General features: G+C 37.7%; 1 protein-coding gene and 1 long non-coding RNA gene across 4 annotated transcripts; both read left to right on the forward strand.

Annotated features, from left to right (window-relative positions):
* The first annotated feature begins 34,121 nt into the window (after positions 1 to 34,121).
* On the forward strand, positions 34,122 to 47,418 carry LOC145058049 ((-)-beta-pinene synthase, chloroplastic-like). Of its 3 annotated transcripts, none has more exons than XM_079005970.1 (8): positions 34,122 to 34,335; positions 44,695 to 44,915; positions 45,024 to 45,306; positions 45,413 to 45,797; positions 46,022 to 46,234; positions 46,322 to 46,460; positions 46,590 to 46,832; positions 46,978 to 47,418. In XM_079005970.1, exons 2-8 carry the CDS (start codon positions 44,697 to 44,699, stop codon positions 47,278 to 47,280), a joined length of 1,785 nt encoding a protein of 594 aa, XP_078862096.1. In that variant the 5' UTR covers positions 34,122 to 34,335; positions 44,695 to 44,696; the 3' UTR covers positions 47,281 to 47,418. The 3 variants fall into 3 exon arrangements, with proteins under 3 accessions (XP_078862096.1, XP_078862094.1, XP_078862095.1); XM_079005968.1 differs by having other exon boundaries at positions 34,123 to 34,335; positions 46,584 to 46,832; XM_079005969.1 differs by lacking the exon at positions 34,122 to 34,335 and adding an exon at positions 36,259 to 36,795 and having other exon boundaries at positions 46,584 to 46,832.
* Positions 47,419 to 55,690: 8,272 nt separating this feature from the next.
* On the forward strand, positions 55,691 to 57,955 carry LOC145059222 (uncharacterized). The gene is made up of 3 exons (XR_013686712.1): positions 55,691 to 55,962; positions 57,011 to 57,079; positions 57,423 to 57,955. It is a non-coding gene; the product is annotated as an uncharacterized LOC145059222 (long non-coding RNA).
* The last annotated feature ends 14,134 nt before the right edge of the window (positions 57,956 to 72,089 follow it).

A 72,089-nucleotide genomic window follows, 5' to 3' on the forward strand; every position in this document is an offset into this window, starting at 1 on the left:
TTGATATATAAGATTCTCTTGTCAAGAACATTCCTTGACAAACAAATATTCAAGAGTTAGCATGGATTCTTATCAAGAATAACAATTCACATAATTGGTCTTAGTTGTTCTTTGTTTTATCCATAACATCACAACTACCAATTTGAATGTTTTATAAACCTACTTAAGATATGTCACTCAAGTCATAATCTTGGAGAATAAATCTAAGACTCAATTTTGGAACGAAGTATTACTCACCTTAATTTATTTAACCATTTCAACAATTGTTGATTCCTCTTCTTAGTCATGCAAATGCACTAAGGTGTCCTTAGAGGATCAATTGTGATATGGCTTTCATAATCATTAAGATGATCATAAAACATGATAGTAAAGTACTCTCCATTCTGCTATACACTGGAACTTTTTCAATGATTCAGAATTATGCATAATCTTGTAAGCATAACCATATTTACTAAACTTTAGTAAATCATGACGAATAGTCTTATCGTTCTTTGTGGTGGACCTAACCAGTCCACAACAATGTGTACTGGATCCTCTAGTCCTTCACTTGACTCACATATACATGTGAACAAGGAATTAGTCTTAATTTCCCAAAGATGAAAGTTCTCATTCATCATACAATACAAGTTGCATGATTCCAAGTTTCTGTCCAATTGAAACTTGGTGATGAGAATCTTTCCTTATTTGGTAAATTTAGACACTAATGAAATAATCAAATCCATTTGCTAAAAGTAGAAACATACAAACATCAATTTTCACAAATGCCATTGCAAAGAATAATAAGATAAAGTCAAAATTTTCTTTATTTATAATAAAAATGTGGAAAAACTTGTCCTTACAATGCAATTACAAATGAGAACTATGTTACTGCATATTCCTAAGCAATCTATCATAACTCCTAAGCAGCAGCTCAAAAATCTGATCAACGAACCATGCGATCAAAATCCATCTCTTCGCGATCAGATTCAACTTACTCTTCCTTTAAGCTTGCTTTCTTTTCTTTGATCCTACAAACATCAAAATGTAATTACATTACATCATGTATTAAGAATCTCCAAATAGGAACTTAATAGAGTTAGATGGTGGACTTACCTGAAGCAGAATCATACACTCTGACTTTACAGTCCTTATGATTCTTTAGGTAGATATGGCAGCTTCGCAACCAATGCCCCTTCTCTTGGCAGTAGAAGCAAACATACTCTTTCAGAATGGCACACGGGACAATATTAGACTCAGCCTTTCTCTTTACCATTTGATCTAATGGTTTGACCATGGTTGATCCCTTTCCATTAGGAAGAGAAGACTTTTCTGGACTTCTAATGTTTCCATTGTTAATGTCCATGGAAGTTTGGGAAGTGGATATTCCGATCAAATTTTATTTACCAGTGCGCCAAATCATTTCTAATTCAGCAGCAATTAGCAAATAGGTAAGATCGATAAGAGACATGTCGCGGTCTGTCATATAGTAATCTTTAATGAACTCAGTATATGACTTAGGAAGTGATTGAAGAACCATGTCAATAGCCAACTTCCTTGACACAACAACTCCTAACATTTCCAGCCTGTCAATGTTGAATTCATCTCCAAGACATGTGCACACACAGACCTTCCATCTTCATGTTTGCTTGCCAACAGGGCTTGAGTGACCTTGAGCTTTTCAAGTCAAAGAACATGTGAGTCAACAAGAATAATTGGAGGAGGTGGAGGAAGTGAAGTATGATTTCGGGGAACATCATGTAACATCCCAAGTTCAGGAGTACAAGTTCAGGTTCAAAGTGTATATAAGGACGGTCAACTCGGCGATTCCATGGGTAGACTTGGCGAGTTGAGTCGTGATTCTGGTCGCATGTTAAGTGGCCAACTCGGCAAGTCGGCAGCTGGACTCGGCGAGTTGGTGCTGAAGAGAGAAAAACCCTAATCTTCGGGGTTGCGCCCTATTTAAAGGACTTAGTGTCTTCCCCTCAGCCTCTTTAGCCCCATTCAAGGTCCAGAAACCCTAAAATCGTGAGAGACTCCATTGTTGAGAGGAATGAAGCTTGGAAGAAGAAATTGGTGAAGGGAAGTTGGAGGAACTTGAGGATAGCATCAAGAGAGCTTGTGGATCTGAAGTCTACATTAGCTTAGACTCATCTCTAAGGTAAGAGGACCTTACCTTAAGCTATTTCTTTGTTATTTACGCTGGATTAGTGTCTAAGTCCATAACTATTTTGGTATGTACTTGACCCGATGGTGCATGGTCCTTTTGGGTTACCTTCACCAAAGCAACTTGATAGGATGAATTATGGAGAGAGAGGATTAATTATGATTTATTAATATATTATGAGAATAATATATTAAAGGAAAAATCATATTGTTTAATTAATATTAGTCAAGAATTAATTGATAATTAATTTTGTGGCTAAAAGAGATTAATTAAACTTAAGGGACTGGAACTGTAATTATAAGATAATTGCATTTGGCCTATGGATCACCTTGGAATAATAGGTTGGACGAATTCTATGGGGAAACCCATTAGAAATCGTCCAAGGGATACTCTAAAAAGGGTCCATGGACTGCTTAGGGCTTAAGTAGTCAGTTTAGGGTTTCCTAGTTGAAAACCCTAATAGCCTACATGTATATATAGTACCCTTAAGCCCAAAAACGTGGTGAAGGTTTTCCTTAGGGTTTCCACACGTTTTGGGCAGCCTCCTCTCTCCTTATTCTTCATCCTCTTGCTCTTGGTGTTTGTGAGCCATTAGAGGAGTGACAATTGTGACTCTAAGCTTTCTAAAGTCATTACAAGGAGGATTTGAGATTGTTATTCCTACATAACAATCAAGGTAAGATCTAAACCCCATTCTTATGTTAATATGATTAATTGTATGTAGAACTATGGTTTAAAGTCTTGGATGAATTACATGTACAATAAAGAAACCTAGATCCAAGCATTAGGGTTTGCATGAGCACATAGGATGTTCTTATGGCTAAAACCAATCAGTGGTATCAGAGCCTTGATTGGTTTCTATTGTATTGATGCCTAGTACATTCATTCTTGTTGTAAAATCGAGTTTTTGGCCACCTGCCTGACAAACTCGTCGAGTTCCAATGTGGACTCGTCGAGTAGGGTGAACTCGGCGAGTCCATAAGGGGACTCGACGACTTTAGCTGTCAGACAGGCGGATTTTTGGGATTTTTACCTATTTTGACTTAGGATAATTTCCATAATTGTTTAAAATTAATAAAATATGAATTTTATTGATTCCTTATGATTATCTTTGTCAAAAAAAAGATTTTGGTCATCTAATTAGATAATTGCTACCTTATTTGATAAATGTTAAATTATTTGAATTATTTGATCATTATCTTGCAAGAATTTGAACTAGGTCTAATTAGATAACCACCAATTAATTGTTAATTGCCTTATTTGAATTATGTGATCTAGAATATTCTTGACAAAGTTTGGAAAAGTTTCAAATTAATCCCTTTAGGTTTTATAGTTTAAATTTGAACTTAAAAGTTTTGTTTTTTGAAATTTAAATAAGTTAAACCCTAATGTTTTGAAATGTTTCAAAACTTGCCCTCAAGTTTTGGAATTTAAAAGTTGATTAAAAGTTTAATTTAGAAATGTTAAATTCTAAAACCCTAGTATTGTTTTGAAAAGTTCAAATCACACCCTTATGGTTTTATTAATTAATTAAAGTGTACAATTAAAAGAGATCTAATAAATCCATAAAGTTTTGGTTTACAATTTAATTTAATTAAAAGTATAATTATTAAATTTGACCACCTAGTATTTTAAAAGTGTAAAATACACCATATACTATATATAACATTAAAAATCTAATATTATATATATGAGTAAAAGTCAGTCTTACCGTTAGTAGGCCTTATTCACGAAGCTGGTCTATAATGGGTGTTTAAAGAAAATTGCCTATAAAATGACGATTGAATGAGTATCCACTCTTACCCACCGCACTCTTGACTAGTGGAGGGTCGTTAGCCGAACGGGTAGGATAGGACAGAAACCTTCCATTATAAGTACAATGAAGTACAAAATTAACTAAATGCTTTTACAAATTTCCCAATCTTAGTTACTTTAGGCAAGAGTGAATTGATGCAATTCCATGAAATTACACTTTGTGCCCTTGCGAAGATGTTAGTGGAGCGTGTATGATTAATCGGCATATTAAATGGTTCTAACCAAAGGTAGCAAAGGGTGACTCAATGTTTTTCATAGTTCGGTGGAGTGTGTGTGGTTAACCGGCACATCGAATAGGTGACTATAACATGTGGGGGCACCATGTAAGTTTGCATGGTTATTCACACCCTGTTTTGTGATCCTCGGCATCCCAGTCACAAATCGAGGGGCATATAGAGATTTAAACATGCCATTAAAAAGTTCAATGAATCTCAAAGGATCTAGGAATTTTCAATAGATTTAAAACTTAAATTTCTTTTTCGTTTTTCATGGTGGAAATTGGTAAATCGTCATTTACCTACCTTCAAATATTCTGCAACTAGATTACGGCATCCCTCTTCTAGGTTGTAGAGTATTGTGTTGGATCCTAGCCTCGATGTTTCATTTGGGTGTCACATCGAGGATTCTAATCAACTTAACTTGAATTTTTTCTCCCGTTTTGTAGATGTCAAAGTACGACAACTATGGTCTTCCCAAATCCCGTGGAACAAGCTTTCCACATGAAGATGATATTCCATGATTCGATCGAGGAACAAGAGATCATGCTTCACTTCCTCCACCTCCTCCAATTATTCTCCCTAACCCACAAGTTCGAAGGCTTGAAAAGTTCAAGCTCACTCAAGCCTTTTTGGCAAGTAAACATGAAGAAGGAAAGTCAGTGTGTGCACACATCCTAGAGATGAAGTCACACATTGATAGGTTAAGAATGTTGGGATCCGTTGTCTGTGAGGAGCTGGATGTTGACTGGCTTCTTCAGTCGCTTCCTAACTCATATAGTGAGTTCGTAAGAGAGTACTATATGATGAACCATGACGTAACCCTTATAGGTCTCACCTACATGCTTATTGCTGCTGAATCAGCAATGGTTTGGCGCACTGAAAAAGCAAAGTTGATTGGTGAATCTGCCTTCCAGACCTCTATGGATATAGGCAATGGCAACGAAAGGCATGTCATGATCAAAAAGTTTGATCATAAGAGAAAGGAAAAGTCTGAAGTAGTTCCATGTGCTGTTCCAAAAGAGTCAATTTGCTTTTATTGCCAAGAGAAGGGGCATTGGAGACGAAGCTGCCCTATTTATCTAAGAGATCTAAGAGATGGGAGAGTCAAAATGTATGGCTCTACTTTAGGTAAAATCCATTAACCAACTTTTTTAAGTTCCTATTCTAGATTCTTAATACATGATGTGATAAGATTACAATTGATGTTTTGTAGAATCGAAGAATAGAAAGGAAGCTTAAGGGAAGAAGTGAGCTAAATCTAATCGTGAAGAAATGGATTTCGATCGCATTGCTTAAAGATTAAAATTTTGAGCTACTACTTGGAGTTAGAATAGATTGCTAAGAAATATGTATTAACATAGTTTTCAATTGAATTGCATTGTAAGGACAAATTTTTCCGCAATAAAATAAATTTTGATTTTATATTATTTATTTATCCTTGCAATGGCATGTATGAAAAATTGATGTTTGAATGTTTCTATTATTAGAAATAATGGATTTGATTCTTAATTATGTTAATTGTGGATATGTCGAGAATTTACCAAATAGGGAGAGTTTCTCATCGCCCAAGTTTCAAGTGGATAGAAACTTAGAATCATGCAACTTGGTTGCATGATGAATGAGAAATTTCATATTTGGAAATTAGACTAATTCGTTGACAAAATGTCAAGTGAAGGACTAGGAGATCGAGTACACAAAGTTGTGTGTTGATCAAGTCCACCACAAGAGTGACAAAGATATTCGTCATGATTTACTAAAGGTTTAGTAAATATGATTATACTTATAAGATTAAGTGTAATTCTGAGTTGATTAAAAGAGTTTTAAATCAATAGCAGAACGGATAAGAAGAGTCAAGTAGGCAGAAAGATAAAAGTTTCTCTATTCTAAGAAGAAGGGAGAGTACCTTTTATTATGTTTTATGATAGGTCTTAATGATTAAGAACCATATCTCAATTGATCCACTAAGTGAGTCTTAGTACAATTGTATGTCTGAGAAGAGGAATCAAGAATTGAAGAAATGGTTAAATCAAGAAGTCAATCATACTTCGTTCCAAAACAAGTCTTAGAGCTAAGATTGTGACATTGAGTGACAAGTCTTAAGAAGGTTTATAACATTCGTCAAATGTAGAATTTAGAAAAAGTTTTTCTTATTCTTGCACATTTGGAATTGGTAAGTTGTGATGTCTTGGATAAGACAAAGACCAACTAGGACCAATTTTGTGAAGTGTTTTGTCTTGATAAAAGCTACACTAACTCTTGAATATTTGTTTGTCGAGAAATGTTTATTGACAAGAGAATCTTATATGTCAAGGAGTAAGTGGGAGTCTTAATGGTCTAGAAAAGTTCAAGAACTAATCAAGAATAAACCTTATCGATCATCACTAGCACACGACTTGAGGTTCACAACCTATCGTGTTGACACTATCTTGTTTTCGTACCATTCCAATTGAGTTAATTATGCATGTGAGTTCTATGAGTTCTCGTTTGAACGCATAAAAGGCAAGCACCTTGATCAATGAAAAGTACATTGATAGGAAGGGATGAGCTGCTTAACTACTTGGAAGACATGGTGGGCACTCGTGTTACCATAAGGCAAGAAATCAAGATTGAGAAAGTTCGGTCCATATGAGTTTGGATTTGTCGCAAACTTTGGTTTTTACAAATTCACATGGATAGGAACACATACACCATTAAAATCTAAGTGTCATAAGATTACCTCCTTCATGAAAATGGCTGTGAGGAAATGCTTTCACTAAGAGAGATTTTAAAAAGATAATGATAGTGAAATTGTATTCTCGAATTCGATTATGGTTACGGTATCCCTTTCCATGATTCAAATTGTGAGATTTGGCAATTAGTCTGAATTGTTTAGACACACATATGAGCTATCTAAGGCAAAAGTGTATAAGTTTAAGAAGCTTTGATAAAGGGTTATCAAAGAAATAGGTATTAGAAATATGAACTTAAGAAATTCAATAGGTATTGTTTTCTGGAAGTTAAGTTGTTTTCTGAATACATGTCAAAGCTAGTGGGAGCATAAGTGTTATGCTTATATGATAATAATCATCATGATAGTGGGAGCATAAATGTTGTGCCTGTATAATTATTAAGGCAAGTATTGCAAGTTAGCAATATTAATTATAGAAAACAGGAGTCATACTTTGCAAAGTTGTAAGGGTTGAATAGTTGTTTTGCTATAATTAAGGAAGAGAATATTGTACTTCATTTCAATATCTAAAGCTTAGATTGAGAAATGTTAATAAATTTAGTCAAAGGATACATAGTGTGTTCTTAAACTTCGATTATGATTACGGCATTCCTCTTCATAGTTCGAATTGTAAGAACGTAACACATAAAATATTATGGTAGAAGATTGATAAAGTATCAGATCTTTATGTAAAACATTATGCATCGTGTCCCATACGCTTCGGGTAAAGGATCGATTGCAGATGCTATAATATTTGACCATTCTAAATTTTTCCAAATGTCTGGTGCATTAAGAGAGAAAAAGGACAATAATCGGTTTTTAACTAAGATAATTAAACAACTATCAAAGGACGATCCATAGCTCGCTAAGAATTGATCTCTTGTGAGTAGTTGGAAGTATGGTATTGGATGGATCATATCGACATTATTATGAATAGATAAGATTCTATTAAGAATGATTTGTCATATGGAAAATATGGAAATGTTTCCATATTGAGAGTTGGATATTGAGAATCCATGTCTAGATTAGAAACTTTTATGCAAGAAGGATGTTCAAAGGAATGTACTTTGAGTGAGAGACATCATATCTATAGAATTGTTTCTGATAGAGATTGGCCAAGTCTTGATGATTTTGAGCTGTGACTTTACGAAAGGATCATTGCATAAAATGTTAGTATCTAGCATATTCTATAAGTGGCAAGAATTTGATATTCTTACACTTGTGATAAGGATTGGGAGTTGTGAAATGTGTATGATTGGAAATGTGTTCATTTGATCTATTTAACAAAGTAAGGACCGTAGGTAAAATTGTGTGCATGCTGATAGCATAGGACAAGTGTAGTAATAATTCAAGTAATAAGTTGATTACCCGAAACAACAAATAATGAGTAATCAATATGCTGATTAAATAAAATGTTTTATTTATACCTAGAGTTTGGGGCCATATGGGATTAGTATTATTCTTGTGTTTCACTTTGCATGTTTTGACTTCCTGAATAATTTAATTGGTTCGGGACAATCAAATTATTCGAACGGACCACAGTCGTTCATATGTTGGAAGTAGGTATGAATGAAGACTGTCGTGAATTGGTGTGTGGATTGTCTAAAGTGTATTAGACATAAGAAAATGTTTGCTACAACGTTCACGAGTGCTTATGAATATGATTTGAGCATTGGATTAAACCCACGCTCACAAGAATCACTACATGGATTTGATCACGAGTGATTGGTGAGTCGATAATATTGTATATTCTTGAAACCGAGATGTGTGAGTTGTATCTTGCGAGTTGGTTACACATTGATAATATGTGAACGCACCAGTAACTTGGTGTTATAAAACATATTGATGTGTGTGATTCCATGAGTGAGTGCAAGCAAGCATTGAATCAAAGTTTATCCGTTCATTTTTATCCAAAGTAGGATAAAAGCGATATCTTTGGGCCCCTCGATGATTTAGTGATGGAACCTAAGCGCTTGGCCAAGCCGGGACTAAATTGATGTGTTCAATTGTAGCCTATTGTCAGTCGTCATAAATCAGAAGTCGGGAAACAGTATAGAGAGAATGATTAAAATTCATGTCTCACGTCTATACGATATCTAGAATGGAGGAATATATGATCCCTTATCTAAAGGACACGCGTATCTGATAAGATCAGAGTTGACAGCGGCTTTTGAAAGCTACGATTGCAGATCAGGATCTGAATTCATACGCAGAATAGTTATTAGACTTATCCAAGTGGGAGACTGTTGGATTAGTGTCTAAGTCCATAACTGTTTGTGTATGTACTTGACCCGATGGTGCATGGTCCTTTTGGGTTGCCTTCACCAAAGCAACTTGATAGGATGAATTATGGTGACAGAGGACTAATTATGATTTATCAATATATTATGAGAATAATATATTAAAGGAAAAATCATATTGTTTAATTAATATTAGTAAAGAATTAATTGATAATTAATTTTGTGGCTAAAAGAGATTAATTAAACTTAAGGGACTGGAACTGTAATTATAAGATAATTGCATTTGGCCTATGGATCACCTTGGAATAATAGGTTGGACGAATTCTATGGGGAAACCCATTAGAAATCGTCCAATGGATACTCTAAAAAGGGTCCATGGACTGCTTAAGGCTTAAGTAGTCAGTTTAGGGTTTCCTAGTTGAAAACCCTAATAGCCTACATGTATATATAGTACCCTTAAGCCCCAAAAACGCGGTGAAGGTTTTTCTTAGGGTTTCCACACGTTTTGGGTAGCCTCCTCTCTCCTTATTCTTCATCCTCTTGCTCTTGGTGTTTGTGAGCCATTAGAGGAGTGACAATTGTGACTCTAAGCTTTCTAAAGTCATTACAAGGAGGATTTAAGATTGTTATTACTACATAACAATCAAGGTAAGATCTAAACCCCATTCTTATGTTAATATGATTAATTGTATGCTAGAACTAGGGTTTAAAGTCTTGGATGAATTGCAAGTACAATAGAGAAACCTAGATCCAAGCATTAGGGTTTGCATGAGCACATAGGATGTTCTTATGGCTAAATGTATGATTTAGGGTTCTTTAGCATGGTTGGGTCCTATTTCGGGTGTAGAGACTAGATCTGAGGTTGCAACTTCAGATCTAGGTTGGTTTAGAGCCATGTGTTCGGATAGTGATGGCTTTGGGGCGTGATTGAGAGTGTCCTTGCCTTAAACCTCCATTTTAGCTTGATTAGAGCTTCTTGAGCCTTGCATGCACGTAAAGTTGGAGACTTTACGTGTGAATCCGGCCCTAGGAGTCCTGATCTATGTTTTGGAAGCAATGGAATGGCATGTGATTGTCCGAATAAAGATATTACGTATGGACTCGGCGAGTCTAGGAGATGACTCAGCGAGTCGGGCTAGAGATCAGTCATGAGTCGCGTAGTAACTCGGCGAGTCACATGGGTGTACTCGACGAGTCGTATGAATATAAGCAGGAACTCGACAAGTTGGAAGAACAACTCGGCGAGTTTGTTGAAGATAGCCTTGGACTCGGCGAGTCTGTTCTTGGACTCGGTGAGTCTGGTCGAGGAGTACTAACCTGTTCTGGTTGAGTCATAAATCGGTGAGTCAAAGGACGACTCGGTGAGTTGTGCATGAAGGGACTCAGAGTTGTTGGACTCGACGAGTCTTGGGGTGACTCGGCGAGTTGAGTCGTATTATGGAAGTTTTCCGAGCATAGGGACTCGATGAGTCAGAGGGGTGACTCGGCGAGTAGCATCAACTAGGAAGGTTGAATTTGACTGAGGACTTTGACTTTGACCAAGAATTGACCAGTTTGTCTTCCAAGGGTATTTTGGTAAATTTGTGTTTATTGGAATTGGTTGTTTGGTAGTGTGCAATGGTGGAGTTTGTAGCAGTGGACGGAGTAGCATGATCTAGTTATCCAGTCGGCAATTTCATGTGAGTTATCCTCACTATATCGATGGGGTCTAAGGCACCAAGGCCGTCCCTTTACCGGATGGAAAGCCGGATAGTTGTTTGTTACTTTATTGCGGAGTTATGTTACGATATGAGTATGAAATAGACGTGTGACCGGAAGGTCTTATGTGCTATGGATAGGTCAGTATATGATATGTGATCCGTATAAGTAGGGATGCAATATGAGTATGAGTTATATGTGTGACCGGAAGGTCTTATGTACCATGAGAAGTATTAGCTAAGTTGATAGATGTTATGTGATTTGTATGAGTAGGGATGCGATATGAGTATGAGACATATGTGTGACCGGAAGGTCTTATGTGCTATGAAGAGTATGCGATATATGTTGTTTTATGATATGTGATCTGTATATGTTATGTACGAGCTGTATGTTATGGACCGGAAGGTCAAAGGAGCATGGACCGGAAGGTCAATGGTGCGTGGACTGGAAGGTCAATAGAGTATGGACCGGAAGGTTATTATGGGTAGGACCGGAAGGCCTACCAGGTTTGGGACGGAAGTACCCTGAGACATTCGGATCGGAAGATCCCATGGAGTTATGGCCTAGAAAGGCGTATGTGTTGCATGTGGTATTTTGGGGGTAACTCACTAAGCTTTCGAGCTTATAGTTTCAGTGTACTGTTTCAGGTAATTCAGGAGATCGTGGCAAGGCGAAGGCGTGATTGTACCGCTCCTCAAGTGTTATGTTGATGTTCTGGGATACTCTGATAATAAATGAAATGGAAACCTTTTTGTAATGATTTAATGAATATGGGTTGATTTTGAAAACTTTAAATTTATTGTAAATTTTCACGATGTTACACATCATCTTCATGAAGAAAGATTTTTCCAAAAAGATTCGGGAAGTCTATAGTTGTCAGAACTAGACATCTACAAGGGAGAAATTCAAGTTTAGTTGATTTAAGTCCTTAATATAACACCCAAAATGAAATATTAAGTCTAGGACCCAACACAATAATTTACAATTCGGAAGAGGGATGCCGTAATCCAATTGCAAATTATTTGAAGGTAGGTAAATGACGATTTAACAATTTCCACCATGAAAAAAGAAAATGAACATTAGGTTTTAAATTCCTAAATCTTTTGAGATTCATTGAACTTTTTAATGGCATGTTTAATCTCGATTATGCCCTTCAATTTTGTGCCTGGGATACCAAGGATCACTAACAAGGTATGAATAACCATGCAAATGTTCCTAGTACTCTCGATGTCATTTATCACCTAATCAATGTGCCATTTAACTACACACTCCATTGATCTATGACAAACATCAAGCTACCCTTTGCCACCCTTACTAGTCCAAGTTAGTGTGTCGGTTAACCACACACGCTCCAGTAACGACTTGGCAAGGAGCAAAGTGCAATTTCATGGATAACATCATTTTCACATTTTTCTAAAGTAACTAAGATTGAGAATTTTATAAAAAGTTTAGTTACTTTTATAATTATCATTATAATTTTAATGAGAATTAATGTCCTATCCTACCCGTTCGGCTAACGACCCTCCACTAGTCAAGGAAACGGTGGGTGAGAGTGGACACCCATTAAACCACCATTTTAGGCAGTAACCCTATACCCCCCCCCCCCCTTATAGATCGGCTTCGTGAATGAGGCCTACTAACGGTAAGACTGACTTGTCTTATACATACATACATATATATATATATATATATATATATATATATATATATATATATATATATAAGTATTAACTTTTAGTATTATAATAGTATAAGGGTTGAAATTTAAACTTTTAAAATTCTAGGGTTTGGAATTAAATGTTTCATAAGTGAGACTTTATTCCAAAACTTGAGGGCAAGTTTTGAAACTTTTCAAAACTCTTGGTTTCCATAACTTATTAGTTAATGTTGTTTTTATGAAAAGACCTTTCTTGCTCCATAACTTGAGGACAAGTTATGGAGCTCATTGAAAACCATTTTGATCAATTTTAATAAAAGAAATAATCAAATAAATTATCATTGATCTATTCTAACTCATAAGGCAAGATAATTCATATCAACAACTTACAAGAAAATTAGCTTATCATATAAACTCAAAATTTTGACAATTATCATTTAATTGGATGAGTATTATCATCACCATATCAACAAAAATAAATATTATGATACAAAACAGTTTGTGGTGATGATCCTAATCCAATTCTGGCCAAAAAACACATAAAACCTGCAATCTGGGGTCCAACTCGTCGAGTTCATGAACTAGGCTCTTCGAGTTTCTAGTCTGTGAGTGAACTCGTCGAGTCAGATCATTGGACTCGGCGAGTTCATCAGTCAGAGTCTAGAAATGCAATTTTTGAGCTTTGAAAACAATAATCATGCATTAATATAACATAAATGCTTTGGATACCACTGATGAGTTTTATGTACTAGAGCATTCCTATGGTGCACATACAACCCTAAATGCTTTGGATCTAAGGTTTCTCTAGTTATACATGCAACAAAATTTTCCAAAGCATGAAGCCTACAACTAGCATACAATTGACATATGAATCATAAAATACTAGTTAGGAGGTTACCTCTTTATGTAGCTTGTAGAACTTGTTGTATTTGGCCTTTAAGAACTTAGCAATTCAAGTGTGATGCCTCAAACGGTTCACAACACACCATGAACAAAGGAAGACTTAAGACAGAGGTTAGGCACACTAAAATCGGTTATGTGAACTCCAAGAACACTAGTGTCACCGATTTTAGGCTATAGGGTGAGATATATATATATATATATATATATATATATATATATATATATATATATATATATATATATATATGTGTGTGTGTGTGGTGTAGGAATCCAAGGGTCATGGGTAAACCCTAACCATACACTTGGGTTATGATCCATAATTCATGTGGGCTAACTCTTCATGGATTCTTACATAAACTTATCCCATCATGGATCAATAGCCCAGCCATATATATTACTGATTTACATAATCAGTCCCCATTAATTTAATTAGTCTCTTTTGATCACTAAATTAATTCTTGATCAATACTAATTAAATCATATGATTTCATATTAATATATTATACTTATAATATATTAATAAATCACAAGTAACCTCTTTCTCAAATATCCATCATATCAAATTGTCTTAGTGATATGCAACTCGAAATGGACCATGCTACTCTCGGGTCAAGTACATACCAATTATAGTTATGGGCTTAGACACATAATCCAACAGTATTTAGCATGAAACCATAGATCCATAGGTTGCATGTACACTTAGGTATATTGTAGTTTTGATTTTTACGATACCAAGTTTAGAGTGTATTTGATACGTAAAAAATCCAACACTATCTACATGGATCATAAGAGCTTGAGGTATTTGATGGATCGGCCGAATCTGAGCATGATGCAGTATAGATGGTTGGATGTGGTGAAGGATTATGATTTTCTGATCCTTTATCACCCAGGGAAGGACAACGTGGTGGCCGATGCTCTCAGCCGTAAGGCGGTCGCAGCTCCAATCAGGGATATGTGTTTGAGGATGAATGTGATTACTCCACTTTTAGAGCAGATTCTAGACGCTCAGGTTGAGGCTATGAAGGAAGAGCATTGAAAGAGTGAGCACATAGTGGGTTAGGTGGCTTCCTTCAATTATGATAGTTGGGGGTTATTGACCCTTCATCGGAGGGTGTGGGTTCCGTATTTGGGTGTTGTGTACCACGTTTTGATGTAGGAGGCGCATAAGTCCAGGTTCTCTATTCATCCCATAGCAAAAAAGATGTATAGGGATCTCTAACTCAACTATTGGTGTCCATGTATGAAGCGAGATGTAGCCTAGTATGTGGAGAGGTGCTTGACATGTCGGAAAGTCAAGGTCAAGCATCAGCGACCTCACGAAAATGGGTAGCTATTAGACATTCCTATATGGAAATGGGAAGAGAATACTATGGATTTCATCACAAAGTTGTCACGGACAGCACGCAAAATGGATTTGATATGGGTCATTGTGGATCGATTGACGCGCATTTCATTCCAATTTAGGACAGTATCTCTGCAGAGAGGTTGGTTGATATTTACATTAGGGAGGTTATGGCACGACATGGCATGCCAGTTTCAGTGGTTTCACAGGGACTTCCGGTTCACTTCCAAATTTTGGAAGAGGTTTCACGAGGAGTTAGGTACTCATCTACATTTTAGCATAGGTTGCCACCCGCAGACTGACGAACAGAGTGAGCGGACTATCCAGACCTTGGAGAATATGCTTCAGGAATGTGTATTGGATTTTGGTACGAGTTGGGATATGTATCTCCCTTTGGTGGAGTTTTCATATAACAACAGTTATCACGCCAGCATTGAACGACCTTCTTTTGAGATGCTCCTTGGGAGGAAGTGTAGGACCCCGATATATTGAGGTGAGGTCGGTCAATGAGAATTAGGGAGTATTAAGGTGGTATACAAGACTACTAAGTTGATTCAGTAGGTTCGGGGTAGACTTTAGACAACATAGAGTCGACAGAAGAGATATGCCGACAAGCACCGATTAGATATAGAGTTCCACGTTGGGGACATGGTTCTTCTGAAGGTGTCACCTTGGAAAGATGTTATCTGATTCAGGAAGAGGGGGTTGGAGTTCAAGTATATCGGTCCTTTTAGGTTTTTAGCCCAGGTGGGCAGGGTTGCTTATCGTTTGGATCTACACGAGGAGCTTAGTCAGATCCATAGCACATTCACGTGTCTCAACTACGGAAATGTTTGGTTGATGATTCCGTGGTGGTTCCATTGGAGGATATTCAGGTGGATGATCTCCTGAATTATATTGAGAGACCAATTGCCATCCTTGACAGGAAGAAGAAGACTCTTTGGCACAAGTCGGTGGATATAGTAAAGGTGCAATGGCAGCACCGCAAGGGTTTAGAATGGACGTGGGAGCCCGAGTTCGAGATGAGGGAGCATTATTCGGAGTTGTTCGCAACAAAGGACTTCAAGGAGGAAGTCTGATTCAAGTAGGGGAGAATTGTAACATTTTCATTATAGGTATTTTCCCTTCTTTCCCTTAACTTAAAAATCTCTGGCTTTTGGTCCCTGGCCGAGCACGTTGGGCGTACGCTAGGAGTACGCTGAGGGTACTAGGTCGAAACGTGGTCGCGGAGGCAACCCATGTATGTTGGATGTACGTGGAGTATGCATGGCGTACGTTACCTAGGGCAAACCCTAATTTTTAGGGTTTGTTCCTTATTTAAACACCATAAGTGGCTCTTGGAGCTTCTTATGACCAGCGTCCACCTTCCAAAACCCTAAGAACGAAACTGTAATTTCCATTTTTTTGTTTTGAGCTTAGATTTGAACTTTGAAAGTATTTTTGGTGATTTTGAAGGAAGAAGAGATCTTGGAAGTTTCATTGGTGTGGTTGGAGCTTGTGGCTCCAGAATCATCACCAACTTGGAAAGCTTTTGGAGGCATAAAGCGCTTAACTTGATGATGTTGGATTAATGTCTAAGTCTATAACTATAATTGGTAAGACTTGACCCGAACCGGCATGGTCCATTTGGGTTGCATGGCATCATGCACTTGGATAGACTAAATGAGAGAAATAAGACACTTATGGTTATTAATATATTATAAGTTCTAGTATATTAATAATAAGAATAATAAGATTATTTAATTAGTATTGATCAAGAATTAATCTAGGATTAATTAAGTGATCAAAAGAAGACTAATTAAATATATGGGTTGATTGTGTAAATCATCCATACTTATATAGTGGGCTAATGCTCCATGGATTATCTAGTTGGGCTAAAACCCATATGATGCTCCATGGATGCTCCATGGTGTTTTTGTACCCATGGATCATGGAAATGAAAGGCCATGTTAGTTAGGGTTTACATGGTGTAACCCTAACTATATATGCATCTTATTCTTGACCAAAATCAGACTAGTGAGTAAAAAAGGAAGGGCTAGCCGATTTTCATGAAGTGTAGAATTCTCTCAAGTTATTCCAAATGTATTTGGTGTTGTGTGAACCATTTGAGGTGTCACACTTGAGGCACTTGGCACTCAAGCTTCATGAAGACTTTCTACATCAAAGAGGTATGTATTCTATCTTGATATGTTCATTGTTTTGTATGCTAGGTTAGGATAATACCTTGGATGTTCATATTTGCATGTATAATAGAGAAAACATAGATCCAAGGTATTTAGGGTTGCATGTACACTTAGGAGTGTTAGAATGCTCAAAACCCAACAGTGGTATCATAGCCTAGGCTTGTTTTCTTGTTATACTTGCAAAAGTAGCTGAAAAAATAGAGTTTTGATGCTATCTGCACAGCAGACTCGCCGAGTCCAAGGCTAAATGCATCCAACTCGCCGAGTTGCACTACTAGAAAAACAGCCTTTTAAGACGCTCATTGCGCGTCGTAAAAGGCTCAGACGACGCGCAAATGTGCGTCAAGGAAGGCCCTGTCATAAAGAGAGACAACGCGTTTTTGCGTGTGATCTATAGACGACGCGCATTTACGACGCTCATTTACGACGCACAATTACGACGCGCGTTTACAACACGCAATGCGTATCAAGGAAGGCCCTGTCATAAAGGAAGACGACACGCATTCGCGTGTCGTAACCTTACGACGCGCGTGTTAATGACATGCAATGCGTATCAAGAAAGCCCCTGTCAAGAAAGGCCATGTCATAAATGAAGATGACACACATTTTTGTGTATCATAATTTTAAATGTTTAAAAAAAATATTATTTATAGATTTACTTATTTTCAAATTAAATTTGTATTTAATGTTCATAATAGAAAATAAAATATCATATACAAAAAATAGAATCCATTGCATAAATTTAATGTCATACAAATAATCGTTCCATGGAAAGATAAAAACAAATCAATAGAAGTTGTAACAAAATTTTACAAACAAATTAGATACAAAAAATAAAATCCATTGCCCCTTTGCTTATTCAAGATCAACCTACAAGTAGCTAACTAATCTATACAAATTCACCCTTGTTTCTAATCATTTTCTTAAATACTTTACAAACATTATTCATCCATAGTACCTGAACTATAGTTGCAGCCTTGTTTCTTCTTCTTCTGAAATCATCTCTTGCAACCATTGCTCTAAGCCTAGTCTGAATAGATACAATAGCTCCATGTCAATTATGTGAAAAATACAACCGGAGAGTGGCCTACCTTCGTAATAGCAACAACTAACAAAGCAGGAATGAAAGAGAAGGCAATACTCACAACAATAGCTGCAGTGAATGCATCTAGGTCCTATAAGATCATACAAACCACTATTTAATTACACACTACATATAAAGGTGTCAATATTCTGATTGCATGTACTTAATATATATAGACTCCAATAATAAATTGATATGTTATGTTACCTTGAGACACCTTTGAAAGGGATCCAAAAGATAATTACTATTTATTCTTATAACTCAAAGCATTTAGTTAAAATTGTATTATATAATACTTAGAATATTTTTGTCGGGTAACTTCATAAAACAACAGTTATACACCCACCCACCATACTATTCATCAATCATCTATTTCTTTTTTACTTAAATCCTAATTTTTTATAAATTGTTACCTCAGATATGACTTCATCTTTCTCCACAGGTGAACGAAGTTCTGTATATATCTTTATATATCTTCTCAGAACCTATAAGTGTTGAACCTGATCAAAAAAATGTAAACATTGAAGATGGAGAATTGAATTACAATTTACAAACCAATTTAGGAAACTTTCACTCGTGACTAAAGCTACTTTCCCGCTGATCTGTCAAAAAATGCTTCATCTCAAAGAGAATGAAGGGATCTCAAAAAGAATGAAGGGGTCTTTCACGCTCTCAAAAAAAAATTTGGCCCTGTCTGTTCCATTCTTTTGTCATTCCATTCCATTCGAGTTTAAAAAGAAAAAAAATCAAATTCTTGATTAAAAAAAGAGTATAGAAGTACCTTGTAAATAGGTCCAAAATCACCCTCCCTGAGCTTATTAGCTTATTTGCAGGACTAAAGTCATTTGAAAGCTCACAACTACAACCGGAACCAAAATCCATACAATCAAACCAATATTACTCTTCTTGTTGTTAGAAGGTGGATTGTTGCTCACGGTAGGGACGAAATCTGTAAAAAAACAAGTAAAGGGGGTTGTGTTGTCATTTTGTCAATCAAGAGCAAAAAGTTAAGAAAAAACAATTTCATGAAAGGATTTTGACTAATAAAGGGGGTTGTCTTGTCTTGTCATTGACTAATAACCATACGCCAAAAATACCCTTTAAGTAGACAATTGAAGTCATAATACCTGACCATTTCTGCACAAAGGATTTTGACTGAAGTTGAATTTGGTTTTGTCAAGATAAGCACAGTCTGAGGAGGAGTTTCCCACTTCAAAGAAATCTGAATTATAAAATGTAAACAATATAATGCATCTCATCATATTCTTCATGAAAATACAAACAAAGACTACTATAATGTAAGGTAAAATGCAAGAAATATAAACATGTTTTCATAATTAAATTAAAATATACATGTTTACTGCTACGTTCTGTTGTGGTTATATTTCCCTTCTCAAAGGAGGCAATGTCATTTTTATGTTGATCATCTTTTTTACTTTTGCTACACCATTTTAGTTTAAAAGATGCCTGAATTAGAAAAGACGCTATTAATATATTAAAAATAGAAATGATGAAGAAAAAGAATGTTGCTATATAGTTCCACATAAGCTCTTAACAGGAAATTGAGTGAACTGGTTATTCAACACTAACTCTGAAAAGAGGGGTAAAATGGGCATTTATAGTTCATTCAGAACAAAAAAGGAACAACTTTTTCATTTACTACTTACTTCGTATAGACCTCATTTATCTCAACAAATGACTAAAATGCACTTATAGTAAGCATCAGAAGAAGATTAACTATGACTTTATAAATTGGACCAGGATCAATACTTGAACATTGATAAAAAAAACTTACATGAGAGAAAATCCTATTTTCTCCACAACACCTTTGAGATTTTTCACCACTTTCAAGCTCAATTGGAAGGTGTTTCATGGATCCTGAGCCTCCTACTTTTTGCTCAAAGTTTACAGGATTCACAGCAAATGTTGGACCTAAAATGAAAGAAAAAAAATGGTTTTGTGAATATATACTTCAATTACTAAGAAAATAGTAAGTCAAAAAACTACATATGTTCCAAATAAGATGCTAGTAAAATGCACATAATAATATGTTTTAGGGTAAATTATAAAAAAATTGCCCCTGAGCTTTCTGATTTTTCCCATTTTTAGATCAAAATTGAAAATTTTGTCAACTTTGGTTCTTATTTTTGTTCCATTTGCAGATTCGTTTCTCTTTCCAATTCATATTTGTGTTTCCATTCTGTAGCCTCAGCTTGAGTAGCAGCTTTAGCTTCTGCTGCTTCTCTTAAATCCTTGCCAACAGCTAAATGAAAGCAATCATACTTCTCATGGCTTCTGAAAACTCCACAAGCTGAAGAAACTGAATGATAATATCAGATATACCTTTCTGAATATTAAATACTCTAAACTCGAACCACATATCATTGAGCTTACTGAGTTAATTCCAAAAGGGTTGCATGTTAATATTTCACCGGTACTGTTTACTTTTTTATTCAAATTTTAAATAATTATAACAAATTATTATTTCAGGTTTATTTATTGGACTTTACATGGGAGGGTAATGAATCCCTTACAATATGGTCTATTACTCCACCAAAACCTGATGAATATATGTCCAACACTACTGCATCTGTGAGTTATAGTAAATTAATGATTGATAATTGTTTTTAATTTTATATTAATTATTGTAATTATGGTTTGATTAATTACTTGGTGGCAGAATATAATTGCTCGAATAGCTGAAGGGGAGATAAAACTTCCTAAAAGATTCGGAAAATATTGGATTTTGAATTGGTTTATTGAATCTGATCCAAACACGTATATTGCCTTAAAAGATAAAAAAAATATTTTGAAGAGTTTTGTAGTTTAAGTTTTGGAAAATTGGGTGGCAGGACATGGGTGAAGAATTATTTGGGGGTGATGATAATATTTATATTGATATTAATATTTCAGGCAAAGTTCACGATGCTCATCACTACAGATTCCTGCAATGTTCATTAATTATCAGTTTTATGAACTCGATATTTTTATCTAGAGTAGTACCTACCTGTGTGTGTTGGACTTTTGTGAAGATTTCCATTTTTTGTTTAAACATCTTTTCCAGATGAGTTTCCAGGAGCTGACTCCTAGCCCTGTTGGTGTTTGAATGGTTTTTGTCATTGTTGGAAGGCTTGGGGCTCGGTAGTCGGTACCGAGCAAAATTATACAACTGTGGGGTATGTGTCATTCTTCTTCCTTGTCACGGTTTGCAAGAACCATGTGATGATTATTTAATAAAAATAACCAAATTTTAAAGTGTTTAAAGCACATGTACAAGTCTTTTAATACATGCTATTTTTTGCCCAATAATTTAGTAGTTTATTCCGTAACCAGAACCGTCTGCTGCCGCCACAGTGCCGCCAGGTGGTTGGGTTTGAGGAGCTTGTTGCTGGTTATAGTAATCATAGCCACCAACAGCACCACCAGCAGAAAGTTCTTTAAAAAAACCCAATTTGTCTAAAAGATATATTCTACAATAATAGTTTAAGAAGGGCATAAATGGGAGGTGTAAGAACCTTTAACTAAAAGATACCCAATTTGTCTTAAATTAGCATAAAGTTCTTTAAAAAAACCCATTTTAAAGAGTTTCATTTTGAATCATGCAACCATTGGATTCACATATTGAGCAATCAAAGTATACTATGTTATCCAAGTAAGAATAAAGATGCTATGTATACTGAAAAGCAAGTGCAATCTAGCATATAGTTTTTGAAACCAAGCTGATGCTTGGTCTCCTTGTAAAACTGCACATACCTCATTGATTACTTCATTAACCAACTGTTTTGCAGCCTCAATATGCTCACTAGATCCATCTATCTGTACTGTCCTCTCTGTTGAAGTATCACCAGGGGGTGGGTGTAGTGGTATCACCTGATAACATGTACAATAATCTTTTCAGCTGTAATCATTTCTCTTGTCAAATGTAGTCCTCAAAAGAGACACTTTAACACTCAATATAGAAGATAGGCTCATAGAGAACAGAGAAACTTAAATAGACCTGAATACGAGCTCCTGTACTGGCTTGCATATTCTTTATGATCTCCCCCCCCCCCCTTACCAATAATAAGACCAACCTAGAAGCATGAACAAGAAATGGAAAAGTTAAAGACCAATTGCAACAAATGGCTAGTAAAATTAAACCAGCTTTAAACATAAAATACCTTGTTGTTAGGTACTTCCATCACAAATTGTTCAGCACCAGCTGAATCACCAGGCATTCTTCTAGAAACTATGCCAGAACCGCCTGACTCGGCCTGAATAACAAAATCAAGAATTAAGATCATCTAAATGTATACATGATAGTCAAAGCATGTCACAACTAAATGGAAATCATATCATGTTGATATTAACTATACCTCAGCAAGCACATCCTTAATCAACTGCTCAGCCTTTGCTATTGATTCTGAAGTACCTGTTAGCTCTACAGTTCGGGTGAGTGAATGAGGATCTGAATCCATGTGTCTCGTAACTTGGATCTTTGCTCCAGATTGCATCTGAAGATATTTTATAGTCTCTCCACCTTTACTAATTATCACACCTACCCTTCCATTTGGGATGTCGATCTTTTTACTTGGGTTGCCATAACCATAAGCAGAAGATACAGCAGTGGTCGAATAAGGCTTTTGTCCATAACCTGCACTTACAGAAAAGTAAACCATAAACAGATGATCTGAGGACGTATATAAATCATTATTGATTTAAAACCACAAAACACATCTGTTTTCAGATCATGTACACATTAAGTACTTCACACATTTTGTGCACGTGTATCTGTGAGTGAAAGCACAAATTAAACCTAAACTGTTTGTTACAATTTATTCAACCTACTTAATCATAAAACAGAATTCTTCCTATTCCTATAATAATACCTTTCTAGTTGCTCTGAAACAACTCTGAAACAATTAGAAGATTCGTTTTTCAGTATTACCTAACTTTAGTCGAATTCACTCAAATGACATGCTAGTCTAGAGATAAACACGTGGTTACTAAAGCAATAACCACAGTCACAAACCCTACAGCAGAAAGGTACATGAAAAATGAGATTAGAGCAAAGAATTGAACCCAGAGGACCAGAGCTGAACCCCTTGCTATCATTGGAATCATATCCGCCACCTCCGCCATTATCAAAGCGGGAGTTGGGAGGAAACGTTGAAGGAAGAGACAGTGAGGTAGAGTTGATGGATGGTTCCTAGGGTTTTCTGAATTGAATTGATGACTTGGTTTAGGTTTTGCTTGGGATCGTTGTATGACGAGGTAGTTGTCGTAACTATTGATTCAGCAGGTGAAGCATCAATGTGATGGCGGTAAAAGGTTTTAGGTTTTTTCTCGTAGAGTGATGGAAGCAGAGCATAGTAGAAGGGTGTGATGGCGGTAGTGGAGGCGGTAGGTTGCTCGGCCGTAACAAAAGAGGATAGAGAAGAAGAGGGAGAATGACAATTACCTTGAAGACGTTTCATGATCGATAGTGTTTGTGCAAGGAAGTCATGAGGGATAATCAGATACAGATATGAGCAAGAAAGCATGTTGAGAAAGCGATACATTCAACTATTCAAGCACAATCATGATCGATGATTGTTGTAGAGGCCAGAGAACACCGAGAGCTTCATTCTTGAAAAAAGCCCTAACAAGAATAGTTCCTGCGATTTTGTGGAATTTAGGATAGTTAAAAAAATAACCCATGCATTCTATTCTAATATCGAAAATCAAGCTCAAGATAACATATAAGAGAAGAATCGAACCTGCTTCGGCGTCAATCGAACGTAGGGCTTGTAAGGAGAAGGGATTTTTGACTGGTGAAAACAAGGGAGAAAAGAGCACAAGGCGGGGTTTTTAACTTTTGGGATTTCGTTTCCCCCCTTTGTTATTAACAGAGAACGCGCGTTTCCTAAAAAATTATAAAAAGACATGCTTATACAACACGCTCTTTTTAATCAGTGGCCTCCGTGTTTTTTTTTTTTTTTTTTTTTTTTGTGACACAAATTTAGGGGCACGCAAAAATGCGCGTCCAAAATTCTTCAAATTTCTAAAGATCTGACAACTTTTTTAGGGCACACACTTTTGCGTATTATTAATCAGCGCGTGTCGTAAATTGCCCGTCGTAAAAGGTTGTTTTTCTTGTAGTGTTGGTTCGTGCACTCGACGAGTTGGACCCCCAGACAGCATAAATTCGACTTTTTTGGTTGGAAGTGGACTAGGAACATTACCCTAAGATGTTTTTGGACTTATAAACTTATTTTTGATGTGGTAATGTTCATGCTAATCCAATTTCAAAGATAATTGTCAATAGATTCATGTTTTGTATTAGTTTAAGGTTTAGACTAATTACATGAAAAAGTTTGATTTGAATTATCTTGTTCTTATGAGTTGCTTAGATTAATAGAAATGTTGAGTGAAATAGTTGTTTTCAATCCAAATTAATCTAAGAGTTGATTCTAAAATGTGTTTTTGTAAATTGTCCTCAAGTTATATGAAAAGTCACATTTGAGTTTCATAAAACTAATAAAAGTTGGCAAAGGTTACAAAATGAAGAGTCTTGTGTCATTAAATAGTTTTATACTCCATAACTTGTCTTCAAATTATGGAAGTTCAAGAGTCACTTCATTAAGTAATAAAAGTGTAACCTTAATTAATTCCATAAGTTATAAAATTAAGAAAAGTTAATTCTTTTATTAGTTAAAGTCTTCCATAACTTGTCCTCAAGTTATGGAACTTGAAGAGTTTTTTGGATTAAAACTACTTTAAACACATAAGTTATGGAATTAAATAGTTTTGAATAGTTTCAAAACTTGCCCTCAAGTTTTGGAATTTGAAAAGTTTTCACTTATGAATACTTTAATTCCAAGTTAGCCCTTAGAATTTTAAAAGTTAAAATTCAACCCTTATACTTTATAATATTATAAGTTAATAATATATGTATATGTATAAGAGTAAAGTCAGTCTTACCGTTAGTAGGCCTCATTCACGAAGCCGGTCCATAAGTGGGGTATAAGGTTACTGCCTATAAAATGGCAGTTTAATGGGTGTCCACTCTCACCCACCGCTTCCTTGACTGGTGGAGGGTCGTTAGCCGAACGGGTGGACAAGGACTATAATTCTCCTTTCATTAAAAGTATTAATAATAAATATTAAGTAACTAAACTCTTAATAATACCCAATCTTAGTTACTTAGGAAAATGTGAATAAGGTGCTAATCCATGAAATTACACTTTGCACTTTGTCTAAGTCGGTTAGTGGAGCGTGTGTGGTTAACCGGCACACTAACTCGTATTTAACAAGGTAGGCAAAGGGTAACTTAATGTTTATCATAGTATCGATGGTGCGTGTGTGGTTAACCGGCACATCGATTGAGGGGTAAATACTTAAGGGTACCAAGTAATTTGCATGGTTACTTCACACCTTGTTTTTGATCCTCGGCATCCCATTCACAAAACCTGAAGGGCACACACTCGAGATTGAAACATGCCATTGAACAGTTCAATGAATCTCAAAGATCTAGGAGTTTCAAAACCAATTAAAACCTAATAATATATTTCGTTTATCTTGGTGGCAATTGGTGAATCGTCATTCACCTACCTTCAAATATTTTATAGCTTGGATTACAACATCCCTCTTCTAAGTTATAAAATAGTTAGTTGGGTCCTAGCCTTAATATTTCATATTGGGTGTTATATTAAGGACTTTAGATCAACTATCTTGAATATCTCCCAAAAAGATGTCTAGTTTAGACATCTATGATCTTCCCAAATCTCTTGAAACAAGCTTTCCTAAATGAAGATGATATCCCATGGATATCATAATTCTTTCACCTCCTCCAATTATTCTCCCTAACCCACAAGTTCTTCAAAATTTTAAGGTCACTCAATCCCTATTGGCAAGCAAAGGTCTATGTGTGATCATATCTTGGAGATGTGGTCACATATTGACAAGCCGGGAGAGTTGGGTGTCAAAGTCTTGAGAAAGTTGGTGGCTCAATCACCTTCTAAGTCACATAGTGAGTTCTTTTGGGATTCCTATGAAATAGACTATGACAAGACCCTTAATGATTTCTAAGATCAACTTCCTAAAACTTTATGGACATTGACAATGATGACATTGGATATCCAGTAAAGCTCTCTCTTCCCAATGGAAAGGGATCGGCCATTGTCAACTAGGTTGACTAAATGGTAGAGAGAGAAGATAAGTATGTGATAGTCCCATGTACCATTACCAATGGGTCCATCTGTTATAATTGCCAAAGGAAGGGGCATTGGTTGCGAAGCTGCCAATTTACCTAAGGGTGTTAAAGTCAATAAGTTTGACTCTACTTCAGGTAAAGTCCACTATCTAACTCTACTAAGTTTCTATTCTGAGATTCTTGATATATGATGTGACTGGGTCAAATGTTGATGTTTTAAGAATCAAAGAAAAGTGAAGAAAATTAAAGAAAGAATATGTTGAATCTGATCGCATAGATGGATTTCTATCGCATAGCTTGAAAATCGGATTCTTGAGCTACTTCTTAGGAGTTATGAGATATTGCTTAGGAATAGATAACAACAAAGTTTTCATGCTATTTTGCATTGTAAGGATAGTTTTTTTCCATAAAGTTTTAAAATAAAAGGAAAAATGATGATGTTATTTATTTTAAAATATCTTTACAATGGCATTTGAGGAAAAATTGTTGCTTATATGATTCCATTAATAGCAAGAGTGGAAATATGAAATTGATTCTTTCATTTGTGGTAATGTCTAAATTTACCAAATAAGGAAAGATTCTCGTCACCCAAGTTTCAATTGGACCGGAACTTGGAATCATGCAAGATGTATAGCATGATGAATGAGAACTTTCAAGTATTGGAAAATTAAGACTAATTACTTGTTCACATGGATGTGTGAGTCAAGTGAAGGACTATGGGATCGAGTACACATTCTTGTGCGCTAATTAAGTCCACCACAAAAGATCAATAAGATTATTCGTCATAATTTACTAAAGCTCAGTAAATATGGTTATACTTACAAGCTTAAGTGTAATTCTGAGACATTGGAAAAGGTTCCAATGTAAGGCAGAGCGAATAAGAAGAATCAAATTAGGCAGAAGGATAAAAGTTTCTCAAATCTAAAAAGATGGGAGAGTATTTTAGTATCTGTTTTTATGATCATCTTACTGATTTAGAGACCTTATCACAATTCATCCTCTAAGTGCCTTTTTATAGCTAAGAAGAGGAGATATGAATTGTTGAAGTGGTTAAATCAAGAAGATGAGTCATACTTCGTTCCAATACAAGTCTTAGAGTCATACTCAAAGATTGTAATTTGAGTGACATGTCTTAAATAAGGTTTAAAACACATGGCAAATGTAAGAGTAAAGTTTTCTACTCTTGTACCTTTGAAATTGGTAAGTTGTGATGTTTTGAATAAAACAAAGACCAACTAAGGCCAATTGTGTGAAGTGTTTGTCTTGATTAGAATCCACACTATCTCTTGAATATCTGACAAGAAAGTCTTATATGTCAACAGGACATTGGGAGTCTTAAAAGTCTTGAAAGTCTTAAGAACTAATCAAGAATAAAACATAAAGTTCTTCACTAGCACACAACTTGAGGTTTATAACCTAGCATGTTGACATATTCTGTGCCCATTCTAGTTAAAGTTGGCTTTGCATATGAGTTCTTAGAGTTCTCAATTGGGTGCATAACAACTTGGAAGCAATGGCAGGCCCTTAAGCTGCCAGATGGCAAGAAATTAGATAGAGTTCAGTCCATAGGAGTTTGGATTTGTCATTATCCTTGTCCTGTGACTATGGTCTTGACAATTCACATGGATAAGAACACATACACCATTAAATCTAAGTGTCATAAGGTTTCTCTCTGATTCATGAAAATGATGGTGAGGAAACACTTTCACTAAGTAGATTTTAGCTAGATAGCAATTGTAATATTTGCATTCTCAAAGTCGTTAGTGGAGCGTGTGTGGTTTACCGTCACACTAACCTAGACTTGTGAGAAGTGACAAAAAGGTCTAACCATTACGATTACGATATCCCTCTTCATAATTGTTTAGACACACAAGTGTGCTATCTAAGGGAAGGTGTATGATTTTGATAAAGTTTTATCAAAACAATCTAGTATCAGAAATATGAACTTTGGTAAGAAAGTCAATTGATTTTTGAGTACATGTCAAAGCTAGTGGGAGCATAAGTGTTATGCTAATAATCATCATGTTAGTGGGAGCATGATAATTATGATAAAGTATTACAAGTTAGCAATGTTAATTATAGAAAACAAAAGTTTCAACTGGGAAAAAGTTGTTTTGCTATAATTAAGGGAGAGGAAATTATACTTCATCTCAAATCTAAAAGCTTAGATTGAGATTTTAATCGTATTTAGTCAAGGATATATATATATATATATATATATATATATATATATATATATATATATATATATATATATATATATATATATATATATGAATTTCATGTTGGAATGGCTCAACATAAGGAAATTCTGTATATGGGTCCTTTATTTGCATTCTAAAATTCGATTATGATTACGGCATCCCTTTTCATAATCTGAATTATGAGAACTTGGAAAATTGAAATGGAAATAGTGTAGCAAAAGACTGGTTTAGTCTTTATGTGAGACATCATGAATCGTGTCCCATATGCTTCGGATATAGGATCGATTACATGTGCTATATTCATCCTTTCTAAAACTTTCCAAATGCCTGGGGCAATAAGAAGGGAAAAGGTCTAGAATTGGATATGACAAAAAGGATTAAACAATTGTCGAGGACAATTTAAGGTTTACCAAAGATTGGTTGCTCAAGGACAGTTGGAAGTATAGTGATAATTCTGGAAGGACCATATTGACATAATTTGTAAGGAGGCAACTCTTGTTCAGAAGTGATAGTCAAAATGGAATCTGGAAATGTTTCAAAGTTAGAAATTATTTAATTTGTGTAAGATTTAGAACTTAATGCAAGAAGGGTGTTTCCAAGGAGCTGATCTCCTTTGGAATGCTCTGTAATGATTATTTTCAAGTCTTTCCGACTTTGTGCATAATCATTACAAAAGGATCAATGCATATAAGTTTAGAATCTAACAGATTTCAGTAAATGGCATGAATTTGGAATTCTTGCATTTGCAGTAAGAATTTGGGACTGTGAAAGAGGATCATTGAAGTTGTGTTCAATTGATCTAATTCACAAAGTAAAGATCATAGACAAACATAGTATGTATACTTGGTGTATGGCATGACTAGTGTTTAGAAAAACATAGGGTACATGCTTGGAGCATGGGACTACTATTGTTTTAAATTCAAGAATAAAGTTGATAGCTGAAATAGTATACAATGAATAATATGTAATCATATGGTGATAAATAAAAGGTGTTTTATTTATATTCATAAGTTCTGAGACCATATTAGATTCGATTATTATTGTGTTTCATTTTGCATGTTTTGACTTCCAAAATAAACTAGGTTTTTCTTCTGGAATAACTAAGTTATTCGAACCATCCACAGTCGGTCATATGTTGGAAGTAGATATGAATCAAGACTGTCATGGGTTGGCTTGTAAAGGTCTAAGATGTTGGACAAAGGGCTACAACACTCATGAGTGCTCATAAGTTCTGAGTATTGGATTCAACCCGCGCTCATTGGAATCACTTCATGGATTTTATCACGAGTGATCATGAGACGATAATATCTTATATTCTTCAAACCTAGAGATATGAGTTGTTACTATGAGTTGATAGTACATTGATTGCACGAAAACGCATTGGTAACTCGATGTTATAAAACGTGCCTTTGTGTATGATTCAACAAGTAGTAGAACAAGCCATATGAGTCGAAGTTTATCCAATCCTTTTACCTTCAGGATAAAAGTGATATCTGTGGTCCCCTCGATGATTTGATGATGACAAATGGAAGTGCTCGGCCGGGCCAGGACTGGTTTGATTTGTTCAATTAGTCAGTCGTCATAAATCGGAAATCGGGAAACAACAAATGGCCATAGAGAATGATTATAATCCATGTCTCAGTCCATATGATATCTAGAATGGAGGAATATATGATCCCTTATCTAATGGACAAGTCATTGAAAAAGGTCAGAGTTCATCTACAAGGTCAGAGTTCGACAGAAGCTTTTGAGAGCTACCATTGCCAGTCGATTCTTGAAGTCATACGCAATAATAGTTTTAGACTTATCCAAGTGGGAGACTGTTGGATTAATGTCTAAGTCCATAACTATAATTGGTAAGACTTGACCCGACCCGGCATGGTCCATTTGGGTTGCATGGCATCATGCACTTGGATAGACTAAATGAGAGAAATAAGACACTTATGGTTATTAATATATTATAAGTTCTAGTATATTAATAATAAGAATAATAAGATTATTTAATTAGTATTGATCAAGAATTAATCTAGGATTAATTAAGTGATCAAAAGAAGACTAATTAAATATATGGGTTGATTGTGTAAATCATCCATACTTATATAGTGGGCTAATGCTCCATGGATTATCTAGTTGGGCTAAAACCCATATGATGCTCCATGGATGCTCCATGGTGTTTTTGTACCCATGGATCATGGAAATGAAAGGCCATGTTAGTTAGGGTTTACATGGTGTAACCCTAACTATATATGCATCTTATTCTTGACCAAAATCGGACTAGTGAGTAAAAAAGGAAGGGCTAGCCGATTTTCATGAAGTGTAGAATTCTCTAAAGTTATTCCAAATGTATTTGGTGTTGTGTGAACCATTTGAGGTGTCACACTTGAGGCACTTGGCACTCAAGATTCATGAAGACTTTCTACATCAGAGAGGTATGTATTCTATCTTGATATATATTCATTGTTTTGTATGCTAGATTAGGATAATACCTTGGATGTTCATATTTGCATGTATAATAGAGAAAACATAGATCCAAGGTATTTAGGGTTGCATGTACACTTAGGAGTGTTAGAATGCTCAAAACCCAACAGATGATTCATTTGATAGATCTACTTTAGGGCTTGTATTTGTGCATTTTATGGTCTCTTAAGTCATAATTGAGAGTATGAGCTACTCCAGAAGTTAGGGATGATAGGTCTTAGCATTTTTGAAGTTCCTTGTGCATAAAAATGTAATCTTGATGTGTTATATTTGACCATGCATGAGTTATGGTTCTTATTATGGGTCTTATTGGTCAGAATCAAGTATTGGGTCCCATCAAGACATGCAAAGGATTAAAGTTGCCAACTTTACATGTTAAGACATCATTTAGGGCTAGATTTGAGAAGTGGACTTAGTGGCTTAACCAATTAAGCACTTAATGGCGAGTTGGGCATGCTGTGGAGTATGTTGGGCGTACCAAGCTCGTAGGCAGCGCGTACTAGCCAAAGGAGGCGTACACTGGGCATAAGTTTGAGTACGCTGGGTGTACTCAATAGTTAACTTTTGTTGACATTTGAGATTTGGGCCATATTTGGACTATTAGGTTTTTGGGCCTTGTCAGGCCACTATTCTTTCTTACTTTGGGTCATTTTTAGGCTTTGGGCCTTCTTGGATTTAGGCCTATAATGGGCTTTGGGTATCATTTAGGAATTTGGGCCATATTAGGCTTTTGGTGCCATTGGGTTGGGCCTCGGTTATTGGGCCAAGCGAGGAAATGGTAAAATGGTATTTTACCCTGGGTGTTGGACAAATGAATTAGATTCCCAGTTATGGTTTATGGCCCAATTATTAATTGGGGTTTTATTTGATTGATTGGCGTGGGGATTTTCCGGTTCAACAGTCCGATCATTTGTTTGATTGACAGCTGACTGAGGTGAGTTTGCTCACTATACTGTAGGACACTAGGATATGTTGTGCTTGTAGTCTTTGTGACTTGTTATGTGCTTGTAGTCTTTGTGACTGTTATATGTGTTATATGCGTGTGTGGCTGTTTTATGTGGGGTGAAATAGACCCGGTACAATCATCTGTGCTGATATATGAGTTGAAATAGACTTGGGGGTGAAATAGACCCAGTACGGCCTTGGGCCGACAAGAGTTGACATAGACTCGGAGGTGAAATAGACCCGGTAGCGGAGGACGTAATTGTAGCCTAAACCAGTGGGATCGATCGATTCTTTACGGGACTCGTGTAAGAGGAGCATGTTCTTTGCTTCAAGGAACAACGGGAAAGGTTTTGTGTTGGTGATCAAATCAACTATGCTATGATAGGATGGTGTTGACTGCTTAATTATCTGCATAACAAGTTTAACTTCATCAATTTTTGAGTCACATTCTGCTAGGGCCTCGATTAAATTCTTCAAGGAGTGACATAATTATGTAATAGAGGAGGGTGCGTTCTTCGTGTTGGAATTGCTTTTGAAGTTGGAGCTTTCGAGACATTTTGTTGTTGAGGAAGAATTCATCGATCTTATCCTAAAGATTTTTGGAGTTACAATTTTCATTAGAAATTATCTACAGAAGAGTAGCATCACAAGTAGAATAAAACCAAGATTTTATCTGGATCCTCCTCATCATCATCACTTTGAGATTTGGATTTTCTAGTGATATGACCATGGACTTTGACATCCTTGCTCTCTTGCACATGTCTAGAAATATACGACGTCATAGCTTATATTTAGAGCCACCGACACAAAGTTTAAAGCTAAATTATGAATAGTCACCGGTAAGTGCAAAAACACGTTAGCTAGCGGTGGGTGCTGTGATGACACTAGAGGAGGTTGATGTTGACATGAGGCCGGAGAAATTCAAGAAATAAATAAAATAAAAGCAAAAAATAGTTAACAAAACACAAATCACAAGTAGAGAGATAGTATTGTACATGTAACCTAATCTTTTGGAGAAGGTAGCTGGGCTTGATGAGGTTTTTTACGACAGAAGCAATAGTAGGCAGAGCACCCTAGCGTCAATGGCCGGTGAGAAAAAGCAATAGTGGCTGACAGTAGCAGTGAAGAACGAAACGACGACAGCGGGATTGAGGACGTCGGCACATGGAAGAAGCGAGCAACATAGGGGTTCACCGGGAAAAAAGAGAATGTAGGTGGACAAGACTATGGTGGGCGCTCACAGGTAGTTATATGTGTGGCTTGATAGTTAATACAATGTTGAATATTGTGGAAACCATAATTAGGGTTGGCGTATATTGCTATGAAGATATGGATACAATGTTACACAAAGGGTTGTAAACTATAAAGAGATGTATAAAAAGTAAAACATAAAATAGATATGTAACAACTCCCTTATCTGCTCTTGTAATAAGTAATAGCAATCACAAACATCTATAAATTTTCCTATAAAAAATCAATCGGAAGAAACACATAATCAATAACAAACTATTTTGCTGTTTTTCTGCTTTACTAATTTCAATCCGAGCTAAGTTGGTAGCCACATCAAACTTGTAATAGAATCTAAAAAAGAAATCAAGTGTCATTCACAAGGGATATCATATGACAACATTCTTCTTCTGTAACAAAACCCTCGTACACAAAAGCACTCCATAAATCAAATCACAAAATAACAACAAATAAATTGGGCCGGTGATTCTGCTTTAACGAATAAGCTCAAAGATGCATACAAATAACCGGGGGAAAGTAATTATATCAAACTGACATCGGTTTTCATGAAACCTATTTGACTTTAGATGGATCGATGATGCCGGAGCTAAAGGATCGGGATACACTTGTGTTAAATTTTTTTTTTATTAACAGGTTATAGTCCTTTTTTAGCATGTAAAATTGGATTATAAGACCGTAAACTATCAAAAAAAAAAAAAAAAAAAAAAAAAAAAAAGACCTTTTAAAAGATAACCAAAGAGTTTATATGGCTATTATATAATTTTCCGTTATTGTTAATAAAACAATGACATAACAAGGGCTCCACAATCTATAGAAATAATTCAAACAGTGATCGATGGCTACCCAGTGATAATTCCGTGTATGTTCCACGATTTACACGAAAATTTGATGACCATATCTGTTCTATTTTGGCTAGGTTCCAATTTATTAGTACGAGGCCCAGTGAAAGGTCACATCTACCCATGTGCCTAATTTTTGTGAAATAAATCGACAACTATCCAACTGAATGGTGTGGGCAAGTAATGACCACAAGTCCTACTCCTACCTAGTCCACCATTGGATATATATACGCATACACATATGCAATTTAATATAGAGAAAAAGTTTCAGGTTTTGGAAAACCAAAATTCCCAATTGGTTTTTCAAAAAAATTTAATTTCTTAAAAAGTTATTGAGAAAAACATATCCTGCAGCTACTTCACATTTCATTTTCTCAAACTCATTTGTGTGTAGACACGTTTGTTTTACAGAAAGCGGATGTTATCCGAGGGAAAACACAACCAATTCTACAATTGAGGTAATCCCTTTTCTTCTATATTCTATATTTCGATATTTATGAAACACATAGAATCCAATATGTTTTTTCTTTTTTTCTTCTTTCTTTTTTCTTGAAAAAAAAAACAATTTATTCCGTCATTTCTGCATAATTATGGGGAAATCTTAGGATATCTACAGTCATTTTAGAAAAATTCCTTAAAACCCAAAAACTTTTTCCAACCTCTTTTATGATTTTTTTTTGCCAAAAAACATTGTTGAATGCCTTAGGTGTATGAATGCATAACGTTTGCAATGTGATATATGGATATTTCTGGTAAACAATGATTCATGTGTACATACAGAAAAACATATATGTACATCGGAAAGAAAATTCCGATTTAATTAATTAATTAATTAATTATTTTTTACATGAAATTATCATCAGTGACGAATCCAAGATTAAAACTCACATGAGTCTACTATAATTACAATGACAAAGTTAAATAAACTAAAATGTTTGGGTTATCGGCTCTGTATGACATATAAAACAAGTATATACTTATAAAATTAAGACAAAAAATTAAAGCCTAATTTTAAAAATACTACTATGGGTGTGTTTGAGAGTGTTTTTTTAATATCAAAAGTGTTTGTGGTAGAAATGTTACTGTCTTATGATTTTTTGAAGAAAAAAAGTTTTTAATAAGTATTTAAGTTAGTTTTTGTGGTAGGAAAAACTAAAATATTAAAAATTATTTGGCTTGGTTTTTAGAGGCAAAAAGTGGTAGCAAAAGCTAAAAAGCTAAAACCCATCAAAAAACTAGAGTTTTATAAAAGTTGTTTGAGAAACACCAAAGATCCCAAACACTTTTTTTGACTTATTAACTTTTTGAAAAGTCAATAAGCTAATAAGCTAATTTGAAAAGTAATTTCAAACACCTGCTACATATGTGTCATAATCATTATTAGACATACTAAACAAAATTAAAAAAGAAACAACACTTACAAATAAAAGTTACATATATACTTAATCAATAAATAGTTATGCAAATAATTCAGAAAACTAATGAATTAATATCATATTGAACCGTTCAGCAGTTAAAAAAATATCATATCGAGCCTATTCTTTCTAATTTGTTAATTGGGATAACTAATTAATTGTCATCAAGTATTAACAATAAACTAAATTTATAAGAAATTACATAAGCTTTTTCTATAAAAAGATAACAATTAATAGAAATAGGTAATAGGTGAAATCTTCTAAGAATTCAAATTCTTAGAAAGGGAAATCTTCAAACCTTTGGGTTTTGGGTACTTTTCAAGAACCAACGACCGAAAAATTGAGGAGCACCGAATAAGTAATCGCTCCCAAGCGGCGGAGAAAGTCAAATGACTATGAAGAGGGAAGATGAGCCCCAAAACCACACGATGTGAACTACAAATCAAGGGTTAAGAGGGCAACTAATTTCTTAAAACTCCTCTCTCTCTCTCTCTCTCTCCATGCTAAACTTTCTTCTAATTTGTTAAGATCGGTGTTAGTTTGGTTATTCCGAACAATATGAGTATCTAATAATTATGAGAGATTTTGTTCTGTTATTTTTTTGGGTCCTTTATCTTTTTTCTTACTTTACGTCTTATACTTTCTTATAACATGTCATAAGTTATAATTGTTTACAGAATTGATTTATTCCAAAAATACAATATGTGTCCATTTAAAAACTACAAGGATGTCCAAAGAATAATTTGATATAATCTCTATAAAAAATTAAGAATCAAGCGGTGTCCATGGACACCTTTTGTTTCAGTGTAGCCTCGCCTCTGCCTCAAATATCCAGCAGCGAACCTGACCTTCAGCCCCTCGGGGCAGAAGCTCGTCATCTGAGCACACTCAATGTCGGCTATCCAATGCCTGGTTGTGATAGGGTCCTTCACCCGAAAGAAATCTGGTGCCCCACATCCCCGGAAATCCTTGAAGGAGAGTGCGCGGCCCCTGACTGGCTAGCGGCCAAAGCAGCCCTGAAGATACGAAGACGATCCTCCATCAACTCCATGATACCTTCCTTGATCGAGCCGAACATCATAGGGGTCTCATCAAGGATGCCTCTCGTAATCTCAAATGCAATGAAATCTCGTAAACCCTCATTAATTGGTTCGGAGCCCGTGCCCGTGCCCGAGCCAGATCCAGATCCTGAACCTCCTGAACCTACCCACATAAACAATTAGCCTACACACGAGAAGGTCCACACTCTTACGTTCCCCAGATTCATTGTGGTCTTCCTGGCATCGGGTATAAATCTTGTGCTTGCAGTAGTACGAGCCTAATACTACCTTCCACACTGATTTATACCCTCCTCAAGGACTACCCCGACTCCTACAAGTCACTCTTCCCAACTAATACACTCTCAAACTATAAGGCATCCTACGCACCAAACATCTCATGGGGACTCCCTAAGACTCCCTTCCTCACCCCTTTCTACTTCAGCTGCAGAAGGAACTTCTACAGGTACTACTTATCTACTACATGAACACCATTACATACTACTAGTACTAGATAATTCTTCGAATGACATGTCCCACCCTACAACGGTTGGACTCAAACAAGAGTTACGCCATAAAGTTAAACCTATCCGTCTAAAATTATCCAATCGCAACAATATATAAACCAACACATTCATCCACTAGTTAGTTAGTACCAATAGAACCTCCTAAAGTATAAAGCATGCAACATTCGAGCATCAGACAATTCAACTCAAACATACCCTATACAGGTCATCCTAACAAGTAAATGATCTGATACTAGTATGCAAATCTAAAAGCTCATACAGATAGGCATATAAAGGCATCTCTCCTAGAGTTCTATCATGAAATCTTGAGCTGATCCTTTGCCCCAAATCTAGCATGTAATTCTCATATCATAGCATAAAACATATAACTCGTATGGGTATTTTTGGAAAACTTATATAACGTCGAAAAATCATGACAAAAAAAAAATTCATTTTCAAACCATAAAAGCAAACATAATCTTAAGTCATACAAAGATCATTATATTAAATCCGAGTATCTTTTCAAAACATATTTATTTATCAGAGTAAAACATCCCAGACTGACTAAACATTGGCGTGTGCCATGCGATCACCCCGAGCTCTTCCCTCTGCTACCGGAAGTACCTGAAACCAAAAATGAAAACTGTAAGCACGAAGCTTAGTGAGTTCCCCAAACTACCACATTCCATACACATAACCACTTACTGGGCCTCGCCTTGCTGCATTGGGAATGCCCCGAAATCGAGCCCCGCCCGGCACCAGGGCCCGCCTAGCATCGAGCCTCGCTCGGTATACATATCTTTTCCCTAAGGCCTCGCCATTCTCTGGGCCCCGCCCACTAAACATATACTAACATATAACCTTAACACATCACATAAGCTAACATACACTACTGTATCCCTATTCTAAGGCCTCGCCTACCTTGGCCCCCGCCCCTGTCCTGCAACTGGTGAGTCATGGAACCCCGTCCACACTCCTACTGATAGTGAGATACGGCCCCCCGCCCACACTCACTCCTTCCCTAACTCGGGCCTCGCCCCTGCTCTGTTACTACTGAGATACGGAACCCCTTCCATAATCTGCTAATGGTGAGATACGAGACCTCGCCCACACTCACCTCCCTACCAGGCACATATAAGTAGGGGTGTTCAAAAATATCCGCATCCGAAATATCCGATTCGAAAATCTGAAAATCCGATCCGAAATTATCCGAAATTTCGGATATCCGGATTTTCGGATATCCGAATTTCAGATATCCGACTTTTCGGATTCGGATACGGATAGTGAATTTAGAGAGTTTCGGATATTTCGGATATCCGATATTTGAAAAAAATAATGTTTCTTTATTTTTTAGTATTTTAAAATGAGAAATTAGAAACATTGACATGCTTAATGGACTAATGTTTCCCACCATTTTCAACTTTTTCGTGACCATTCTTTCCAAACTTTTATTTCAAACCTTTCCATTTACAATCGTTATATATTTATTTGTTATAATCCTAGTTCGTTGGCTTATAATAAAAAACTATTAAGTAAATGCTACATATATTTATTTGTTGCTATCGATATCCATCTATGTCGCAAGATTTAACATAGTTGCTATTATTAATTTTAAGAGTTGCGGTGATTTTATGGATCGGATGTTCAGATGTGAATATTTATTTAAAATTAATGAAATTCGAATATCCGATTTAATATCCGAATCCGTATCTGAAATTTCGGACACGGATTCGGATATCAAAAATCAACTATCTGAATTTTCGGATATCCGGTTTTGAACACCCCTACATATAAGTATCACACAGACAACAAGTATAATCTATCATGCAAACCATTCCTTGGGCACCCGCCCGACATCGAACCTTGGTCCGGAATATCATACTAGCATATAACGCCTAGGGCTAACCCCCGAGTCTTCCTACTCATAACTACATGAGCCGACATTGTGGCCGTAGACCCATTCACACAAAGGGAAACTCACCTTGCACTGTTGATGCCCTCCTGATTGCTATCCAATAATTCCCCGAACCGCTGCTCCTCTAGCTCCCCAAGCTACCAATACCAAAATAACACTTAGCCTAAACTGTCCTCCAGAAGTCAAACTAAGTCAACTCTGTTCAAAGTCCTTCTCAAGGTCAAAGTCCTGGTCAAATTCAACCTTCCAGTTGACCCGACTCGCCGAGTTGTTCTACCAACTCGTCGAGTCCATATTCCTCAATTCCCCAAAACAACCCTGACTCTACTCGTCGAGTCTAACAAGAACTCGACAGGTTCTCCTTCAACTAAACACTCAGGACCATCTTCAACCGACTCACCGAGTTGTATGAACAACTTGTCAAGTCCATCTTCATAAACTAAGGAGATTGCCTTAGATTCGCTAAGTTCCTCCTTGAACTCGTCGAGTACTATGATCTTCATGTCCATTACGGACCTAGACGGGCTGAGCCTTACACCACTCAACTCACTGATGCGACTCATAACCAGAAGAGTTTGGGTTTGTGACCCGACTCGCCGAGTCCACGAACTGACTCGCCGAGTCAGCTTTGCGACATCTTTATTTTGTCGATTACAGTCCATTCCAACACCTGCAACTCAAAGATCTGGACTCCTAATGCTAGCATTGCACGTAAAGTTGCAAACTTTACGTGCATGCATGGTGCTATGAAGCTAAAACTCTTAATCCAAGCTAGAATAAAGGTCTAGGTCATGAAATGGGATGTTAGCTGGATAAAGCCAACAACTCTAAGCTTCTAAAGCTCAAGAGTGTCCAGATCTGTTGTCCAATCCCTCCTTAAAGGCTTAACACTCGGATTAACCTTGGAAATGGTCCAAATGTGGCAAAAAGATAAGCAAGAAAGGGGATCTATCAAATGAAGGCTCAAGGTTCAGACTTGTTACCTTCTAACAGTTGCCAAATCGACGTGGAGGATGGATCTGCACTTCCTTCCTTGCCCCTTTCTTCCAAGCCTTCAAAATGCACTCCAAAGGATCTTAATCTTCACCAAAAGCTCAAGAATGAAGTTTGGTGGCTAGGGTTTTAAGTTCTGGACTAGAGAGGCTGTAAATGAAACCCCAGAGGAGAGAATATGATGCTTAAATCGTGTACCAAGTCTCGGAATTAGGGTTTCCCAACCCAGACCTGACTCGTCGAGTCTAATCCCCAACTCGTCGAGTCGGTCACTTACTCTGCGACACGGAACCCGCTCCGACTCGTCGAGTCCTTCCCTAGACTTGACGAGTTGACCCCCCTTTGACTTAAGGTTTTCCTTTCCTTTTTTGGTCTTTCTGATTCTGGGTGTTACAACTTACTTGAGATCGGCCTATTGGACGCATTACACTCCTTGTCTTTTATTAAAATCCTTAGATTTAAATGTTTCTTTTTGTGAAAAACCTACCAAACCCTCGATTAGAGTCCAGGCACACCTGAGACTATGCCTGAATCCTTCAAACCAAGGCTTTAATACAGTCTTGTAACATCCCAAAAAATATAGATAAAAAATTGTATTTATATTCATTCAATTCATAAGAAACTAACACCAAAATATTCAAAATAGTCATATTGTAACATGTTATCATAGTACAAATCCCAAAATCACTAAGTGAGGAAAAACATAGAGTGATGTGGTGCGACTAGGTCGGGCCCTTCCCCTTCGAAATAGAAGTACCTAAAATAGAAATTGAAAACTATAAGCTCAAAGCTTAATGAGTTCCCCTAAAAATACAACATACTAAACAAACATACTACCAAGCATATCGGTGTGCCGACCTACCCATTCGGTCTATTTCAACCGGATACCGTCAAGCATATTTGGGTGCTTGCCTACCCATTCGGTCTATCTCAACTGAATACTATCAAGCATATATTGGTGCTTGCAATCCCCTTCGGTCTATTTCAACCGGATACCTAGTCTATTTCAGCCCCTACTACTACCATATAATATCATAACATAATCATATAGTCATCAAGCAAATACAGACATAACTGACAATTATCACAAAGACAATCATCACGCTATAACATAAACTAGTGGGTCATCCTTGGTGCCTTCGATCCACGGTTACTACAAAGGAAGATTCACCTCAGACTTTGGGTCTCAAATTATACTCGGGTGATGACTCATGAACTCCTCTCCCTATCGCACAAACATAAAACCCTAATTAAAATTAGGTCACATTCTAACCCGAAGGTCCAAAACCCTAATCGTTGACTTAAGGAAAAACAAAGGAACCTTTACCTTTGCTTTTTGGGTCTCCTTCTCTCCAGGGCCTAAATCCAAAAATCCCCAAAAAGGCATCCAAGTCCACTATAGAGCCTCTAAGGCCCAATATGGCCCAAAAACCCGAAACATGGCCTTCGCCCCAAACATGACTTGCTATACTCCAGTGGGCCCGAGGCCCAACTCACTCAAGTTCAAAGCCCAACACCGAAGAGGCACAAAATCCATCTTGGCCCACTAACTGCATACACGCGACAAACTTGGCTTGTATACCCGACGTACATTGGTGTTGACCAGGGGCTAAGGTGTTGACCCGGTATGCACAACGTACACTAGAGTACGCATGGTGTACTGGGCTGCCAACCCAGGATCACTTCCAGGTCTTAATCCATTAACACCTAACGTTTAAAACTTAGATCTGGGACCCTAAAAACGTCCTAAGCCATAAAGTTGCAAATTTTATACTTTTGCATGCAAGGATAGGGCTCAAAATATGAATTAATTCCATAAGCACACTTTTATGGCTCCTAACTCTTGCATGGTTGAGGCTTAACCATCAAGATCCGATTTTTATGACTCAAAACACTTCCAAGAGCTGAAAAGGACAACTATATGGTCTGAAGTTGCTCAACTCCAAGAATCCAAACTATGGGACCAAAATACACCATTTTTCTACCTTAAACCTAGATGTAGGCATGCAAGGGTCAAGGTTTTAAGCTTTATAGCTTTAGTTGGTCAGAAATGGTGCCAAAATTTTGGATCTACAATCTTTTCCCACATCTTTGCTTCTTTCCAAGCTTCCTTCTTCTCCAAAGACTCTAAAGAACACCAAAAACGCTCAAGGAAGCTCACAAATGCACTCAACGGGATTAGGGCTCGAGATTAGCACAACAAGGGCAATGGAGGTCGAAGAGGTAAATGGCTTAGGGGACTTAAGGTCCTTAAATAGGGTGTAAACCCTAAAAACAAGGGTTTTTCTCAGAGTCACGCACGCCTTGCATACTCCACGTATGCCCAGGCGCGTGGTTCAGTCCCGCGACCAGGATCTGTGGCTAGTATGCTAAGTGTACTTAATGAGTACGCCCTGCGTACTAACTAAGGGACCAATTTGAAAGAAAATTTCATTAGGGGCATAAAGGAAAACTTACCAAACTTGAATGTTACATAATACTGATTGAGTATAAGTTATTTGGTATCAAATTTAAATAGATGATAACTTTTTGCTTTAACTAATTAATTATAATAAAATTCAAGCTTCTTGCTTACACACACACAAACACACACACACTCTCTCTCTCTCTCTCTCTCTCTCTCTCTATATATATATATATATATATATATATATATATATATATATATATATATATATATATATATATAAGGCGAATATCCGCACATCGCGTAGAATACAACTATATAGTTATTTTTTTGCATGTACATGTTTAAAATAATAATACATTAAATGTCAAATAAAAAATCATACAACAAATTGATATACAAATTTGTAATTATTTTGAACCAAATTATAAAATATACATATATCAGAATCATATCAATTAGTAGCATTTTCCTCTACTTTGCTTTTGAATTATAATTTACTAATAAGTTTTGTTTTTAATATATAATATTTATATATTAATAGATATTTTTTATTGGATTACTATTTTTTAATTGTTTTCTTTATTATTTTAAATAAAAACCAAAAAAATCACACTCACCCTACATCTCCGAATATATTTTAATTATTTGAAAGATAACATACTTTAGACAGCACCATCACCATCACCTGGTTCGACAGTGGTGCGATGTGTGAGATTTTTAAAAATAAATTAGGATGGTAGCGGTGTTATAAAAAAAAGAATTAATCTAATAAAAATGAAATTAAAAAATCACTAAAAGAAATTAATAGTCTAAATAAAACAACTCAATTTCATCATCACTGTCTTCAAAATCTTCCTCTTCTTCGTCTTCCTCCCCAGATCCCTCATTCTCATCATTAGATATTTGTTCATACGTATTTGTAGTTGAGGCTATGCATAGTCGTTTCGCACGAGTTACAATAAGGGGTGACTCAAACCGCTCTTCAACCTGAAAGATTTCATCTGCTTTTATTTCAACGACAGTGACATCAAATACCCCTCTTAGTTTTTTCTTGATAACCATCCACTTATCTTTTGTCTCCTTTTTCACTGAAGGGTATGGTGTATAAATATTTGTTTTGGTTGTGTGCCAAACAAACAGGGGTTGTCAGTTTGAAGTCGAAAGTTGGGTTTGACATCAATAAACTTCTTTTATTTACTATTACACTGTCATTGTTATAAAATAAAATAAATTAAACAGTACAATAGTCGAGGGCCTTCTATCATAATACCCAATCTCTAAGACCATTTGCAATATGTCGTACTAGTCTGACTTTTTTTTCGGAAGGTTCTAAAAAGCCCGTCATGTCTTCAAGGCTTGTGCTTATTACCAAACTTTAACAAAATTTCGCCTTAGGTTATATATGCATATAAAAATAAAAAATGGTAAAAAAATATATAAAATTATTAATTAAATACAAAATTGTCGCCCTAAATCGTGCTTTACAAACGACGTGGGTTGCCACGACTTGAAAAAGCTTGAGGCTTGACATTACCGCCAACTCACACCTTACGTTATTTAGAACCTTGTTTTTCAACATTATATGTCTCCCCATCACACATACTCCAAAGTTATTCATCATATGACCCTCACCATATTGTTTGGAGTTTTTTGGACTACACCACCACCATCCTAATTTATTTAAAAAAAACCCACTCATCCCACCATTGCCAGACTCGATGATGGTGGTGGTGGTGTTGGCGTTGTCAATAAATACGTTATCTTCCATATATATATATATATATATATATATATATATATATATATATATATATATATATATATATATATATATATATATATATGAAATGTAGGGTGAGTGAGATTGTTTTTGGGATTTCTAATTTTAAATAATAAAGAAAATAATTAAAAATAATTAAAAAATAGTATCCAATAAAATTATATTTATTTTATATATTAAATGTAATAACTATTAGTAAATTATAATACAATAAAAAAGAATTAATCTAATAAAAAAATTAAAAGAAATTAATAATCCAATACATTAATGTTTTTTAATATATAAATATTATATATTTAAAATAATATTTTTTAATATATAATAATACAATAAGAAAGAAATAATTTATTAAAAAAGAAATGAAAAAATAATTAGCTAAATGTAATTAATGATCCAAGAAAATTATATTTATTAATATATACATATTGTATATTAATATTTATTGGTATATAATAATACAATAAAAAGGTAATTTAATAAAAATTAATTAAAAGAATTATTATATAATAACTGAATAAAATTAAAAAGAAAAGATATACTGGTCTGTAATTTGATTGTAGAAATGATTCATAAAATAAAATTATATTATAAAAAAATTAACAAAGAACTGTTAAAGTTAATATTTTTAAACCATTTTTTCACGGTAAAACATTTTAAGATCTAAACCACGTAATTTTAACAAAGAACATTCTTACAATTTTTTCATTTTAAAACCTTCACCAAGATAATTAATGATTATATTTTTATTCCATATGTTGCAGTAATGTCTTCCACGTGGACAAGTTTTCCTGCAATATTCATTCATTGTAGTAGCTCTTCCGGTAAAAGAAGTATTAATGTTGCATGTGAGAAGCGATTAACTCTACCACAACCCACACTTACCGATGTTATTACGATACCAACCACTATCAGAAGATCAGCAAATTATCAGCCTTCGTCATGGTCCTATGAGTATGTTCAATCGCTCGATAGCAAATACAGAGTACGTGTGTTGATATTTTAGCAATTTCCTTGTCATTAATAAGCCTAGCGTAGCTTTTTTCGATCTCTCTTTGAGCCAATCAATAGGCTTGCTTATTGGTTTTTGCAGGGAGAGAAGTATATGGAAAAATTTCAATCATTAAAAGAAGCAGTAAGGACAATGATACGAAACGAGTATGAAAAAGAGGAGAATACATCTAGTGTACTCAGTTTAGTTGATGATTTGCAGAGACTTGGCATATCATATCATTTTGTGAATGAAATAAGAGATGTCTTGGCGAAGATATACTCAAATTACTTCAAAAGTCATGACAAATGGTCGAAAATGGATTTAAATCTGAAATCCCTTGGTTTTAGACTCTTACGACAACATGGATATCATATCCCTCAAGGTATGTAGTAAATTAAGGATGTTCTTATATTATCTTGCATTCTTGCTCTTTGGTTTGACTCACAACACTGAAATGTGAATTACTTTAACTTTTCTGTATTGAGTAGAAATATTTGAGGATCTTAAGGATGAGACTGGAAATTTTAAGGGGCATTTATATGAAGATATCGATGGTATGCTAAACTTATATGAGGCTTCCTATCACTCAGTAGAGGATGAAAGTATACTGGATGAAGCTAGAGATTTCACAAGAACACATCTGAATGAAATTTTGGAATACAATAATATATGTGATGATCAAAATATGTTGTCGATAGTAAGTCATGCATTGGCTTTTCCACTTCATTGGAGAGTCCCACGGGTGGAGGCTAAGTGGTTTATTCAAACTTACGAGAGAAGAAGTGTTATGAATTCCACGTTGCTTGAGCTTGCCAATTTGGACTTCAACATGGTACAAGCAATACACCAACAAGATTTGAAAAAAGCATCAAGGTATTGCATCTTTTTTCCTTGTAATTACTATATGACAAAAGAAGTCTCAAACAAATAGATACATGAGAGACATAAATGCTTAATTATTGGTTAAAGTTTGTCCACACGAGCTTCCATAGTATTAAAATAAATTCTATCATGCATAAATTAATGATTACATCTATTTATTTTTTAAGAATAAACGATTTTATTAAGTAGACAACTTTGCAAATGCATATATATAGGTGGTGGAAAGACACATGCTGGGAGAAGTTAGGCTTTGCTCGTGATCATTTGGTGGAGAGCTTTATGTGGAGTATTGGTCAAAATTTCATGCCTCACTTTCAAGGAAGGGGAACTCTCACAAAAGTTTTTGCCATGATAACTACAATTGATGATGTCTATGATGTGTATGGTACTTTAGCTGAACTTGAACAATTCACGGACATTGTGAATAGGTTTGTGCTGATTTTTGTAGTGGTTGTAGCTCTTAGAATTATCTTGTTTTCAAATTCGCGATTGAGAAATAAAAAACTGTTGAATAGGTGGGATGTTAACGTGATCGAGGAACTTCCTGATTATATGAGAATATGCTTCCTCGCATTGTACAACTCGATCAATGAGATATCATATAACACACTGACAAATCATGGGTTCTTTGTACTTCCCTACCTTAAAAAGACGGTAATTTTCCATCTTACTCATCTCAGATGATATGATCGTTTCACTTCAGTTGTAATATGGAATCAATCTTATATATTTTTTATTGGTTGAAATGTATTTAACTTTGATTTTGATTTATTGCAGTGGCAGGATTTATGCAACTCTTACCTAGTAGAAGCAAAATGGTACAATAATGGATATATACCAACCTTGAATGAGTTCCTTAACAATGCATATGTATCAATTGGAGTGGGTGTAGTCGCCATGCATGCCTATCTGTTAACATTAACTAGTGTTTCTCATGAGGAATTGCAAGAAATAGGAAGAGCTGAAAATATTATTCGCCATGCATCAGTTATCGTGCGTCTCACTAATGACTTGGCCACATCATCGGTAAATATATACTAGCAATCTATTTATCATTACACGTGCACTCCATAAATTCATATAATATGCATAATAACATAACAACAAAATATTTTATATGCATACGATTCGGAAAAGATAATGAGCACACATGTATACTTATATTATTTAGGAAGAGCTGGAAACAGGCGATGTTCCAAAATCTATCCAGTGCTATATGCAGGAGAGTGGTGCCACAGAAGTGGAAGCAAGAGAACATATACGACTATTAATCTTAGAGACATGGAAGAAGTTGAATAAAGAACGCCAAACAATTGGTTCTTCATTTCCACAAGAGTTCATTGAATGTGTAACAAACCTTGCTAGAATGGGCCACTTTGCGTATGATGTAAACAAACATACTTACCCGGACATGATGAGAACCCATGTATTATCATTATTTGTCAATCCAATCAACGGGTTGCCATATGCATAAAATGTCTTGCATGTGCCGTAACTTGATAAATGTTAGGATGTTAGGTCTCTTTCTTCTTGTTCTTCTTATTTGTTAAGTGTTTAATGGGTAATTAATGCTTATGTGAGTACGCTATATTAATAAATTTTATTTAATGTAGATGTATATATTACAAGTTTGGTTTGATATTTGTGACGTTGAAGTAATCAAAGAGTATTATACTTCATCCGTTCCAAAATTATTGTCTAAAAAAAAAACATATAGATTAAGGAAATATTAATTACTGCTAACTTTATTAAATGAAATGACAATCGTATATTTTTGTTGCATTTAATTCCATCATTTTATTGCATTTAATGTCATGGTATATGAATGATATTTTGATAAAAATGATATTTATTTTTAGAACTATATTATTATTTTGGGACAAACCAAAAGGAAAATAGACTATTGATTTGGGACGGGAGGAGTATTATTCTATTTAGAATATTATTTTTCAAAGGACAAAATTGCAAAAATGGTCCTTGTGTTTGTCAAAATTTTGCGATTATGGTCCAAAAAAGTTTGGTGGTGCATCAATGATCCAATTTTAGATATTTCGTGTGTTTTTGGTCCTTATGGTTGACATTTTTGTGCGGTTTTGGTTACCTAAAATGACAAAAACACCCTTAACTGATTCTTTTTTTATTTCTTTTAATTGTATTCATACTATATAATTAAAAAATAAATATAAAATAAAATTTCATCACTCTTAAAGATATTAAATATCTCTCTCTCTCTCTCTCTCTCTCTCTATCTCTCTCTTCATTGTGTTGGAGACTGGACCACCATCGTTATTGAACCACACCACCTGTTAGACTTCTACCGCCACCATCACTTACCTAAACGACCTAGCGTCCCTTCCAAAAAAACAAGATATGTAATGGAAAGTCAGAAAAATGGGATATGATGTCGTTGTAGAAGATGGTGGGGCTCGACGAAGCTTTTGAGTTTTCAGCCGTCGTTCTGCATCTTTTAGTGATGAGGGTTTTCTTCCGCTACCACCATATTTTTTTAGCTTCTGTACATCTCCTTCCACCGCCACCATTCTCATTTTCTGAAACCCTAACGTCGCCACCCTTGGATAAGGGTTTTGGTTCGAGGTTTGGTTAGGGTTCTCCATAGGGATGTAATAGTGCCTAGTAGGGATAGTCATCGACGGAGATTTCCAACAACCTAGCGCTACTGATCTGTTCTTTAAAACTATTGATTTGTTTGATTTAGACTGGGATGGGATGCAAAATCAGGTCTTCATGAATGCTGAGAAGATGGTGGAGCTCGACAAATAGTGGTGGTAGAGGGTCATCAAGTTAAGGAAAGAGAGGTGAGGGTGAATGTGGGGGGATGGAGGTGGTTGATGGCGAATGGTGGTAACAAACGACGCTGGGGGTGGGGTTTAATTTTTGGGTTTGAGCACCCCTTACACTAATTTGGGCACTGAGTATGTTTACGATCACTTGGTTTAGATCTAAGCAAGAAAGGGAGTTGTTAATGGTGGTTTTCAGCTTTCTTAGTGGTTTCCAACGAGGCAGGGCGAGAAAGGACGATATGGGTGGGGTGGATTACGACAAATAGTGGTGGTGAACGATGGTATGGTGGCCGCTGGTGAACTTTTACTGGTTTAATGATTGAGAGATGGGGGTACGGGTGATGAAAATGGAGGTGGTTGGCGGCAGATGGTGGTGGTTGGCGGTGAATGGTGGTAGTTGGTGGCGAATGATGGTCATTGGCATCCATTAGGGGTGACGTTTCTAGTGAATGTGTGCGTATGTTTCTGTTGAGATAGACAGAAGAGTAAAAGGGTGGGTGAGTCCTTTTTTATTTTTTTGTAAGTTAAAAAAGTATAAATTAAATTATTTTTGTATTTCAACAATTAAAGAAAATGAAAAATAAAAAATTATAAGGGCATAATCATCTTTTTAAGTGTACAAAGACCAAAAACAATAGAAAGATCCAATTTTGGACCAGTGGTGCACCACCATTTCGTTTTGGACCAAAAGCAGATAAAAATGCCAACCATAGGGACCATTTTTGCAATTTTGTATTTTTCAAAGTATATATGAATTTCACTTTCACTACTAGCATGAAATAAACATTATAATAATAGCATGTCGTTTCTATTATTTTTTTTAAACAACAAAAAGTTTATTGAAAAGAAGATAGCTAGTAGCTAGAATTATATCAATTTGAAACATTCCCGTAAAAGGGCTATTACACCATTTATACCAGTTAAGAAAAATGTCATTTCTATGTCTATTTTTCATCCAGACAAATGCCAACAAATTCTCTTCACTAGCAACAAGTGACACTTTTTAATTTTTCCATTGAAAACATTATCACATTGGTATCTCCAAATAGTCCAGAAGACAGCAGAGAGCACAACCGAGATAGACTCAATATTACATGTGAGGATTTCGGAGTTGGAAGCGAACCTGGTCAAAAAGAGAGTTGCTTGATGTTGAAACCTGATTCAACCAACTAATGATTCTACCACCTTGATGTTGGAACCCGATTCCACCAACTATTGATATTACACATGAGGGTTCCAGAGATGGAAGCAGGAAATTTCCATTATATTTGATAAACAATTCAAATCATGACCAATTGATCGCAAAGCATCATATTTTCGATTGTTCAAAGCATATCTATTTTCTAAATATAACTATTGTTTTACGAAACATTCACTGACCATTCAAACCTTAAAACCATACTATTATTTTACAACCATATTTATTGTTCAAAGTAAAGAAAAAATAACCAATATTCAAACAAACAAAATATTGTCATGTCATTTATAATCAAATATTTTCATATGTTCCAAAGATTTTATCAGCATCCTTCTAATGTGTTTCTTACTTGTATCCCTTCCCTCATCATTTTAAAATGGCTCTTATTATCAACCTTTAATTATTCCTCTGCTTTATTTTATTCTTGTAGGAATTATGTAATTATTATTGTTGTATATTATCATTGTAACGTCCCATTTTAAAAAAAATCATTTTTAAATAAGGTAAATTCATCATTTACATAAAATCCAAGTTATGAAAGCTTAGTTGTTCCAAAATACAGTTGTTTGAAAATCAGAGTAATATAAATACTGTGAAATCTGCATTGTTGTTGATAAGTGTGTACAGTCACGCATTTGCCTTCCCATGATCACCAATGGTACCTAAAAAATATTTAATCCACAACCGTAAGCTAAAACTTAGTAAGTTCCCCCAAAATACCACACACCACAATACACATACAATACATATACACATGAGCATTCAGTCTTCCTAGGCTGCCTCGCAGGGACTAGATGATGACTAGACCGCTCTACCGAGCGTACAATCTAACATGACCGCCTCGTAATGCCTACAGTATAGCTAGTTTGCTCCCTTGGGCCTCCAGTCCACGAATGGTCACCCTCCCATGCCTACAACATATAGTTGGTCCACACCTAGCCTACAACACACTGCTGGGCCGCCCGTGCATCTTGGCCTACAACACAAAGTAGGACCGCCTCCAGCCAACCAACCACATATACCGACATATAAAACAAACAAGCAATAGAGGAAGAACATAAACACAAACAACTTCTAAACTAGTCTAATTGTATATCATCTCACTACGACATACCGAGCCTTATACAGTACTCTACATAACTACTGACAAATCACTAATGAATGCATAACTATATGTAATCAGAGGTGGGATAGACATTCAAACATGTTATCCTACTCTAGACCCACAACCAAACAAGGAACATGTAAGAAAGCCTAGATCAAGAGTTCTCAAGCTATCCTACATGACTACGTACAACCCTTAGAGCACTCAAGTAGAGGATCACTAACCCTTGGTACTCTAACCAACATACCATTACTCATTTATCCTAACGTACATATACATATATATATATATATATATATATATATACATATATATATATACATATATATATATATATATACTATAATACATAGTATAGTGAGGAGACTCACCTGAACGAAGACCCATGGAAGTACAACAACACCCCCACTTCCTTGCACTAATCACTCTCACGAACTGAATGACACCGATATAGATAAATCCTTAATCAATAACCCAATTCCTTCAAGTTTGATCCAAAGTCAAACTAGTCAAAAGTGAACGGTCAACCAAGTCAACCCTCACCACAACGTGGAGACCTCCTGGCCATGTCGTAGAAATACCAAGACATAACAGTCATGAAGTAGAGAACAATCACGTCGTGGCATGCCCATTTTCACATTGTGGGAACTGGTAGATTGCCATATTCTTCATTAACAGCTTAATCCTTACAGATCTAAGCCTAAAACTTCAGATCTTCTTCTTTTTAATGACTTAATGGATAAAATTTTCAACTTTATCCATTAGGACTCCATTCTAAGGCTAGATCTACAACCCTAAGTCCATTAAGTTCTTAATAGGGCCAAAACTTGTGCATGAGACCAAGAATCATCGAAACTAAGGCCTTTTTCTCACTCAACATAACTTATTGACCATTAAAGAGCCATATCAAGCTCTAGAGTTCCTCGAACTCCAAGAGAATTCATGGAAAGAACCAAATCCACTCAAAAAATGACCACAAAATTGAACCTAGAATAAGAGTCGTTAGGGTGAGAACTTTATAACCCAAGTAGCTTAGAAAACTAAAGAGAATGATGGATCCAAACCATATCATTGCTTCCTTGGTTCCTTGTAAATTTCCTTCTTCTCAAGCTTCACTAAAATCCAAGGAATAAGCTTCAAATCAAAAGAACAAGCTTACTAATATTCATTGAGGCTAGGCTTTCATGGTGAGGGGTTGGAGGCCGAAGAAGATGCCCTAATCCCATAGATTAGGTGCTTAACTATGAAGGAAACCCTAAAAACCATAGGCTTGGGCTTCACCCACTGCCATGTCATGGAAGCCATCCGGATACGTGTTTCATGTATTGGCATGCCATGTCGTGGTGCTCCATTCATGACGTTGTGACATAAGGTTTTTCCTAAAAACCATACCCTGGATCCCTTTAAGCTCTTAATTGATCTATTTTGGGAAACAGGTTTTACAATTATCCCCCACTTAAGTTAGATTTCATCCTCGAAATCGAACCTTAGAAAATTTCTATTATATACACCATGACTTTCCAGCGGGTCCTTCAGGTCCTACTCCAATTTCATTGGCCGACAATCCTCTCTAACCATGGTTTGCAGTTCCACCCCAATGTCTTCAAATTCAAATTCTATTCTTGAACTACACGCCTAACAATTGATCTCTCATCTGCCACAACACTTGATCGATGCCCCACCCAAACGACCACTTCTAAAACCATTGTCGATTTATTCCTTAGAGAAAATGTACACCCCATCATAGAAACATCAATTAAGCCTATTATGAGAAGCTAATTCCTCAACCATAATCCGAAGACTCCACGTTCATGCCCGATAATCTGGTGAACAATTTCATCCTATAAATCAACCATACCGACTGAAATTTAGAGGTTTGATCTAACCAAGATCTCTCTGGCCCTATGTCGTCCTAGTGATAAACCAAATGTGGAACCCACGGCCGACCGCCATCGCCGATAAGCTCGTATTCAAGCACACAAACAAAAAGAAATCGAAATATGTCACACCCCCAAACCAGAACGGCGGAAACGTCTGGGGGAGGATGATTTTCATGTACAGTATCATAGCAAGTGAATAGTAGCGATCAAAGCATTACAACCATTGTATTGAATATTTAATAAGTTTACATTATGCTCAAAAGCATTGTCTACATGATATCAAAAGCATATGACAAAATAAATAAGGTGATGTGACGATGCCCCATCCTCCAAAAACTCTTTTTGCAAATGAAAGTATTACCCTTCCATAGTGGTTACATTGTGTAAAAATAAATATACCTTTAAATAATTATATGGTTCGTGCAAAATGATAAAGTAGTATTTGTGACCCGTAAACTATAGCAATTATAGTTTATTATGAATGTTTTGCTAAGTCCATTTATATAATCACATATATAAATACATGTAAGTTATCATCTTTAGATGTTTCAAAAGATTATAACATATAAACTTACATCTTAACATAAGTATAAAAACATTTTGTATGATGAAGACAATTTCTAGTTTTTGACTTTTCTGTCCATGATTTTAGAAAAATTATCGTAAGTTGAAATTTGGATCCAAAAACTCTCAGAGCTTATAAAACGAGTCTAATTTGTTCATAATATTTTTCCATGGCCTTAAGTGGTTCCTAACTAGAGTGAAAATGTTCATTTTTATAGCCTGGTCTGAAAATGTTCTAAAATGATAGACAATTTTGTAAAAATCACCATAAATTGTGGAAAAATCATATGAACGCGTGCGAGTAGTCCTTAAAAAGATATAGACCTGAACTATTTTCATATCGAATATTTTTGAAATATATGAAGTTTAAGCAGCGAAAAACAGTCCGTGAACAGAACACAACTTTTTTTTTTTTTTTTTTTTTTTTTTTTTTTTTTTGTAAAAAGTTGATTTTTAAGCTTAGATATGTTTTACTGACATAACTTGTATTTTTAGTTTGAAAATCCTTTAGATCATTCGAATAGGATTTGCTTACTTGTATTTACCCCCCTAAAACTTGGAAAACTCGCAAATGAAGGGGTATGAACTCACCTTGAGTGGGTTTGTGGGTTGTTTGAAGAGATGATGTGAAGATCTTCAAGCCTAAACACTTGAATGGGGTTGATGAACCTCCTTGAAAATGATATTATCGTAAGAGTTTTAACACATAATAATGTGTGTAAATAAGATGAAACTAGTGTAAAAATGGGTAATAACACTAGATAATCAAGAAGAACTTACTAAAACTCTAAGTATAAACTTGGAGGTTTTGAACTTGGAAGATCTGGACTTGATTCTTTGAGAGGATATGGAGTTAATAGAAGGAAGTAATGGAAATGGCGAGGAGTTTATGTGGTGATTTCGGCCTAATGGGTAATAAGTCTTATGGGAAACTGATGTTGGGTAATTGCATGGAATACTAATGGGTAATAAGTCTTATGGGAAACTGATGTATCTATCAAGTCACAAAGTCAACACTTCCATATCCTCTTTCCTACCGAAATAACATTAGGAAAAGGATCAAATTGGTGATTTCGGCCAAGGCATGACCGAAATCACCTTGTACACCACCGAAATCACATGTGATTTCGGTCCTAGTGATTTTGGTCTTGGTGTGATTTCGGCCTAGAGGTGATTTCGTCCTAGGCATGTGATTTCGGCCCATCACAACCGAAATCTCTAGTTCTTGGGTCCCAAAACTGAAAACCCCAAAGGCATGGCATAAATCATGCTTCATGTCATAACTATTTGACTTTTCTTGACTTGTTTTGACTTGCTTTGACTTGTTTTGACTTGTTTTGACCCAGAATAGACGGTTGTTATAAAATACACCCACTATATACCCACTCAACTCTAGGAGCCTTAATCCACTACCCACTAACAACTCTTGGTCTTACCCTTGCTTTACTAACCACTAACAACTCTTGGGCTTACCCTCGATATGCTAACTACTAACAACTCTCGGGCTTACCCCTGATTCGTCAACCACTAACAAAGTCACTCAACCTATCATAGGCATACACTGAACCTACAAAACTTTACTATCCCCATCAGTCCTTTGGGTCATGACTCGGACCCCCAAGTCCCAATCAAACAAGAACATATGAGGAGATCCTCATCGCTACCCTTTTCATGAGCTCCTAGCACTCTAGGACCCTAAATCAAGATGACGCTCTACGTAATACTAACACAACTACAACTAATAATATATGGAAGGAATTCAACAACTAGAGATGACCTCGATGTGGAAATAAGAAGATTATGCAAATGTACGAAAGTCCTAAACTTTGATAAATCTGACTAAAAGTTGCAATCTAGCATAGTCATTTTGCTATGAAATCTCAACTTTCCCCCACTTGGAATATACAAATCATTTGAACCTTGCCAAAACAAAATTAAAGCTCTAACTCGAACCAACTAAAACACTACATATTCCTACTCATAAGGAATAACCTGAGGTGGAGTAAATGTAACGACCCAAATTTTCTCCGTCAGTAAGATTAGTTCCATTATCCAATTTATTCTTTTATTCTAAAAGAAAATTAAATTAAATAATATTTGATGAAAAAAAAGATATAATAACAATTTATGGTGAAATAATTTAATTAGGTGATTAAAACTCATGGAATGATGTAAATCAAGTTGAGGGGTTTAAGTGTCATAAAAATAAAAGTTGTATCGTCAAGTCTCCTAGGGTTAGGGTTGAAAGGTGCTTGAAATCGAAATTTTAAGGGCTAGGAAGTGAAAATCGGGTATAACCCCTCAAGGGATCGAATCGATTCTAGTCCCTCATCCGTTTCCCCACTCGTGCGAGTTAAGAAGCGAACCCATCCCCTGCCTTCGCTAGTTGTTGGTCGTCGACAAAAAAGGAAAAAAAAAAAAAAAAAAAAAAAAAAAGGAATGGAGGGCTACGGGCGTGGAATCGAGCAAGGCGAAGGTTCCTTGGGGTTGGAGCATCGAAGTGGAGAAAAAGAAGAAGGGACCTCCGATTTTGGTGGTGGTCGATCGACAGGAGGAAGGTTCGTGGTGGTAACTTCAATTGAGGCGAGGAATCAAACATACTCCACTGGTATCACTCTTACTTGATCAAACTCTAATTCCTAGAATTTTGATGGTATCGTGAGTTTAAATTGCCTTCCAATTGATGCAATTAATCTTGTATTTCTATTCTACACTCTAGAACTTATGTTGGATCAGTTTCTAGTCACTTAGAGTGTGTTTCTGGATCAATTTTATGGCTGTGAAAATCACATGAAACACTCTCTCACAAGTTGGTGCTGGTACTCTAATGATAATTGGAATGTTGAAGTAAAAAAAATTTGTTCCTGTTCCTTTTATCTCAAATCCATGTGGGTGATTTCATACATTGAAGTCATGCTTTGGGCACTCCTTAAGACCCTCAAAACAGCCCCTAGAGTCCGTGATATGTAGACAATTATGTTATTGTTTGGACAAACCAAGATTGTCAAAAGTCTAGCTTGAAAGTCCTCACAACTCTTGGTAGTATTGTTTGTATTTTTGGTTTTCAAAACCATGACTTGGAGGCTGAAACAAAAAACTTGAAAACCACAAAATATGTGTCTAAAGTTCCCTAATAGTTCATCCCTATATGTATCTTGGTTTGAACTAAAAGAAGTCTTTATTGGTGTATGTGGACTTTTGGTGTTGATGCATTAGGGCATCTTACTTTCAATCACCTTTTAGTCAATTCTTGGTCTTTTCATAAACCACTTAATTTATGTCTTAATACCTTCATTAAAGCTTTTGGTGTGTTAATTCGTGTTTGTTTAATCTTTTGTCCAAGTCATAAATCATATGGTGATTTTTGACAATTATTGGAAATCTGCACAGCAACTTTGCCCTATCTTGCAAGGGCTGTAGCTGCTAATCTGGGCAGAATTGGCCGATGCCCCTCTCTGGATAAAATGTAGGAAATCGACTCTAGTTTTCAGAAAGTCCGAATTCAGCTCAATCGGAGTTACAGATTCTGTTTTCTGACCAAAACACTGAACAGTGCTCAAGCTGTGAAACTTAAAAAAAATATGTAACCCATTAAGATAGGTGTTAATGAAACTTGGACCCCATTTTGATGATTGCTTGGTATGTGTGATTATTAGGTGAAAACTTGACAACTTCAAGAAGGGTCAAGGCTTGAATTAAAAAGGAGAACACGCTTCAAACATAAGGTGAGTCGACAATTTTTGTTTACTTTAGTGCATAACCGAAAACCACATCTCATAGGTGAATTGTTGATGCAAATTAGGATTCATGCTAGATTTTTATAAATGCTTGTGATAATTATTTAAAATATGTTGTTTGCATCTTATGTATGGTTATTCCTTGGTATCGGTTGATATGGTGATATTCATGTTATGTGATAGCTGTAAATTGCATACGGATATGATGTTTCATGAATTGGTAGTTATGTGCTAAAGTATGGTGACAACTTAATGAACTTTATTACATGAGAATTTCTCGTTTAAGCTGTATGAGTAACATGATTATTTTGGTGTATGCATGCTTTTGTAGGGTATAACGGTGACATGAGTAGAACCTTGCAAGTCTAATGGGTTGAAAGAGCTTAATCCATAACGGTGATTAGTTACACGAACTTTTCTAGATGGTCGTGTGACACGTGGTTCGTGTGCAACTCGGTGTACGAGAACTGGAGTGGTGTTGGCTTTATGGTGTGGCCGGATTAAACATCACGTGAAAATCGGGAGGTGTATCGGTAGAATTGACACCGTTTATACCGATCCTGAACGATACCGTAAAGTACTTGTACTTTGCAAGTCGGAGTAGCAAAAGTGGAAGTCTTGGGGTTGGTGAATTCGGGTGGAAGTCCTGAGCCACTTAGAACACTAAACTGGTTGAGCACACGAGTAGTGAACAGGTTTAAGTTGTTGGGTAGACTATCCCTAAGAAACCCCAAAGTAGTTAATCAGTTGAATTAAAAATTACATATAATAAACGGTGAATCAAATTATATATAATAATCGGTTGAGTTAAGTTGAAAACTATATGATTGAAATAAATTATGATATCATGTTACTTGTTTTTCTTGACTATGTTATTATCACGATTTGCATGGATGACCCTTATAGGAATTATGTGTTTCTTTTTTGGTTGTGTACAACTTGTCGGCTCACGAGGCGGTTGTTGGCACTTGTTTCTTTGTTGAATGCCTTTTGATTGGTACATGTAGCTTAGGAGCATGACTTGGTGAGGTTGGGTTCCTTTTGGGTAGTTAGTTTTAATGAAGATGCCACTTGAGCATGTTTGGTTTTTATTTTCCTTTGAACCCCTTTTTGCAACAGTTAAACGGTTAAATATTGGTTTATGAAAATGGTGACGTGAAGTTTTTTTGGAATGGTTGAAAAATAATAATAATAAATAAAGTCTTCCGTTGCATTTTCATTTTAAGGATTGTTAAAACATACAAAAAATGGAGTAAAATTCATGACGTTATAGTAAAATAGTCCTTCGAATCATTCAACTCCACCGTTGAATCCTCTATAACAAGCTGGTAGGATCCTCCTTCGAACTTGTGCATCTACCCCCTAGCGTCCATCTGTAATCTTCCAAGCTAAAGGTGTAGGGTTCTTCACTTCACCGAAAATGAGAAGGGGAAAATAAGTTCTGATGTGGCCCTCCTGGTCGTAATGAAAACAAACCCGCACACTCTTCCAGCAATCCCTAAGAAAATGCCCTTATTTGCAACATTTACGGCATGTAAAAGATCGACACACCCCAATATGATACCGGCATGTAAAAGATCGACACACCCCAATATGATACCTCTGTTGGAAAGAGTGTCCAAGGTCATTTACTATTGATAATATTTCTAATAATAATAAAGGGTTCTTTTGGGTTGCCCTCAAGGCCCAAATTAAGTAGAATAAATAAAGGAGAAATTGGTTTATTAATTATTATGGTTTATAATTAATTAGAAACTAATTGGAAATATATTTTGGGAATTAATTAACAGTTTAATTAATTAAAGGGTTGAATATTCAATTAATCAATAGTTGGTTGATCATGAATATTCCAGAACCCTTATGAAATTACGGTTGGATGAAAATCACTCCAACCCGCATGGGAAATTTGTGGTTGCCTCCTTGTCCCACATGGGAAAGAGTACAAAAGCTAAGAAGGGATCCAAGGCTATAAATATGGCCTTAGGAATTTCATTCTTCCTTGCACCCTTGCTTGAAGTTTTGCTAACCCTTCTTCCTCCTCCCATATGGATGACATCTAACCCTCTTAGTGTAACACCCTGTTTATTAAACAAATAAATTAATAAATTTATGAAGGTATAGTAATCCAAAAATCAATAATCATATAGCAAGGTGTTGGTCTCGATGGTTAATTGTTATAATTTTAGAAGTTATGGGTTAAAAAGTGCAAGCTCTTGACTTAATTTGCAAAGGATTTCAGAAGCCAGGGTCCGTTTGGTAATTAATGGATTTAAATTGAAAAGATTTGAAGGCTTAGGGGGCTTATTGGTAATATAGGGATCTATTATGAAAGGAATTTATGGGATCAGGGTTTAAAAGGTAAACTTTGGTTTGATGCTGAAAATAATATGGGGAGGAGGGACCAAAAGTGTATTTTTGGCAGTGTAGTTTGGTTTGGAGCCACGAGATGAATCTGATCCCTTCATTCTCTCGTCAAAAGGATGTAGCCAAAGAACTCGGTACCCTTCCTTCCCTCTCATTTTTAATGGAATAGCAAACCCTAACCCTAGGAAGCTCTTATCAGTCGACACCCTTATACCTCCCTCTTCCAGCCGCCTCCCCATTATTGACGACGACAAGCTCAGCTGCCGCTTGATACCATGCCAATGAAACGCCACCGTGACTTCCCGACGTCATGGTTAGAGGAAGCAAGCCCCACCTCCTGTGAGCACCTCAGCCACCATGTGTGAGCATCCCATTCGAGCCATCGAGCGTAGCAACTTTTATCTCCGGACGAGGGCAGTCGACGATGTAACTTCCGGGTGTATGTGTGTCGCCATTTTCCGGCCACCCTCCTCCTCCTCCTTCTTCTTTTTCTGTCGTCGCTCATAGTCCGACTCGACTGTTCCGACGTCATTCCGACCACCTTTCGACATCATCTGCCCAGCAGACGTATGACCGCCGCCACTCCGAGTAGCTGAGATGCGACGCTGATGCCGCCTCTCCGGGGTACTGTCACCACCAAACACCACAGGTGGGTGGCTGTGTTACTATTTCGGGTAAAGGGTGTAGTGTGTGTGTGTGTGTGGTTGTATTTCTTTTGTTAGAGTGTTTTTGTCTAGCCGGAAAACAAGATCAGCCGCCACCACCACCGTGAGGTGGTGGCTGCCGCCACGTACCACCGTTGGCCACCACTAAGGTGGCTGTGTGTGTGTATGTTTATGTTAGTTAGTGTGTGTGTTAGTTTGGATTAAAGCATTGGAATTTTAATTAGCAAAAAGATTAATGAAAAGAACCAAACCACCACCGTGAGGTGGTGGCCGCCGCCTTGAGCCGCCATCAACCACCACTACCCGAGGTGGTAGTGGGTGGTGCCCAACTAGTGAAAACCCTAATGGGCTTAAAGATTTGCTTTTGGGCCTATTGGGCTATGATTGGATGGGAAACCCTAATTTTGGATTATGGGCCTTGGACTTATTGGGACCCACATTTGGGCCATTGGAATTGGACTTTGTATTAAGCCCGATTACACCATATGATGTATCTAGAAGAGTAGTGGACTTAATGGATTAAGTGAGAAACACTTAACCCTAATTGTCATTTTATGTGAAACCCTAATGTCACTTGGCCTTAAGTTGGGCCTTTATATTGGGCTTTGGTGATTGGGCCAATAACGGGTCATTCAAGAACAATCATATGGACTAGAATAATTTAATGGGCTTAAGGGTAAGGCCCATGTAAGGGGTTTGGGCCCAATTTGGAAAGTTGGGCCATAGTTGGGCCTTGGTTCATTGTTAGACTTTTGGGCCTTTGGATTGGGCCTTGGGCTTGAGTCAAGCTAAGTTAGGGGTAAAGTAGTCTTTTACCCCAAGCATGGACTTATGAGTATATGTGGCAGAACCCAATTTTTAATTGGATGTTATTTTGATGTTGACAGATTCGGGGATCTGTCATCCAGCAACTAGGGTTTTGTCAGTAGGACTTCAGCAGTGTGAGGTGAGTTTTCCTCTAGTAGGAATGGGTCTAAGGCACCAATGTCAGCCCGTCTAGGTAGTTGCAGTATGTCGGGGTAAGCCCGATGTAGTTTATGTGTTTCTGGACTTCGGTGCGATGTCGGGGTGGTCCCGAGAAGTAGTTATGTATGCTTGATGTCTTCGTGATTCATGCATGCTTATGATATGTGTTATATGTGTTATATATTCTGGACTCCGGTCCGATGTCGGGCAAGCCCAATGCAGTATATGTCATTATGTTATATGTTCATGTTTATGTTATGTTCAGTTTATTCCGGACTTCGGACCGATGCTAGGCGGGGCCCGATGCAGTGGGCGGGGCCAAAGTTATTCCAGACTTTGGTCCGATGTCGGGCGGGGCCCGATACAGTGGGTAGAGCCCAATGTAGTGGGCAAGGCCCAATATGTGTTATAAGTGTTATTGTATGGTATGTGGTAGTTTGGGGGAGCTCACTAAGCTTTATGCTTACAGTTTTCAGTTTTGGTTTCAGGTACTTCCACTAGAAAAGGGAAGGGCTCGGGATGATTGTATGGCACACACCACAACTTTCAGCCTGGGATTTATTAAGACTCTGATATATTTTCTCATTTGTTTTTGATACAGTAATTGATATGAGATTTTGAGATACATGACACTTGGTTTTCTTATTGATTATGGATGATTATAGTTTCTTATAATATTTTCAAAACGAAATTTTTGGGTCATATTTTTGAGGGGTTTTGAGCATTCTAACACTTCCTAAGTGTACAACTGTACATGCAAACCTAATAACCTTGGATCTATGTTTGTCTAACTATAATGCAAAGTTGAATTCCAAGGTTATATTCCTATCTAGCATACATGGGGAGCAATTTTTAACTTAAATGAAAGATAGAATAACTTACCTTGTTGTTGCTTATGATCCTTGAAACCTTGTGAGCCTAGCACCCCAAGTGTGATGCCTCAAATGCTTCACACAACACCAAATGCTCTTGGAAAGACTTTTGAGAGAACACACACTTCTTAAAATCGGCCTAGCCCTCTTGTTTCATATGTGTAGCCGATTTTGGTGGAGAATGGGATTCTTATATAGTGTTGACACATCTAGGGTTACACCATGTAAACCCTAATGTGTCATGACTCTTCATTTCCATGACCCATGGGTTTGTAACTCCCATGGAGCATCCTATGGGTGGAACCCAACTTGATAATCCATGGAGCCTCTTAGCCCACTATACAAGATATGGATGATTTACATAATCAACCCATATATTTAATTAGTTATCTTTTGATCACTTAATTAATTCTAAATTAATTCTTGATCAAACTAATTAAATAATATTATTAATATATTAGAACTTATAATATATTAATAATCTCCAAGTGTTATTTCTCTCATTTAGTCTATCCAATTGCATGGTGCCATGCAACCCAAATAGACCATGCCGGATCGGGTCAAGTACTTACCAGAAATAGTTATGGACTTAGACACCTTATCCAACAGTCTCCCACTTGGATAAGTCTAATAACTATGACTGCAGTACTTCAGGAACCAATCGACAATTGTAGCTCTTTCAACATCTCTCGGAACTGAGAAGATGATGATACGCCATTTAAGATAAGTGATCATATAATCTTCCGTTCTATTTATCAGCCGGACAAGTACATCGAACAATGTCTTACTTATTGTCCAGCAATTTGTTTCCCGATTTCCGATTTGTTTGACAAAGAACTTAATTGAACACATCAACTTAGTTCTGACCGGGCCCGGTACATAGGTCAAAACAAAATCATCGAGGGGCCCATATATCAGCTTCTAATCCAAGAAGGAACAGATAAACTTCGACTCATATGTTTGTTCAACCACTCAGTGAATTATACACAAAGGCACGTTTTATAACACCGAGTTACCAATGCGTTTTCGTACAATCAATGCATAACCAACTCGTATGTAACAAATCATATATCTAGGTTTGAAGACTTATATGATATTACCGTCTCACGATCAGTCGAGATAAATTCCATGAAGTGATTCCAGTGAGCGTGGGTTGAGTCCAATACTCAGAACTTATGAGCAGTCATGATTGTTGTAGCCATGTCCAACACCTTAGACCTCTACAACCAATCATGACAGTCTTGATTCATACCTACTTCCGATATATGACCGACTGTGGAGGTTTGAATAATATGATATACCAAACATAATTATTCTGGAAGTCAAAACATGCAAAAGAAATATAGTAAACGATCGACAAGAGATAGCAATACTTTACTCATAAATAAAACACCTTTTATTCATCATCTAATGTCAATTACACTTTACAAATTTCGAGGTTATCTAACTACTAAGTCTAATATCATCCTTCAGCCCTATGCTCTGAGCATGCTGGAGATGCTTAACCCGAGACAGTCCCTTCGTGAGAGGATCTGCTGGATTCTCATCCGATGATACCCTCTTTGCCACGAGGAGTCCTTCTTCTATTCGATGTCTGATAAAATGGTATTTTCTATCAATGTGTCTGGATCTCCCATGATCCCTTGGTTCCTTGGCTAAGGCAACAACGCTTTCACTATCACAGAAAATTTCCATTGGCTCTTTAATAGCTGGTACAACCCCAAGGTCTCCAATGAAGTTCTTCAGCCATATCGCCTCCTTTGCTGCCTCGCTAGCTGTAATATACTCTGATTCGCAAGTTGAATCAGCCACTGTCTCTTGCTTGGAACTCTTCCAAGAAATTTCTCCTCCGTTTAAGGTAAAGACCCAGCCTGACTGAGAGCGGAAATTATCCCTATCAGTCTGAAAGCTAGCATCACTATACCCTACAACCCTCAAGTCATTACTCCCACCGAGGGTAAGGACCTAATCCTTAGTCTCCATAGGTACTTGACGATATTCTTTACCTCAGTCCAGTGTACCTTGCTAGGGTTCCCCTGATACCTGCTAACCATGCTCAAGGCAAAGGCTACATCAGGTCGAGTACACGTCATAGCATACATGATCGATCCTACAGCCGAAGCATAAGGTATTCGACTCATTTCTGCTATCTCAGCCTCAGTACTAGGGCTTTGTGTCTTACTCAATCTGGCGTTACTCTGGATGGGTAACTCTCCTTTCTTGGAGTCCTGCATGCTGAATCTCTTCAGCACCTTATCCAAGTAGGTACTCTGACTAAGTCCTATTAGTCTTTTACTCCGGTCTCTCAAGATCCTTATCCCTAGAATATAGGTAGCTTCTCCTAGGTCCTTCATAGAGAAACACTTCCCAAGCCAGGACTTAACTTCCTGCAGAGTTGGGATGTCATTTCCTATGAGTAGTATGTATGTAACAGCCCGGATTTCCAGGTATCTTCTAATCATATAATTTTTGGTGTTTTGTGAGGGGACTCGGCGAGTTGGAGCTCAAACTCGCCGAGTAGGATCGCGGTTTTGGACACGGGTTCGCGCCTGGACTCGGCGAGTCCAGGGAATGGACTCGGCGAGTCCGCGCTGTTTAATGAAACCCTAATTTCCCGGTCCTAAGCCCTATTTAAAGGACCTTATGGCCCTTCATTGCGGCTACATGGATCTTGAGAGCACCAAAGCGACTGAGGGTTTTTGTGAGTGAGATAAGAGGCCTTTATTCACCAAATTTGTGTGTTTTTGCAAGAGAGGAAGAGGAGGGGAGCTTGGATCTACTTTCATTTCATCAGAGGAGGTTTCTTGAGGTATCATTCAGAGCTTATTCTCGTGTTATTGTTGATATGGTCAAATCTAGGGTTTCTTCATGCCTTATTTGCTTTGTATTTGAAGTGTGAGAGGTCCCATGGGGATATGGTGCTTAGATCTAGACCTTAGTAGGTCCAGAGAGTCCCTAATGTCATGCTTTATGTCCTTCCATTTGGGTTGGAGACTAGGGTTGCCTTCCGATAGGTCATTTCTCCTAAAAGAGCCTTGTAAGTGTTGCATGGTAACCAAGATATGAACTTTACGTGATGAATGAGCTTAGGAGGTCCAGATCTATGAGTTGTTGAAGCAGATCTGACCTCAGAAGCAAGTATGAGTTGATGCATGGCATGGACTCGCCGAGTCCGAAGAACAGACTCGGCGAGTAGGATGAAGATTGCCCTTAACCACTCAGCGAGTGGTCCTGCCGAGTTATGGGTTAACTCAGTGAGTCAGGGAGAGTTGGAGAGGGTTGACAGGTGGACTGAGTCGAGCTGGAACTCGCCGAGTTGTTCTTGAGACTCGGCGAGTTGAGTCGTGGTGGCCCCGCGATTCTTGCCAGGTGGAACTCGTCGAGTCAGGGGCGTACTCGACGTGTCGAAAGAGAATCCTAGAGAGTTGGTGAAAACGTGTAGACTCGCTGAGTCGCTTTAGTGCACTCGCCGAGTCCGGTCAAAGTTGACCATTGACCGTTGACCGGAGTTGACTAGCGTTGACTTGTTATGGTTAGTCAACCTTAGTTGGGAAAGTGTTAATTAGAGATGTATTGTGTTATAGGAGGACTTTAGCTCGAAAGATCGAGCACTAGTAATTTCTGGGATTTGCGAGCTATCGAGATACGCGAGGTGAGTCTTCTCACTATACTTTACCTTGAGTAGGTAATCAGAGTTATGATACAGTGCTTGTATGCTATGTATGTGTTATGTGTTGCATTGCATTATTCTATGTGATTTATGCTGTGCATGTTACAGAGTTAGAACCTGAGGGTTCACAGAGTTTGGGTGCACGGACCCACAGAGTTATAGCCTCGAGTGGCTAATGTTTGTTATATGTGGTATTTTGGGGAACTCACTAAGCTTTGTGCTTACAGTGTTAGTGTTGTTTGTTTCAGGTACTAGTGATGACCATGGGAAGGCATCGGCTTGATCTGTACACACGCATGGAATTTTTATGATATGTGATATTGGTATTTTGTATTATGTGAATTGGAGTTTTAAACTTGATGTTTTATGGAAATTAAATGAAAAATGTTTTTATATTATGCGAAAAATTATTTTGAAATTTATGGTGTTACAAGTTGGTATCAGAGCCTTGGTTTGAGGGATTCGAGTACACCTTCGGGCGTATTTGAACTCAAACTGAGGATTTGAGAAGTATTTTCAAAAAGAGTAAAAGATTTTTGGAATAACGCAGAGCAGAGTTGTGTGTACGATTAGTCTGCGCCCGAACGGTGATTTCCCAAAATACCCTCATGTTATGTGATATTGATATTAATATGATGTATTCGCATGCTAGAGTAGGCTAGGTATTCCTATTAGGGCTAGAGTGGCCTGATTTGTGATGCCTTAGCCTAGGAAGAGGTGAGCTGCTATGAGATGCTTGAGAGTGAGTAGGTAGCAGCGAGGGGCTTGTGAGAGATCTATTAGAGAGTGGCCTATGCATGATAGAGTACTTGGAAATTGGGATCCGAAAAGGAGGACTTGGGGTGTATTCTGATACGGTGCGGACAGTAGTATTGGGCCCGTACTACTGAAAGCACCGGAGCGGTGTACAGCCCAAGTAAGAATCTTTGGAATACCAAGGACCAAGGAGGAATGAGTTGTCGAGTGTGAGTATACTCGAATGGGTTCTAATTTATCGTATGTCGTGTTTCAGAGGTAGATCATGGTGAGGACACGTTTGATGCCTAAGAGCAGTGGTACCAGTGATGAGGAGATCCGCCGGATCATCCACGAGGAGGTGGCTGCGGCCATCAGGGCAGAGATACTAGAGATGTTCGGGTCTATTAAGACCACGCTGATTGAGACCTTTTACGAGCGTTATGCCGCTCTTTCCGAGGCTACTGTTGCAGCGGCCACCGCAGCTATTGCTGCCGCGAGGCCGCAAGGTGGTGATGCGTTGCTGTTCCGGGAGTTCAGCAACACAAAACCACCAAAGTTTGATGGGACCCTGGATCCGGTGGCAGCCATGAGGTGGATTTCTGATATAGAGGGGTGTTTCTTCACTTGCTCATCTCCTGAGCATTTGAAGGTCCGGTTCGCGCTGAACCAGCTTCGCTTGGGAGCGAAGGACTAGTGGAAGTTTGTGATAGCGCATTTTACGCTTGCTGAGATTGTGGCAGTGACCTGGGAGAGGTTCACTGCCATGTTCCGTGATGAGTACGTTCCCCAGGTGGAGAGGGAGTGTTTGGCCCAGGAGTTTCTGACCCTCAAGCAGGGTACTGAGTCTGTTACAGTGATCACCAGGATGTTCCATGAGAGGGCGATGTTCTGCCCTGAGCATGTGTCTACGGAGCAGGCACGTATGATCCGCTATCTGAGTATCTTGAGGCGAGACATTCGGGAGTTCGTGCCGAACTCCTCGTACCGGACATTTGCCGAGCTTCAGGCAAATGCCCGGAGGAGAGAGATTGAGCTAGAGACTCAGGCCAGGGAGGAGGCGGAGTCTCATGGGAGGGATCGGCGACCGGTGCAGTCTCAGCCGGCAGCCAAGCGGGCTAAGCCCGCTGATCCCAAACCAGGGAGCCAGAAGGGCCGCACTTGTGGGAAGTGTGGCAAGGGTCATGATGGAGTCTGCAGAGCGGGATCTTGCTACAAGTGTGGCAAGGAGGGGCATACGGCCAAGGACTGCCCCAAGGGGTTTGCGGTGTGTTTCCACTGCAATCAGACCGGACACTGGAAGGCGGAGTATCCGCAGTTGCGAGGATCATCTCAGGGAGCACCTCAGGGATCTGCCCCTGCCGCCATCAGAGCTACCGAGAGTCGGACAGTGAAGGTCGAAGCACCGAGGGCACGAGGGAGAGCTTTTCAGCTGACCGCGGAGGAGGTCCGCGCAGCGCCCGATGTCGTGGCTGGTATGTATTCTTTCATGTATTTATTTTCATGTTGAGATATTATGCTTATGTTATGTTGTGCGTAGGTACTTTTCTTGTGAATTTTGTACCTGCCTTGGTGTTATTTGACTCGGGATCGAGTCGGTCTTTTGTATCTTTGGCTTTTAGCCAGCATATCAGTGTTAGTCGTGAGGCGCTGAGTCGGCCTCTGAGAGTTTCCATAGCTGATGAGAGGGTGATATATGCCACAGAGGTTCTCCGAGGTTGCGTAGTCGAGATTTTCGGTGTTGAGTTCCCGATTGATTTGGTCCCTATTGCGATGGGAGATGTCTGTGTCATTGTGGGGATGGACTGGTTGAGCAGGTTTGGTGCGGTTATTGACTTCGAGCGTCAGCTGGTGACCATACAAGACCCTAGTGGGGGAGTTCTTTCGATGTATGGCGAGGGTACGCGTTCAGGATCAACGTTTTGTTCGGCCGCTAGAGCGAGGCAGTGTCTACAGCAGGGCTATAAGGGTTTTGTGGCGTATGTGATGGATACGCAGGTGGGTTCCGAGAGACCGAGTTCAGTTGAGGAGGTTCCGGTGGTGTGTGAGTTCTCGGATGTGTTTCCCGAGGAGTTGCCGGGTGTGCCTCCTGTGAGGCAAGTGGAGTTCAGTATCGATTTGGTTCCGGGGGCCACGCCTATCGCCAAGGTGCCTTATCGTCTTGCACCTCCAGAGATGCAAGAGTTATCCTCGCAGCTTCAGCAGCTGCTGGGGAAAGGGTTTATTTGGCCGAGCAACTCGCCGTGGGGAGCGCCTATCCTGTTCGTCAAGAAGAAGGATGGTTCACACCGGATGTGCATTGGTTACCGGGAGTTGAACAAGCTGACGGTCAAGAACCGTTACCCGTTACCGAGGATCGACGATTTGTTCGATCAGTTGCAGGGAGCATCTTGGTTCTCCAAGATCGATTTGAGGTCTGGATATCATCAGGTGAGAGTGCGGGATGAGGACGTCCAGAAGACAACGTTCAGGACGCGTTATGGGCATTATGAGTTTGTGGTGATGCCTTTTGGGCTCACCAATGCCTCGGCGGTGTTCATGGATCTCATGAATCGAGTATGTCGGCCGATGTTGGATCGGTCGGTGATTGTATTTATCGATGACATTCTGGTATATTCGAGGTCTAGAGAGCAGCATGAGGATCATTTGAGAGAGGTTCTTGGGGTTCTGAGATCAGAGAAGCTTTATGCCAAATTCTCCAAGTGTGATTTCTGGTTGCGGGAGGTCCAGTTCTTAGGACATCTTGTTAACCAGGAAGGGATATTGGTCGATCCGACCAAGGTTGAGGCGGTGATGAGTTGGGAGGTGCCGAAGTCACCCTCGGAGATCAGGAGTTTCCTAGGGTTGGCAGGGTATTATCGGAGATTTATCAAGGATTTCTCCAAGATCACAGTACCACTCACCAGATTGACCCGGAAGGGTGTTGCTTTTTCATGTGGCCCCGAGCAGCAGGCCTCCTTTGAGACACTTCGCCAAAGGTTGTGCGAAGCCCCGGTGTTAGCCCTCCCGGATGGGATGGAGGACTTTGTGGTATACTGTGATGCATCGATTATGGGATTGGGAGCGGTGCTGATGCAGAGAGGGCATGTGATAGCATATGCATCGAGGCAGCTGAAGCCTCATGAGACGAGATATCCCACCCATGACCTAGAGTTGGGGGCAGTGGTGTTTGCCCTCAAGATTTGGCGTCACTACCTGTATGGGGTTCGGTGTGCGATATACACGGACCATAAGAGTTTGAAGTATGTGATGGATCAGCCCAACCTAAATATGCGTCAAAGAAGGTGGTTGGACGTGGTCAAGGATTATGATTGTGAGATCCTGTACCACCCAGGCAAGGCTAATGTGGTAGCCGATGCATTGAGCCGCAGGGCGGAGAGCACCCCGCTGCAGGAGGTATGTTTGAGATTGATCGTGATAACTCCAGTATTGGACGCCATTCGTGGGGCACAGGCTGAGGTTGTGCAACCTGAGATGCAGAAGAGGGAACGGGTTATTGGTTTGATTTCTGAGTTCGTTACCGATGGTCGGGGGCTTATGACATTTCAGGGGAGTATCTGGGTGCCGTTTGTGGGAGGAACGCGTACCATTTTGATGGAGGAGGCTCATCGGTCGAATTTTTTGATACATCCGGGGGCCACTAAGATGTTTTTGGATCTGAGAAAGGAGTATTGGTGGCCCTGTATGAAGAGGGATGTCGCGTGGTTTGTTGAGAGGTGCTTGACCTGCCGTAGGGTTAAGGCCGAGCACCAGAGACCACATGGTAAGTTGCAGCCATTGGAGGTTCCCGCATAGAAGTGGGTACAGATCACTATGGATTTCATCACCAAATTGCCGAGGACTGCCAGAGGAGTTGATGTAATTTGGGTGATTGTGGACAGATTGACGAAGAGCGCTCATTTCCTTGCTATCAGCGAGAGTTCTTCAGCAGAGAAATTGGCAGAGGTATATGTGAGGGAAGTGGTATCTCGGCATGGGGTGCCGATCTTGATTGTTTCAGACCGTGATGTGCGTTTCACTTCCAGATTCTGGAAGAAGTTTCATGAGGAGTTGGGTACTAGTCTGCATTTTAGTACCGCATATCATCCCCAGACAGACGGTCAGAGTGAGCGGACGATTCAGACGCTCGAGGACATGCTTCGAGCATGTGTATTGGATTTCGGGGGCAGCTGGGATGCATATTTGCCCATGGCAGAGTTTTCCTACAACAACAACCATCATTCGAGCATTGGTATGCCACCCTTTGAGCTGTTGTATGGGAGGAGGTGTCGGACCCCCATTTGTTGGGGAGAGGTTGGACAGAGGGTGATGGGCAGTACGGAGATCGTGCTTCAGACGACAGAGCAGATCCAGCAGGTCAGACAGAGGTTGTTGACCGCTCAGAGCCGACATAAGAGTTATGCAGATAGACGCCGGTCCGAGCTTGAGTTTCAGGTCGGCGACCTTGTTCTCCTGAAGGTCTCCCCTTGGAAAGGGGTGATTCGATTCAGGAAAAGGGGCAAGTTAGGACCCCGTTATATCGGACCTTTTTGTGTGATCGCGAGGGTAGGCCGGGTAGCCTATCGTTTGGAATTGCCAGCAGAGTTAGGGCAGATTCACGACACTTTTCATGTGTCGCAGCTGAGGAAGTGTATAGCCGACGAGTCGGCAGTAGTTCCATTAGAGGATATTCAGGTGGATGCGAGCCTGAATTATGCCGAGAGGCCAGTGGCCATCAGAGATCGGAAGATCAGGGTTTTGAGGAACAAGGAGGTACCTCTGGTGTTAGTTCAGTGGCAACATCGGAAGGGATCAGAGATGACCTGGGAGCCGGAGCGTGAGATGCATGAGCAGCATCCAGAGCTATTTGCAGAGCGAGACTTCGAGGGCGAAGTCTAGTTCTAGTGGGGGAGAATTGTAACAGCCCATATTTCCAGGTATCTTCTAATCATATAATTTTTGGTGTTTTGTGAGGGGACTCGGCGAGTTGGAGCTCAAACTCGCCGAGTAGGATCGCGGTTTTGGACACGGGTTCGCGCCTGGACTCGGCGAGTCCGCGCTGTTTAATGAAACCCTAATTTCCCGGTCCTAAGCCCTATTTAAAGGACCTTATGGCCCTTCATTGCGGCTACATGGATCTTGAGAGCACCAAAGCGACTGAGGGTTTTTGTGAGTGAGATAAGAGGCCTTTATTCACCAAATTTGTGTGTTTTTGCAAGAGAGGAAGAGGAGGGGAGCTTGGATCTACTTTCATTTCATCAGAGGAGGTTTCTTGAGGTATCATTCAGAGCTTATTCTCGTGTTATTGTTGATATGGTCAAATCTAGGGTTTCTTCATGCCTTATTTGCTTTGTATTTGAAGTGTGAGAGGTCCCATGGGGATATGGTGCTTAGATCTAGACCTTAGTAGGTCCAGAGAGTCCCTAATGTCATGCTTTATGTCCTTCCATTTGGGTTGGAGACTAGGGTTGCCTTCCGATAGGTCATTTCTCCTAAAAGAGCCTTGTAAGTGTTGCATGGTAACCAAGATATGAACTTTACGTGATGAATGAGCTTAGGAGGTCCAGATCTATGAGTTGTTGAAGCAGATCTGACCTCAGAAGCAAGTATGAGTTGATGCATGGCATGGACTCGCCGAGTCCGAAGAACAGACTCGGCGAGTAGGATGAAGATTGCCCTTAACCACTCAGCGAGTGGTCCTGCCGAGTTATGGGTTAACTCAGTGAGTCAGGGAGAGTTGGAGAGGG

The sequence above is a fragment of the Lactuca serriola genome, chromosome 6 (genome assembly GCF_051521515.1).
Source record: "Lactuca serriola cultivar US96UC23 chromosome 6, Lser_US96UC23_V15, whole genome shotgun sequence".
Lineage (NCBI taxonomy): Eukaryota > Viridiplantae > Streptophyta > Magnoliopsida > Asterales > Asteraceae > Lactuca > Lactuca serriola.

Excerpts from the sequence above, each read along its gene's own strand:
- LOC145058049 (XM_079005968.1), top strand. The coding sequence starts at position 44,697 with ATGTCTTCCACGTGGACAAGTTTTCCTGCAATATTCATTCATTGTAGT. Across the intron at positions 45,307-45,412 it reads TGGATATCATATCCCTCAAG|AAATATTTGAGGATCTTAAG; the intron begins GTATGTAGTAAA and ends TGTATTGAGTAG. Across the intron at positions 46,833-46,977 it reads ATGACTTGGCCACATCATCG|GAAGAGCTGGAAACAGGCGA; the intron begins GTAAATATATAC and ends TATATTATTTAG.